This window comes from Leptosomus discolor, chromosome 1 (genome assembly GCF_034619465.1).
Source record: "Leptosomus discolor isolate bLepDis1 chromosome 1, bLepDis1.hap2, whole genome shotgun sequence".
NCBI classification, from domain to species: domain Eukaryota; kingdom Metazoa; phylum Chordata; class Aves; order Leptosomiformes; family Leptosomidae; genus Leptosomus; species Leptosomus discolor.
The window spans coordinates 114817429-114889517 of NC_141391.1; positions in this window are offsets into that span (position 1 = coordinate 114817429).

Sequence of the window (72089 nt, forward strand, 5' to 3'; positions counted from 1 at the left end):
CAAAAGCATGAAATCTAGATAAAATCTTTGCAATTCTAAAAGAAGGGGAAATGGTACGGAAAGCTATTTATAACGAGGTAAAAATGGTCAGAGTCTCTGATCAACCTGCTATCAGTTTAAGAAAGTAAGTGTGGGGGATGGAAATCTATACTGGTGTGCAACAGTGAAAAATGGAGTAAATGTCAGCAGCACTTAACAAAAGAGAAGAGATTAAAATTAGGTTAAATATTAGTTAAGAATGGATCTCATGTGGTGTCTCAGAACTGTTACTATTTTGAGGGGCAAGAAGAAAAGATTTTAATTATGGGATGTCCTGGATGGGTGCTCCAAGTCTCTGAAGTACCAAGAGGTGGCTCCAGTTTTAAAGTCCCTTAGACATGCAGAAAGTCAGCTCACCACTCACCTCATTCAACACGAATATGCCTTTTCCATCTTTCTTTCACCAAGTGCTCTTACCGTTTTCCCATGCACATTATTGTAAACAGATTTACCCACTGCAGGAGCTATCACCCCATGCAAAGCTTACACCCCCTCTGCATTTGTGCAAAGAATAGCTGCCAAATTCATTTAACTACGCATTTGCCTATGTCCAGTTGAGATGAGGACTGCCAATGCCATTTTTGACCCAAAAGCGTGGCAGAGAAAGTTGTCAGTGGCAGGGGTGGCAGCTGCTTGAACCTCTCTGTTTGCCACTCCTTTCCTTGTTCCTGAAACAAACAGAATAACTGTTTGAGATAACATATTAACAGAACTGAGAAGAGAAGGTAGTTTTCTAAGTAACTTTATATCTGTGAAGGGATAGACAGTATATGGACAGTTACCAAAGGACAAAATTCATGGAGTTTGAAGCTAAGGACATGAAAGAAGAAAAAGATTAATCTCATTCCATACAATGTTTGTAAAAAACATCACTGTAAAGAGGTTTATGTTGAATCAAGTGGATGTGTATTGGATGTTCGTGCCAAGATTTTGTCATCAGTAGGGCTGCAGGTGTGGCCTCTGTGAGAAGAGGCCAGTGGCTGCCCCGTGCTGAACACAGCCAGTTCCACAACAGACTCACTGCAGGACACAGCTGAGCCCATCAGCCTAACTGGTGACACCACTGAGAAAACATATGTAAGAAAGTGCAAAATGCTGCCGTGTGTATGAGGGGTGAGGGGAAAAAAAGTATGAGAAACAACTCTCAAGCACCAAAATGAAAGAAGGAGGGGAAGGTGGTTCTCCAGATGCTGGAGCAGATAGACATACTGTAGCTTGCAAAGGACACCACACCAGACCAGGTGGATGTTCCATGAAGGAACTGTAGCCCATGGAGAGCTCTTGTTGGAGCAGGTTTGTCCTGAAGGACTGCAGCCCATAGGAAGGACCCACATTGGAGCAGAGAAAAAGTGTGAAGAGGAAGGAGCCACAGAGGAGCTGTTATGGGTTGACCGCAGCCCCTATTCCTCATTCATCCTGCTGCTGGGGAGGAAATAGGGGAATTGGGAAGGCAGGAGTGAAGTTGAACCTGGGAAAAAGGTTTGGGTGAAAGTGTTTTATGGTTTTTTTTGTCTTTGTTTCTCACCATCCATTAATTGAAAATAAATTGCGTTTATTTTCCCCAAGTAGTCGGTTTTACCCATGATGCTAAGTGATAAATGATCTCCCTGTCTTTAACTCAAGCCACAATCTTTTCCACCCCATTTTCTCCCCCTGTCCTGTTGAGTGAGAGAGTGGTAGGCTTTCACAGGAGTTTAAGCATGAAAGTGAAAGTCAGCTAAAGTATGTTCTTTTAATGAAGCTTCAGTTCTTACACTAAAATGTTTGGACAGCTAGAGCGCACTATTTTAAAAAGCACTGTAAAAATGAATCGCAAAGAACTGCTGGGGTTTTCTTTTTTGTTGTGTTTTTTTTTTTATTTTTAATTAACCATTTATAGAGGAACTGTTGCTTAAAACATCTTTTGGACAGTTTTTGGAATAGCATAACTAACGAGATAAAAGTGAAGGCGCTATCTTTAACACATTAACAGTTCTGTCTCCTATGACTAACCAGTATTTCCTTAGGTTTACAGTATTTCAAAAATACTATGCTGCTACCTAAAGCTTTGGATAGTTGCCCCATGTTATTGTTGTAACAATCTGGATAAATGAATAATGAACCTGCCCATAATGATTAAATACAATGTGTTTAGGAATGAAAACGAAGTACTAAGGTAGTTTCCAAAAACCACATCCGTTTGCAACAGATTTCAGTAGTACCAAGTTTTTAGCTGTGAAATATCCAACAGGCTGTAACTCAGGTAAGAAAGCTGCAGTCCATTCTCTTCTCTGATTCTTCCCACTGTTTGAATTGCCTTTGGAAAATTCTTATGGGTAGCACATAAAGCACAAAAGGCGTAATGCGTTATTTGTGCTGACAGGATATAGAAAATAGGTTTGCAACTTACTTTCTAATGAAGTAACTCAGTTTGTCCTCAGGAGAAACCCACCTTTAAACAAAGTAGGGCCACTGTTTCTGGTTGTGGTGAAATAGTAAGTAGAACTTTACTAGAGAGACATTTGTTATTGTGGGCTGTGGTCTGGGGTAATGGGATATTGTTTTTCTTTGGGATTGGTGGGATTTGTCATATGTTTAGCTGGGAATGTCATATGTTTAGTGTAGATTACACATTATGCAAAGAACTGGGGTACTGCAAAGAAAGGTAAACTCAGTAGTATACTTTACGAATATATGTTTGCTTACTCCATGTATCATAGTTATGTATCATGGTTATAAGGACTCATTATTACAAATTATATGGCATCCAGAACCTGAATTATAAAGGAAAGTATAAATTTGAACAAATTAGTTTTACTCCCAGATAAAATTAATCTGTAAATCTGTATTCAAATTATGCACTTATACAGGTATACATCATCTCCAAGGACTCAGAAACTGATGTAGGTACTTGTTAAACAATGAGCATAATTGGTAACTTTCACTGTTTCTCTTAGCCTTTTGAAATAAACCACTTGACCAAAAAAAAAAAAAACAAAAACGGGAGGCTGTTAACACCTTGATCTGCTCAGGAATTGTTCGTCCTTCTTAAAGTCAGGATGCAGTATGAGCTATCAGATGATCACACCATTCTCCTATTATCCTTTTACTGATGCAAGAAATGTGCTAAACATTGCATTCCAGAGTTGTCATCCAAAGTGAGACAAGGTCTTTAATACATGACATCTGGCTTCCTGCCTCTTTTCCTATGCTCTCTGAATAGCAGATGGACCTCAATGCCAGAAGTATTTCCAAGACACTAGATCAAGCAACACCCCCCTAGAAATTATGCATTGGTTAGCACATGCCCTCCAAAACTGAAGCTGAAGAAGCCTCCTGTGGAGCAGAGGGGAATATTATTTGTAGTTCTAGACCTGAGCATTAATCACAACAAGGTCAGACACACAAGCAAACCCTATACATTTAAATGATTCAAAGCTATCAAACTGAGCTTGTAACACTGTGTTTTTACTATGGCTATCCATGCTTTCCCTCATATAGTTTGACACCCTTGCAGGCTTGTTTTGTTTTGAATACAAGTCCTTGCTAGCAGTAATGGGTTTTCCCCATGTGACTGTAGAGAATCTCCCACTAGGAATTTCTAATGCTGTTTGGGCAGGTGGGTCACCACCTGTAAATTTGGTTTGTATAGCACAACAGGATGTAGGAAATGACAATAAAAACAGCGATCATCCTCAGTAAAGGTCATTTTGAAAGGAATTCCAAGTAAAATTTTTGGTTTAAAAACACAGGTTTTGATAGAACATTTTTTTTCTCACTAAATATTCCCTCAATTCAGGTGAAAACAGAAGAATTTTTACCCAAATGTCCATTAAAGTAGCAATCACTGACTGAAAACAAGCACAGGTGTAATCGTTTGAGTAACTGCAGCCAACCCTCCTTTCATTGTAACATACACAAAGTATGTACCTCATGCACTTGAGAATGATACAGAAAGGAAGCATCAAACAATTAATGTGGTTTCGAAATACAGCACCTCATGAATATGACTGTCTATCAATACTGTACATTTTGCTTGGATATTGTGAATAATAAATGTGTCACCAGAGTTAGTTCTCAGTCCATAGGAAAAACGTCATTTCGGATGCTGAAGGTCTGAGTGACTGAGGGGATTAGTAAGCCAAAAAAGCAACCAAAACTAGTCCATTTGACTATTCTGAACATCAGATAAGGTGAATAAGTGGTCTCAGAATAGTTCTCAAGGTGCCAGAGCCCACACCATAAAACAGTTAGCAGTCGCTGATATTTTTACTGGTAGTCTCAGAATGAAGGGTATGCAAAGGGAATACTACCAGATCTGAAGCGCATCAGAAAGACCTGAAACTTATACCTTTCTGTCTATACCTCTACCTGCCTTTACTGTGCCCTGACTGAGGTACAGATTTTAATCTCAAAGGTTGTTAATTTGAAACTTTCTGTGAGCAGTAAAACTCAAAAATATTTGCTGGTGTCTTCTACCTGTAAATCTAAAAGTAGAATTTGGAAGGAGAAAAAACATCATTAAAATATACTGTTGGCTTCTACTGTTAAAGGAAAATATAACCAACAGAAAGTGGAAGCAGGATGAGTAATCCTGGCACCTCTTCCATATTTCAACTCCATACATCCTTTCTTGTTTGCTTTTCTGTCACATAAATTTAGGAATTTACTGTTTTCAAAGGTATATAACAATGGTATATAAACAGCACAGTATATACCAAGTACTGAATAGTGCGAGCAACATAAACAAAAGGCCATGTTCTTCTCTGGTGCCCATGAATACAACCTGACATGCTCTCAGAAATCTAAATCCCATGCAACATTAGATTTCAAGTCACAGAAACATCTGTCATTTATGACAAGATTATTTTGTTGTTCTAAGTATTTCCCAAAAAAAAGGGTGGCTTGGGAGTGGTGCCTGCAGGAACTGGGTATAGATTTCAGAACCCCCACTCCTGTCCCTGTGGGAGGCTGCAGCCTGTGCACACAGGCAGCAGCTCCCACTCATGGAGTAAATTCCCTTCATATAACCATCCAGAATTCCTCTTCATCTTCCACCCCCAGCATTGCCATCCTCTTGAAGGAGAGCCCACTGGACTCAGGGGAGAGGACAGGCACAGTTTGCTCTGGCTGCTGCGCTGGGCACAATATAAAGGATGCTATTCTCTTTGGGATGGAAGATGAGACTGCTAGAAAGTAGGAAAGGCTGGAGACAAAGCCCACCAATGAGCTGGGCACATACAACACAGCCCAGCCTGGGCTTCCTGTTGGCAGTGGCAGCAGCAGCAGAAAGAAGCCCGACCTGTGTCTGGGCAGCCAGTCACTTTTTATATAAATATCTCATAGCTCTATTAAGCCTTTTGTTTGATATGTTGTAGGTTTTCCCTCTGGGCCTACTGCTCAGTCTATGCATTCACAGAAAGTCCTCTAGAAGGAGGATGCTATTGCATTTGGCCTTTCCTACCACTGAAAAAAGACACGTGGCCTGCTGAAAAGGCTGCTCCGCCCTCCTCCCTAGGCAAGGACAGTAGCTGAAGCTGGTACATCCAGAAACATTTAAAAGAGAGAAAGATTAGACATGAGGAGCATTCAAGAAAAAGCTTCTGAGAGCAGAACACAGACTAGGTAGTAATTCTCACACCCCATTATTTAGGCTCTCCTAAAGTAGATACCAATCTCAAATGTGATAAACAGAATTGTAACATGGATATTGGAAGATACTTTCTTGCTTTCTTGAAAAAAGCGAGCAGGTGGTAATCCATACCACATGAGGTTCTTTATCAGCTTTCAATGGTCACATGAATTGTTCATAAACAAATTTCAGATGCTGTTAAAAAATTCAGAGGACAATTCTTGAAAAAGTGAATAGTCTTAAAAAGATAATCAATGTGTTCTATACGTTAACTACTGGTTATTATTTTCCAAATTTCAGAGGCATTAAAATATTAATTAATCTTAGAATGGTTTTATATGTAAATGAGCATTTATTCAGACAATTTCTTCTGATCTCTTAAAAAAACCCACACCAGAAGTTGATGAATTGAAATGAGCACTTCCACCAAACAAGCAGTTCCTTCTCCCTCTGTCCATCACCAATTTGACAGCTTTAATTTTACTTTTTCTATTTTATTTTATGCGAGATTAGTTCCAGTGCATGATGTGTTTCTACTACTGCACAGAGATGAAGGGACATGTACTGCTGTTTAAATGGCAGTGACACGTTGACAGCACATGGCCCTCCACCCTTACAGTTCAATACTAGCTTGATTAAAGAGACCAATATCCAGGTACTGTATCTCCAGTAAGTGTAATTGACATCATCTTCCCACACCTCCTCTCAAAAAAAAACCACTTTAAGAAACAGTGAGGTAGGATGGAGCCAGAATAAAAAGCTCTTCAGTCCTGGAAGAAGCAGTAAGCAACAGCATGACAAAAGCATTGCTTTATCTGAAATATCCCCATCTCCTTAATCCATATCATGAAGATTTCTTCCTGTAGCCCTCAACAGCCAGAATCATGGAGTAACGTATCCAGTTTTTGTAGTCAGTCCTAAGCCTGTGCTGTCAAACTTTATCCACTGAAAAATAACTTTTCGACTTAGAGATTTTTTGTTGTGTTTTTGTTTGTTTGTGGTTTTTTTTTTTAAATTGGGAAGCACATATAATAGTATCATAATAAAAAGCGTCCAGTTTAATACACACCAGCATCAGTTTTCACAAGGGATATGCATATGTCTGCATGTGAAACTGTGTCCTGTAGATCAATTACAGCTTCAGACTGCTTTGTTTTAGGATAATAATCATAACTGCTATAACTACAAGGACAAGAATTGTACTATTAAAATAAATGCACTCCACTATAAATGCCAGTGTCACACCAGCAAGGTCTGCATAAAATACAAAACTGCTGACAAGAAGGGCTAAGCAACCAAAATATATCAATGCTAAGTCTCAACATAATTGTTTAAATGTCAGCTGAACCTTCGAGGACTACCTTTCCAAATCTTAAAACTAAATATGATTAATAGAAAAAAGTTAAATATCAATCTCCAGACACAGCATAATGTTTTAAAAGGCCGGTTTTGGAGATAATTAACTGAGGATCCATTTGAGAAAGGTTATAAGGCTCAAGTAACACAGTCAACATTTTGAATGTTATTAATCCTAAGATTTTAAGCTATTTAAACATTTAGATCTCATTTAAATACTCTGTCTTATATGTGATTTGCCATATTAACAAGGTCATTTGACATCAATTTTACACAATTGACGTAAATTACATGTGGATGGAGATGAAACTCTACTTCCAACGAAAAAACGAATAGAAAGAAAGCCTCCCCAAATACATTAAAAGCCAAAGCTTGATATTCTCAAGGTATGCCTGAACTATGTAACAGTGTCTCAGAGTCCTAAACAGATATTTTCTAGTAGCTGAGTACAATTTGTAGCTGAGCCTGTCAACATACGTGCACAGGCATGAATGCATATGTACATATCCGTAAAATAATGTTAAAATGAAAATCATCTTACAATGTTAATTATTTGAAAGTCATATCTGAATTTAATCCTCATGCTTATGATACTCTCTGTAACAGTATGATCACAAGCATTAAAAGCTAACAAATCCCCTACTTCCTCATTCAATGCACAGACTGGACGGAAATCTTTTATGAAAATCTTTTCAATATTTTATTTCTCCTTATTTTCTATGCGTAGTTCCAGGTATTAATAGTAGCGCACTCTTCAAACACTGTTTTAAAAACAGAAGCGTAATTCACATGTTTCTACTATGTGATGGCTTCCCAAATACTGATTTATTTTCTCAACTTTTCACCCCTCTAAGAAGATGGGGATGTATTTGGTATTATGTATCTTTTAAAGAGGGGTTACTGGATCACAGGGAGTTTAAGGTTAAAAAATGAATTCATTTTGCATGTCAAGTTTGAGAGGTAGAAACTGATTTTTTCAGCATTCCTCACATTACATAGCACTTTGTGTGTTCAAAATACGGCTTTATTGACCATGAATTTAGTTCTTATTCATAAACACTTCTCCATGTAAGACAACAAAGAAATGAGAAATCTTGTAAGCAAGTGAGAAAAGTTGGGTTGAAGTGATTTGATAGCATAAAATAACTTCCCATGTCATAGGTAGGAGTAAACTCCAGTTTCCCAAGGCAAGATCCAGCTGCATTCACAGTGAGATTTTTCCTTTACTTTCCTGCAATTTCTTGCCTCTTTCAAAATTCCCTAACAACAATGCATAATAGCTCCCGGTATAAGTAATGGCCTTAACCTGACGAACCCACAGAAAAGTTTCACCCTGAGCACCGGCTGGCATGGGATCCTGAGGAAAAAGCTGGATGTGACCATTGGCTTTTGTCTGGATCATCATTCCTAGGCACAAGAAGTAAGTCAAGAATCAGGCCCTCTAAAACAACTCAGCTGGCTTGCAGCCTTGCCCTTGCCACCTCAGACATACACAGATTTCTTACTCTTCTCACAAACCCTGCAGTCCCTCCCCTTCTCCAATGTTACAGCAGAAGATGCAACCTAGACCTGAATAGACTAGCAAGTATTAGGCAATTCAGATCACCAGACAAGTTGTGTAAAACAAAATGGTTTTAAAGAGATTACACACTGTAAATTTTATGGCTGGCACTAAGAAACACCATTCAGAGAAAAAAAAAAAGTGTGTGGAAGAAAAACAAATGTAGGGAAGCTTTACCAGTACTTTGGAGAATATCAAGAGAAATGGTTCAAGTTATCACATAGTTGTATTAACAGGACTTAAGAAAGCAAATAGCTGCCCCTCTAAATGGCCAGAATCATCAAAAACCTGAGGGTAAAGAGAATAAAATAAGGGCAGATACAGACTAGCAGTCTATCACAGATTTCACTCTGAAAACTATAATATCCCTAAAACCTTACAACAAAATCGAAATGCTAAAAAATTACATAGAAAAGATACTGTACTGTTGCACTTCTCAAAAAGTCAGTAAGCCAGACCTTATCAATATGTCATAGTAAATACATGGGAAACATGGGGACTGAATTAAAACTCTTGACATGGTGCTTGCTGCAGAGTAAGTGGTGATGAATAGTAAATTGCAAATGTAATAAAATAAAATTGCAAATGTAAGCTACTAGGCATGTTCTTTATAGGAAAAAAAATCACAGGAAAACAAGTGCATGATTGAACCATGAAACTTTCCCTTGATTAATCAACAAGACAAACAGCTTGCTTTCTTAAATACACCCTGTATTCCTACAATTACTTAGTCAGAGTTTCTAACTGGACAATGAGTTTAATTCAAACAAACTGTAGAGTCCTCAATTTATTATTTTTTTTAATTGGGTTGCAGGGAGTTAGGTGAAGAAGTGCTCTAAGCCAGAATCAGAAGGTTCTTGTTTTTAGGTTCAGCTAGTTTTCAGAGATATAGGTCAAATCTCCCCAGTTCTTTTTGTTCCTTTGGTTGCCTGCCATGAAAGTGTAAAGAAGTATCAAGGTAAGACAGAAAGGTTGACATTCACCCAAATACAAAGCCCAGCTGCTTTTCAAGTAAATCATCAAAACAGGATATCTAATCTCCATTCTGGTCACCTGCAAAAAAGGTGAACCCAAGCATTTCCTAACACTGAATGCACTAAAATGCACCAATGCATCTGATATAATACCATAGACAAAAATTCAGGCGTCTGTCTTAATTCTCTTTGTATATACTGAAGGAGGCAAGAAAACTGAGATTTGAAAATGGGAAAAGTATCTAAGAGGAAAGTGGACAGGGAATAAAGAAGGATGATGTATTCATATACCAGTGTAATGTTTTTTAATCATCTTAGAAGCTAGATCTAAGCAAAGCATGAGCCTTTGTTGAATATGATCCAGTATTGCACTCACTGTTGCTTTCACCTGACTCTACGAAGTTAAAACTATTGGTTTATTTGTTATCAGCGGTGGATCTTTTACTGCAGAGTGTATTCTTAGAACAAGAGGTGGAAAAAAAAAATCACTTTAGGTGTCTTCACTGCTTATCACTACAGCTGAGCATCTAATTCATTTAGGTGATACTAGAAATGACATTCTGGTTTTGGCCTACAAAATCATGCAAATTTTATGGATTTTGACCAAGCAGCCTTGAATGCACAGTGTGATACATCATCAAGGAGGAATCATGCTGAACCAAAGTATTTGAACTTTCAAGCAACTGGATTCTCTTGTTTTTTCTGTGTAGTAAGATGTTTCCAAAAGTCACATCGTGCTGATTTATGCCTAAATGCAAAAACTCCCAAGTAGTTGGTACCTGTCCAAGAGAATATGCAGACTAGAAAACTCCACTCAGTATCACTGAACCAGAGATTTTCAAGATACTCAGTTAATCTTCATTCCTTGACTGAGCAAGCAACTACAAAGGAAAAATGGCCCCTACCTGTAGCCACTTCGGGATCTCCATATATCTTCCAAATTTTACCTTCTTCTCTCTGCCGGAAGGCAAACTAGTGCCTGAAATGCTAGAGGACTAGTTGGTATCTATGATCTTTATCCTTCTTCCCCAAATCTGAGTGACTCTTTTCTTTTACGGATACAGCCTTAGCTTTGTTCAACATGTAGGAGAACAAATTAAGAGGGAGGGAAATATCTGTGACTACTATCTAAAGCTAGAAAAGAGAGTGAGGAATTTTCATTCTCATCATTCTACCACAGGTTCGCTGTCTCTGGGCACTTTGCCAGTGTGCAGGACTACACTTAGATGTGACATAGCCTTGTGTTTCAAACAGATTAGTAGCCAGAATCAAAGCATCTGGCATTGGCTGTGCAGAACCACTCTTCATAATTAGTTTAATATTTTATACCAGCACATATTTCATGTGTCTTAGCCTACTAATCCACCATTATACCCCATGGTGTTACTGATCTGTGTTCCTCATTCATCCAGTCACTGTGACTGAAGGACATCAGTTTTATCAGTCAGTGTCCACAGCCTTTGCCTGATGGAGATAGAGCAATGTAGACTGACCAAGTACCATTATAAATCCATAGGGATTAGTGATCATGTATATCATTTTCATGCTTGTAAGAGCACTGACACTGCGGTATTACTCATTGATAATGATCTATCTTTCTAGCATCTGCACCTCATTTCTGTGGAATATTTCTCCACATCAGCTTTTCCCACTAACTAGAAAAACTGATATTCTTTTTTCCAGTTTTCTCCTTCTATTTTCAAATATGCAAACATTTTGGAGACTGCAGAACAGATCTGTCTTCGACAAGCAGCTTCAGCATATTGACCAATATTCCTTTGGTTTTATGTCTGCCTGTATCACAGCTTTCATTTTACACTTGATGTGCTATGAGTCTCCCTCTGCATATGTGACCATGTGGAGTTTGATGATAGCACTTTACCAATTACTGCTCGCAGCTGCAAATCTTTCCCAATGGCATTTTCTTGATGCATAGCATTTTATGCTCTTTTTCAGGGCATGCCTCACACTGGTTGTGTTGCAACCATGGTATTGGAAGAGCTAACTGGCATGGCATCCCAATTTTGGCTAATGTTTCTGCAGATCTTTGCCAGTTGCAAATTTTTGTTATTAATAGCAATAGGGATATGTGTCCCAAAGGTCAAGAGGAGGTATAGAAAGACAGGAATGATCTGTGAGCAATACTTCTCTGGTGAACTTGAACTGCTAGTACTGCCTTTACAATGAAGCATCTTTGAAAGGGGCAGAACCACCTCATCTTTTCAGAGTTTATCAGCCTGCTATTTTATAGTCGTCTGCAAGGATTCTCCAAAGCCACTAGATGAAATGTACAGAGGAATGTCAGGAGCTGGTCTTGACTGATTTCTGCCAAAGAATACAAAGTATTTAAGGACCTTGAGGGCAGATCTTCAGAGCTCGTGAAGAGGTAGCACTCCTCAGCCTGTTCTCAGCTTGACTCCTCTCAGTCCTTCTTTGCTCGTCTTTGCTGCAGAGACAGTTCTTTGCCTCACATCTGGATTGAACAGGGATCCTGGCTCCCTGCTTCTGAGCAGATTTATGTTAGCTCTTTCCAGCCATTGCATTAGAGTATAGATGGAGGTTTAACACAAGGGACATAACACACGTTGTCTGTCTTTCCAGACTACTTGTGAACAGGGAAGGCAAAGTTATAACCTAGTATCTGTTTTTTCTCCTTCCAATAGTCATATATCCTTATGTATTTACATCTGCAAAGCCCGTGTTTTCTCCCATCAGAGGAACACTAAGTCTGTTTATGTCTCAAAGCAGGTTATAGAGGCACATATAGAAGAGCTCTCTGAACATGCATGGTGAAAAAGTACAAATGAAACACATGTGAATGGTCTGAATATTTATAATGAAGCAGTAAGAGTACAGGTTATGATGTAGTGCATAAATTCACAAAGAACAAAAGCCATTGTTAGAGAAAATATGGATGTGCACAAATAAAATTGACAAGTAGTTTTATTCTATCAGTTACAGAAGACCCTTGACAGATTATGTTAGGGGAGAAAATTCTTCACTAATGTAGTTAATGTGGCATTATCCCAGATGTATCTAAATCATTTTCATTATTCTACACTGCACAGCCTGAATGCTCCTATTTTGCTGTGTTGTTCTTGTCCATTTGGGTTGTTTTTAACTGGCACTCTGAGAGACGAAGAAATACAAATGAAATTCCCAAACACATGTAGATGTTGTATAAGCAGGTATCTCAGTCTTCTGTTGCTTACAAATGAAAATATTTTTATATCAGCTGGATTTGAAGAATCACTTAGTTATTTGCAGTCCATTCAAGGTAGCTGGTGGTTCTCATTGTTCTATTTCTAAGTCTAAGACGTGACTTTTATAGCATCAAGGGAAGTAATGAGCTTCTATGAATTCCTCTTTAAGTACCTTACATAAGTTCAAATACATACAACCTATAGTGGAATAAAAATTTTCTGTTCCATTTTCAACTCTGGTGCTTCCTTTTCCATTTTCATAGTAATTTTGTTTCAGCTGAAGCTATTGTGTTCAAATCTACTGCAGGAGGTGGTACAAAAGCTCTAAGAGACGTAGGGTAGAAAGAATAAGATAGGTCAGAAAACAAGCATCAGCGCTTCAGCCTCTCAATACTGAATGGCTGAGGAGTCTGTTCAAATGGCATATTGCAAATCCTATCTGCTTGCAAACTCTTTTAACCTGTAACAATAAATCTGGTCCAGGTCTGAAGCAATGGAACGACACACCAAAAATCCAATAATTTCAGACAGAACATAAAATTGTGTCTTTAGGAATGTTCATAGCTGGTATTTTTCAAAAGTGTGTGACTTCAGATCGCTCTTACCTTTTCATAGTCCAGCTCCACAGATGTACAAAATACTTCTGTAAGGGAGCCACCAGCTGTGAGGGGACTTACTGGTGGTGGAAATGGTTCTCCTTTCCCCTGTCTGCCCAACTGCTTTGCATGCAGCTCTGGGAGCTGGAAAGCAAGACTGAAAACATCTCAATGTCTATGTTCATGAATCAAAGACACTCTGCTAGTACCTCTTCATAGAGACAAACTGGAAAAGAGGCAACAAGAGACACAGAATCACAGAATGGTTTGGGTTGGAAAGGACCTTAAAGCTCACCTAATTCCAACCCCCTGACATGGGCAGGGAGACTTCCACCAGACCAGGTTGCTCAAAGCCCCATCCAGCCTGGCCTTGAACACTGCCAGGGAGGGGGCAGCCACAGCTTCTCTGGGCAACCTGTGCCAGTGTCTCAGCACCCTCACAGTAAAGAACTGCTTCTTATTATCTAATCTAAAACTCCCCTCTTTCAATTTGAAACTGTTAGCCCTCATCCTGTCACCACACTCCCTGATCAAGAGTCCCTCTCCACCTTTCCTGTAGGCCCCCTTTAAGCACTGGAAGGCTGCTGTAAGGTCTCCCCAGAGCCTTCTCCAGGCTGAGCAACCCCATCTCTCACAATCTCCCTCTTCATAGGAGAGGTGCTCCAGCCCCATGATCATCTTTGTGGCTTTCCTCTGGTGTACACAGTAGTAGACTATGTAGTCTATTACACAGTAGTAGACTGCTGCTAAGCTGCTTTTTCCTATTAGTTTTTAAAGTCTTCTTAGCATATAAAGCCAACAAAACAGTCCTCTGACACGTTGCTTTTGATGTTGTCTTTTGCTACAGCATGCCTGAGATTATATAGCACTGGCTCAGCCATTTACTTATCAGTGTCAAAACTGGGCTGGTTTCCCACCTGTTAAGTAAAATTTCTTCACCTGTTTTACAGTGGAAATCTTGATTGAGTTGAAAAATGAAAAAACAGAATCACTACTATATATTTATTTAGAGATAGAAAGAAATATTGACCAATTCCAGTACAGTAGCATATTCTAAATGCTTATGGTCTTGTTGAGAATATAAAATTTCGAGTGAACTCTAAATAAACAATAAAGAATTTTAAGAAAAGAGTAGAATGCTGTGACAGAGAAGTAAGAAATGGATCCAGTAGTACTGCAGATATGGCAAAGACAAAAGAGTGAGAGATGCAAGGATGGGAAAAATGCAGTTAATGAAGTACCATTATAATAATCCTACTAACCAGGTCAGACAAGTGTATTGGTTGTAGCACTTTGACACCCATGGTTAGCAGATGAGATCTGATCCACCACAAATAAGAACATAAATCCTTTCTTTAGGTATTTTGAATGAAAAGTTTCAAGTGTCTTGTTCCTTACCTGCAAGACTGTAGCCTCAGTTCAGTTAGTCATCTTACTCTTTGTGCACTCATTAAAGTGAAACACAGTTAAATTGATGTAATGGCAGCCCATAATGACAGCTGAAGAGTGAAAAAAGGTAATACGCCCTTCTACTCTTTGTGTCTCAAACCTTCATATATGCATTTATGGATGATATAGTGGTTAGTTGTCACCCTACATAATAAATAATCCATCATATAGTTCCTTATCATCACACCCAGAGGATTTTGCTCATTTTGAAGTCATCTTTACCGGCAGAATCTTTTGGTCTCCCTTTCTTCTTCAGATAATATTTACCAATAAAACCTCGTGGTTTCCTTTATCTCTTTGGTCTTTTATCTCCCAGTGCATCAGCTATAATTTGTGACAAAGCAATATTTCTCCAAGGTTTCCTCCGTTGCCTACCCTTTAAAAAAACTCCAGTTCTCTAGTGCTGCCAAAAGGTCTTGTCCCAGTTTGGAAAAAATAAAATTCCTCCTGATGCCAGAGAATGAGAGTCATAACATCAGCAGAAAAGAATAATAAAGAGCCCATAACAAACACAAAACAGACCTGCAGGAAAAGAATCGCTAAAGAAAAAAGCCAGTAAGCACTATTTAAATTAGACGAAGGGCAACAACAGGTCTCCTGTTCTAACTCTTTATCCCCATATCTCAATGCCTTATGTCATATTTCTGACATGATCATGGTACCTGCCCAATAAAAAAGGGAGAAGATGAAAGTGAGTTCGACATCATTAGTGGTGGGTGTCTTCTCATTCTAATTCAAGAAATTGAACTGGAACAATTTAAAATGTTCTTAAGTTAAAATTTGAAGTACCTGTGAGGTATTTTACAAGTGGCAGTGGCAGTGCTGGATGGAGAGGTCTTTTAAGGCATCTGCCAGAAATGGAAGAAATAAAATTGTAGCACTTAAACTCTCCTTGAATCTCGATTGCCCTATCTTTAGTGTTTTGAGGCCCCAAAGCCATTTTGCCCTTTGTGATTATTTTAATTTTTTTTTTTAACTCAGTTATTTAGGAATGACTATTTGCCCATAAATTACCAGAATCTTAAACTAAATGGAAGGATTCTGAAGGTACCATTAAAATAATGTATTTAGCATTTAAGACTTGTAAAGAAAGATTTCTTTTTTCCTTTCTTTTTTAGAAAATATTCTGATCTGTGCAATTAATTTCTATTGTATACCTATGTGCAATCAACACATCCCTGTAGTAACAGGGATTTGTACAATGAAGCACAACTCTGACAGGTTTTATTTTTCCCAAGCTATGAGCAGGTCACAGTAAAGCTCTGATTTTTATGTCATTTGTAAATAGTGTCACTTTCACTGTGGCACTCATAAGAAGAATCCAGAAAACAAATCCTTTTTACTTCTGGATGCTTGTGCCCATTTAACTACAAAATCCCCAAACCCTTATTACTGCAGAAAATAAATACTTTTGAAAATCATTCATAGACTTGGAGGACAAAAAGCTTGTAACTGAAAAATGTTATTCATACATACCTACCTACCAAAAAAAAAAAAAAATTATTACAATATTCCAATCCTGAAAGCTGGTAGGCATATGCTTAATGAGAGATTTTCATTAGTTTGCTGGTCTGAATTTGACCCGCAGACTAATTTGATTATCCTCCACTTTTTGTTACAGGAAATTTATTAGTGTAGGATGAAGGAGTATTAAATATTGACATTTATTCCTCTGGAGGTTTGGGATCCATTTTAAGAGACCCTGACTATTGACATTATCAGTGGATTAATTACTTCTACTGAGTCTGTTCTTGGACTATTTTATAGGAATGCCTCTCTGAAGTCTGTAATGAAAGTAGTGCTGAAACCTCACCACTGCAAAAAATATATCACCAGTTTTGCCCCAAATGATAATAGAGCATTTTTAACTGAAGGAGGAGGCTTTTAAGGCTAACTTTAAAATTTAGAAATTTTTATATTACATCTGTAAAGAAATCTGTTGAAAAGAAACAACCAAGAAATCCAAACCTTATTTATTTCAGGTGTTGCATACATATGCATGCCAGTATATATATTATGGATTATATGAGATACTATGTATATTTATGAATAATCTGTATATTTATCGGAAGTAATATAGTATTTTTGCTACAGTTACAAAAAAATTTCAACACTTATAAAGTGAACCATCTTATAATTACCTATCAAAACTCACAGAGATTATTCTACTAGCAGAATACCAACACTGAACATAACCCAACAATTCATTATCTTTTTAATGTGTTGGTTCGGTCCATTAACGTGCCAGAACTAAATGAATCATAGGCCTATAACTATGCTGTTGAAGAAAACCAGAAATGTGTAGATCAGATATGCCTCAAAGCCTCCGTGTTTTAAAACAGAAAAAAAGAAAATTCTGGATATAGTAAGATCAGAGCATGTTAGATATAGAATAATCTTCTTCCGCAAATATTCACAACTGAAAGCAATTGAACAAAGACAAGTATTCACCATTGTTTCATCTTGCACTCCAGAATCACCATAATGCTAGGCACTGTGCTAATAAAATAAAATAAAAATATTTTAAAAATGCATCCCAGCAAATTCTTCAGAAATGCCTTTAACTTAAGAAAGGGAGTATAAAGAAGCACTGAGGAAAGTAAAGGCAACAAAATTTAGTATCCATAGCCACAGCTGGATAAAAGATTGTAAAAAATGGAATGACCAAACATGGCTTCTAAACTAGAAATTATAAAACTGCAGCTTTGATTCATAAATATCTACTTTGTGCAATCTTACAGTTTAGCAGTTTACATTAGTTTATGTTTGATACTAATTTATGAAAACTCCTGAATCAGGGTCTCTCAAAGGGTAATATATATGAATAGAAATAAGCTGTGATTAACCAAATAGGTATTCCTGAAAGGAAGAAAAACAAGTGCTGAAATAAGACAGTAAGAAGATTGTAGAAGAAATCATGGAGAATTTAAAAAATATGCTAAGGACAAGTTCAGTAAAAAAAAACCTTGTGCTGTTTGGAATTATCCACCAACAAGATGTTTGGCAGAATTGCTCCCCTAAAGCTGAAATACGACTTTCCATTTAGGAAAAAATAAAAAAGTTTAAAATAAGAGAAAAATCAATAGTAGATAGTACAAGAACAATAATGCATTCAAAATAGGACTGTCTCTTATGTTAAGAAACCTTTACAGAGCTGTAGAGGAACAAAGAAGCTTTAGTTCTAATAAGGATAAAGCTTTTTAAGAAAAACTGATGGCTGAGAAAATACAGGAAAGATGTTTCACTCTCCCACTCCCCCTAAAACCCAAGCAAACAAAATAAATCCTGATAAAGTGTAATATTTAATGAGGAATGTTTACACAGCAGAAAAGAGAACATAGCTCATATCTCACATATGACAGATTCTCCAGCACACATTTGTACATTTTCTGTTCATCCTCTAAATGCGGCAGCTTGGTTGGAAACAATAGCACCTGGAAACTTTGCTGGCTCTAGCAAAACTTGGCAAAAATATAAGTGGCTTCAAAGATGGCAGAGGACAAACAGATTCCTCAAGCAAGCGAAAAATTTTCCAGTTAAAGTTTTGGGATGCCTTTATGGTGATCATGGTTTAACCCCAGCCAGGTTCTCAGCCCACCTGGCTGCTCACTCACCCCCGCCCCACCATCCCGTGGGATGGAGGAGAGAATTGGAAGAGTAAAAGACTCGTGGGTTGAGTTTAATAGGTAAAGCAAAAGCTACACATACATGCAAAGCAAAACGAAGAATTCATTCACTGCTTGCCATCAGCAGGCAGGAGTTCTGCCACCTCCAGGGAAGCAGGGCTCCACCATGCCTAACAGTGACTTGGGAAGACAAACACCATCACACCAAATGCCCCTCTTCCTCCTTCTTCCCCCAGTTTTAATTGCTGAGCATGAGGCCACAGTGTGGGACACCCTTTTGGTCAGTTGGGGTCAGCTGTCCCAGCTGTGTCCCCTCCCAACCTCTTGTGCACTCCCAGCCCACTCACTGGTGTGAAAAGCAGAAAAGGCCTTGGCGCTGTGCAAACACTGCTCAGCGATAACAAAAACATCCATCTTATCAACACTGCTTTCAGCACAAATCCAAAACATTGCCCCATACCGGCTGCTATGAAGAAACGTAACTATCCAGCCAAAACCAGTACAATGACACATTGCAAATTGAAGTGCCACTTCAAATTCCACTTCTTCAGATTCTCTGTTGTGTCATAAGACATCTTGACCAAAAAAATCTGAAATATTTTCTAAATGGCAGGTTATAAATGACAAATCACTGGTCAGTGAGAAGGATCTAAATGTTATATCCAGAATTGTAGAAATATGTTGTTTAAAATAATTTATTTAGGCATTCCTGTTAAAAACTCTCTGTCCTGACTAAGAATTGAACCAATGATGTGCAAACTTGCACATTTAAGTTGGTGGGTGTGTGCTGAATATTTGACTAGAAGTGACCATCTGAAAGTGGTCTAATAGGAGCAACAAATACATGAAGACTACGCAGACAGCCACATATATGGATGATGATTAATAACCATATAGCATAGAACATAGAAATATATAACAGAACAAGGTGACTAAGTATATTTTCACCATATCGATAAAACAAATTCATATTTCCCAGGCTATTCTCAGCTGCATTTTATGCACATGGTTAAAGAAACCAACAAACATGAGATAATACAAAAGTTACAGCAGAATAAATTAATAATATATCTTTGTCAAATAGCTCTCCCCAGAAGACTAGTCTTCTCTCATTCCCCTCCTCAGAAAGACCTTCTACTAAGAGTCTACAGATTTTAACAAGGAGCAAAATAGAAAATCTGAAAACCAGTAACATTTCAAAGTGAAAGAGAGCTTTTCTGAAGTTTTCCTTTTTAATCACCCTATATGTTACAGAGGACACATTTTTCCTCTGTTAAATTTTGTGGGACGCTGATTAAAAAGTTGCAGCAGAGAGCTTTGTGTGAAGAGCATTGCATTTACTTCCCTACATTTAGTCTTTAAGGTTGCCCTTTTGCTTGGCTGAAGAACCACTCCTGAAAATTGATCATATCAACACCAGCACCAGTTTTCAGCATAAGCCATGTGGGCAGCTGCTGAAACGCCCCTCCCGCCAGACTAGGAATTGTGGCAAAAATCGCGATTTTAAGACCCTTTGGGTCTGATGCTGGCTAATGCCAAGTGCCAGTCTCAACAGTGGCCACAGGATAGATCCCCAGCACCCTCCTTTCCAGCAGGAAACGTCAGTGACCACAGAAGGAATAAAACCTTGGGGTCAGTATCACCTGGCTCTAGTTTAGCCCAGCAAAAAAGCAGGGGTAGGGACAATGGGACCAGGTGCATAGCAGTATTTTTGGACACTACCTTGAAAAATCATTTGTGGGGAAGCTATCTTGTCTATATAGCAAAATGATTTCTCCAGCCTTCTCCAAGTAGTTCATCTGGGTCACTGGGGCAACAAAGCCAGTTTAGCCTAAGCTCCTGAGAAGTCTAAAGACAGCCTTCACAAAGAGACAACACCTGCATGGAGCCCTTTGAAATCCATACACACATGGCATCCACTTTTTGCAGATTAAAAAAAATCCAGTGTAACTGCCTAACTCTTCAAATCATGATGGTTTATGTATCCAGGTAGGAGCTGTATATCTACATTTGAGAATTTGAACCTAAGCTATTTCATATCACCAAAAAAATCTGTTATAAACTAGGGCAAGTAAGAGTTGTGCAATACATGAACAAATATTATTTTCCGAATAAGTATAATATTATTAATTAAAAATATATCCTGACCATATGTTTGTTCTAAGAAATAAATATACAGCCAGTACCAAACAATTGGATGATTATGTATAATTCTGTGGCATTTTAAAAGGAAATTTTTTTAAAAGGGTAATGGGAAACGTAAGTAGTGAGCAGGTTATGCTGCCAGCAGTCTCATGTTTGTGAGATTAGAAGGTCGATATGGCTGTAGCAGCATAAAAGTATATATTGTGAGAAATTATAGAAGGTATGTTGTCACATCAGCCCCCTTCATGCAGTGAAAGGTCACTGATCTCACTGTGGAAGAAAGATGACAATTTCTATATAAGACTGACTGACAGCACATATGCTGTTGGACATCATGTTTGGTGTCAAAAGACCAGTGGAAAACCAAACCTCTCTAGCACTATGATTTTAGAGCCAAGAGCAAAATAAAGTCATGTCCAGCTTTCATGAGAAATAGCATCTGAAACATTTCATTACCTATTAATAACCCTTAATAACCCTTGTTATTTACTGTGTTAATAACCTTTTCTGAAGTAATGGGCATGACTGGTTTCTGCTACAGTTTAATCCTCCATCTTTACACAAGAATAAAAATAATTAAGAATAAGTTGTTCTTAAACAATATTTCTTTGTTCCTTTCTCTTCTAGAAAATATTCTGATCTGTGCAATTCATTTCTATTGTAAACCTGTTATTATTGTGTGACTATTCAGAGACAAGAAGAAAATCTGGGGCTGTTAGAGTAGTTTCATAGGACAATTGGAAGAGAAAACTGTAAATGTGAGCAAGTGTCATTCCGTGTTCTTCCTTACCTCATCTTTCTATGGGGTTTGGGTGGAGGGATTTGATTTCACCTGTAAATCTCAGTAGAGTTTGCTCTTGCAAGCACAAAGGTCCTGATTCTGGTTTGGTGTAAAATAAGCTACATGACAAGCAACTCTGCCAGTGTAAAATAGGTGTAAGGAGAATCAGATCCTTACCCTCCAGCTGTCCATGGCACTTGCATAAAATATGGTTCATAATTCCCTTCGTACCTGTGGAGCAGTCTCACAAGCACGGTAGCTTGTTACTGTCCAGAAATGTTGCAGAGCTCCACCAGGCTTACTCAAACAATGCATAAGAGTCCTTAAGCAGAACTCAATTACTATTCAAGTGGAAGAATAGGTAATTGGACAACACTCATCAATTTTGGAATAAATGCTATTAGGCGCCAGATCTGAAAAGCAAACCTTTGGGTTATAAAACAGAAGGGAGATTGATTTAATGCAAGACACTCACAAAATTTCCAGTACTCCTTGGTATTCCCTAGGTTAGAAAAAACAAAAAGTAAAACTTCTCACTGTATTTCAGATAGGAGCAAAAGAGGACATGCATGTACATTTTGCACTTTGAGTAATCTAGACTGCTTTTGAACTAGAAAAGGAATCACGGTTAGAGGTTTCTCAAATTACTATTATATCCAAAATGTTTTGTCCCTATGTAACTTTTAGCCAGCTGTGACTCAGAAGCAGCATTAATATGAAGTTTTGTGAGTGCAGATGGGAAATTGAAAACACTATTCACTAATTTTATTCCACTTTAAATTAATCTCTAAATACAGTCATTGATACAAACATACATGAATTGAGTCATGCGTGTATATTTTCATAAATATATTTTCAGTGGTAACTTTTTAATAAGTGTCATCAAAATGTTTCAAAGCTATTCGGACATTTGATTGTCAGAAGAAGCAATAACAGAGGATTCCTAAACTGCTTGTAAAAGGAAGAGACAAAGTTATAAGAGAAAACTAGCCTATATTTCCATAATTTAATCTGTAGTCACTAAAATAAAAGGAATATATTGCATGATTATTGTTTCTTGTAAATATACTAAAACAGAAATACTCATCAAATCACCCAAACTCTGGAATATAGTACATGAAGTAACCTGAAGTTCACATCTCGAAATATAGAAATAAAATATTTCAGAGGAATAACTCAGCCAAAGTTAATGCGAAATAGTGGTGATCTGCAGAAAGTCACAGCTAATTTTTGTGAATACGAGATTCTGAATAAAGGCAAGAAGAATGTTGATTCAATCAATGCACAGTTACGCTGGCCCCATAATCAGGTGTATTTGTACCTGCACTGTTTGTTCAGAAAGAATGCAGCCACTTAGTGAACTAATTTATTTTTTAATGATTTCATAGTTATAATGTAGCCATGTTGCCAAGACTATATACTGTACATATCTATATAATATAGTCAAACTTTATATATATATAAATGTTTGATATATATTGCTGGTATATTTTTATATTTAAATAACAGTGACATAGCTAAACAAAATACAAAAGCTACATGTAATTTAAACACACACATTTTGCAATAATCAAATTATGAGCATAAACATATAAGGCTAAATATTTTGAGAAAAACAACTGGAAAAAAACAATAAATGTGTGAGTTCAGAGGATTTTAGTTTCAAAGTAGTGCAGACCCCTTCTTCCCTGTTGCTGAAGCTGTTACACTTTGTGTGCTAGAGTGAAATGTTCATTGCCTGTACTGAGGATTAGGTATGACCTTGGAGTCTAGTGATTTGAACACTCACTTAGGATGAGGGAAAGTGGGGTTCCCTTTTCTGCCTAATATATGTTCATGTTCTATGTTCAACAATATTTGTTCAAAGCACGTAAATATTTGTTGGCATTGACACTCTCTCCCATGGCAGATGAGCGCATTCTCATCCTCAGTTGAAAGGCGCGCTTGATTTTCTTGTCAGCATATTATTTGACCTCATAGTTCCTCTAGTGACTAAGTTTAAGACATGGCTGCTTTGGCCACTCCTAAGTTTACTACTCATTTAAAGTGGGCTGTGTCAAAAGAGAAAATGCACACAGATTTACATGTACACTTTTCCTTAGTATGTGTTCAGCTATTCCATCCTAGAAAGATATTGTACTTCCAACATCCTGCTGATCCTACAGTACTTTGGGCATTTAAAGGTATGGATCAAATTATAAGAGAGATGCAAATAAAGAAAAGGCAGGCACACCAAAGAAGATTTGTTGCTGTGAGTGAGATGAAGACCAAATCAGCGTGTTTACAGTTGCTAAGTACATCTTGTATTTAATTTATTTTCCATAGGAGGCCATTCATTATGTGAATTGAAAGAAAATTAATCTCCTGGATTAACAACTGGAGATAAAACTGAAGTTAAAATTCTTAAATTTTTGTTATGTTTACAAACTAATTTTCCCTAAGCATGCACAGTGAAAGCAATTTTCAACTTTGCTTTTACCCTCTTCCAAATAGAGGTTTCTGAATAGCATGTTAACTTTAGCAGTAGGGTCAGTAACATTGCCGTAACAATCAATAATGATGTCTCACTTCTTTTTATTCTTTTTTTTTTTTCATTCAGCTGCGTCACTCCCCATCTGTTACATTTTTCACAAAATTGGTTTGCTGACTCTAGCAAGACATACAAAGAATCTTTGTGCACAGTTAATCAGTACAGTTCCTAAGTGATGCTGAAAAGCCTGTGGAAAACAGGATATCTCCCCTTCATTTTCAGTTCATTTTAGCCCATTTTCTAATCTACCTTCCTGAGGATTTGCTGTTAGAGTTGCTCTGTTAACTGATATCAGCTATCTCTTCTTTTATTTTGTTTAATCTGTCCCTAATCTCTGCTACCAGCTGTAAAGTATTCCACAGTTATTTGAGAGGAGCAAGTTTGAAAGAGGGATGGAGAAGGTTAATTACAACAGCATACTTAATATTGTTCCCATTGAAGTAAATGGCATTTTTGTCATTTTATGTAATAGAGGCAGGATTACACTAATTATAATTTTATAATCTCCCCATTAGAGAAGCACAACAGTAACTCCATTAAAACATATTGCTTAACATTAGGTTCCCTGCTGATAGAGTCCATAAAATGGGACATTAAACGTTCAAAACATGAGATACGTAACATGATGCTATATCATGCAGTATCTGTGCTTTTTGGAGCTATTATAATCGTTCTCGTTAGGTAAAATTCACTCTTTTTCATATTTTAATCTCATCAAATCACACCATATCTCAAACCTTCTCTAAAACATGCTGAGTGGAATGCCTAGATTGATTTTTCCCTTCCTAATGCAGAAATTTCAGCTTAATAAGGGAAGACACATCTCAGCATTAACGTAGCACATGAAATTTGCAACTGTGGGGATAAACAGACCACTGGAAAGCATAGTCTTCCAACCCATTACTGCTTATTCTAAATTTTGTTTTAAAAATTCCCTGCTATTTTACCTCAGGATTACACAGAAATAAAGAAGTGCATGTATGATCACGGCATTTGAAAAACAATCATCCTTCCAGGTCTAGTCTTTGTACTACTCATCCACATGGAAGCCCTTCGTGCCCTTCCATTGTACTGCAGATATGTGCTTTCTGGATTGTATATTTTAGGGGCTACATTTTCACAGAATTTCACTGAAGTTCTCAAAGCTAACTCAGTAGAAAATTTTATGACAGATTCTAAACACCTGTGGGAAGTAGGTCAGTATTAACGAAACCCACACTCTTCAAACCTAATTATTTCAGCTATCAAATTGATGCCAGCCCTTTTAGTACTACAGAAATACACTGTACAGAGATTATTAATAGAGGGACCAGTCTATCCACAGTAACTTCACTTCTATGTCTATCTTACAAGATCTGTAGCTTTGGAAGGAATTACCTCTATTGTGATGTCCAACCATATCAAGATTTCTTCTGTTCAGTCCTTCATATTAAAATGGATTTTTAAATTTTTTTTTTAGTTTTTTACACACATTTTTCCTTACCTCTTAGGAAATGGTAACAATAACAACTTTTACATTTTCCCTGCTAACTTGGACTTATCACTTTTATTCTTTCTTTCCAGAATCACAAGTTTTTAGAAATGAGCAGGTAATTTAAGAGCACAAGTTGTCAGTTTTGTAGATAGCTAGTGTTTAACTATTTCTTCTTGATTCCTTTCAAACTGCTAAACTTCTATGCCTGATTTTTATCTTCACTTTTGCTGTGAAGTTGATGGAGATGTGTATATACACAAGCTAGAACAGCCATATAAAATGAGTCTACATGCACTGCATGTTCATAATTACATTTTGACTCATAAATCCAAAAATTTCTATGACCTACTCAAATGTACATACAGCCTATGCATATCTTCGAGTAGACAGTAACGCACCGATGTTGAGACGACTTTTTGGGTACCTTATTTCAATAATGTCTTATAAAGACAAAAGCTAAGCAGAACTGAGTATACTAAATAATTAAATGAAAATGTTAATATCCTATCATATCAATAGTCACATTAATTTATCACCTTGAAGAATCTTTAAAGCTGTAAAAAGTATCAGTTTTAAATATTCTTCATTTCTACACCACAGTTTTCTTCAGTATTGTCACAACCTGGTGAATGGATACTTTCTTGGGTTACAGGGGTAGTTCAACTTTGGTAATTGAAGACAAAATCATAACTAGTGAAGTGATTCTTCTGCGCTTGCTCATACACGTGCATATTACATACATAAAATCATATAGTAGGGCCCAGTGGAGCGATATATTTTGAGGATATAGTAGTCTGAACTAACCATTAGCACATATTTTTAAGAATATCTGTAGGTACTCAGATTGAAAATATTTGAACCAAATCTTCAGAGAAATCAGCTTCTTTCAGTCCTTCTGTCCAAACATGATGACTAATGTCCAGCTGTGTAGCTTCCTGGTTACACTGGACATAAAGCAGGTTTCGGTAGAGCTCCTCTTCAGCTGGAGACCTACCTCACAGCCACGGGAGAAAACAGGAAACTACTTGAGAAGCTTTAAAATCTCACTAGTGTGAAATACGTTTTTTCATTTCTCAAGAAGCAATTTCAACTCTAAGTTTGCAATTCCTAATATTTTAGTTTATTTTTAATTTTGTGAAAAAACTGAAAGCTAACAGTGGTTGTAATGGAACCATATGCTAAGTTAGAAAAGAAATAAAACGCATAATTCTATGACTACGCCTGAGATTCACCAAATGTTTCAAATTCACTTTTTTAATATGCAAGATGTTAAACTCATACCCGGCAGGTCAGTACTGCAATGTTTAAAGACCATATTTTCATATTTATACCTTCACACAAAGCAATGGGATAAATTTTGCAATGAATTGCCCACATAAGCAAGCAAACCATGGTGTTGAATCAGAGGCAGGGTTTTTTTATGTGTGTTTACTTTACAAAATGATTTCAGTTGAAGAACGCTGGGTTATGATGAAACTTTAATGATGAAAGGGGCTCATGGAAATTGAACAGACATAATTTCTCCCTGTAAAAGTATGAATTCTACAATAAGTACTCCTGGAAAGCTGCAGCTCTTTAGGAACAGTCCAGGAACATAAAACCAAGAGACATCTTCCTCTGCATTGCCAAAACGTGCAGTTCTCTGTGCTTAAAAACTAATAGATCTGTTTATTGTTAATGGCACAAAAGGAACAAAAGTGCTTGCAAGAACATGGACAGGAAGAAAGTCCTCAGCACTGCTTTTGGGTCACTGCCTGGAAGAAGCAGATTTCTGTGTGATAGAGGTTACATTTCTTTCAGAATTAAAAGGTGAGTTTAGTTTTAGTGAAAGATGAGCATTTGGATAATGGGGAAAGATGGCAAGGCAGCCCTATAGGATTGCTGTTACTGGACCCCATCCATCCAGCCTTTAAATCCCCTCCCTGAAGAAGTTTCTTGGCAATAATCTCAAATTCTGCCATACTACAACAAAAGTAAGTTGTTGTCTTACTACAGCTTCCCAACAACCAAAGTAAATACCTCTCTGAGACCAAATCTTACAAAAATATTCCATGCTCAGTCAGGCATGTGCAGTTTTCTTTAATTAAGACTTCTTTAATGAAATGTTCTCAAAGTACCAGGTAGGAGTAAGAGAAAGACTTTGCAAAGCAAATATCATAGCTTGGTCACATATTTGAGACCAGAAGACAAAGTTTCTGTTCTTGTGCTGAGTCATGGAAGAGAGGTCTTGGACTTATGTCCTTGATATATCTGGTAATATTTATGTCATGGCAACCTTAGCTGTTCCAGAACAAGTCCCTCTCTTTTGCTTGCTTATCAGAATTTTCACCCAAACGTATCAGATAGTTTAATGGAATTTCGGAGGGGGGGGCTAAGCTTAAACAGACAAACAGAGCTGTGAACAACATACAACCCTAATAATCTGTCCTGAAAATGGTATCCATGGCAGCTATCAACATGTCACTCCTGTGAGTATTGCTTTCAGGAAGTTTTCTGCCTGTCCAATTATAATTTACTTATGTATTGTTGTTTAAGATGCATTTTGAACATCTGATGGTATGTATGTTTAATTCTTTAACATATTAGTTGCATAAAAAAAAAAGACTACTGTTAATAGAAAAGTTCCTTTAAAATACTTCCTGTTATCCATCATCTTTCCCTGTGACTGTCAGTGTGTTTTTGTAGTGGGCTTTAAATCCAAAATGCAGAAGTCTTGAAAGGCAAATTTATGTGCATTCAAAATACTAAGCAGTGTATAATTACATTAAAAAATGCAACCAGTAAAAGGTCTACATTCTGTGTCATTACTGATATTTATAACTGGCAAATGGAATTTAATATGGATCATTACTTCTCAGGATTTTACACATTAGCTACAGTTATGGCCTTACCCCAGTACTTCCCGATTGCTCAGATGTAAAATAGTTTTGAGTTGTATATTAGAAAAGTTCTGTTCATCACATTTGTTTTACCTCAACAGAAGACAAAGTCTTACATTACCATAGTGGTGTGTTAATATCTGTGTTGTATTTATCTGTCTCTAAGTATGATTCTAATACTAGCCACGACACATCAATTTTATTGAGCCAAACATCCTTAGTCTGAAAAGACTTGCAAATTATTACTCGATTTTAAAAAAGCAGGCCATTTGTGTATATTGCTTTATAACATTTCATGCCACCATTTATTTAAAAGCAAGCCCTCAATGTGAATAAAACCAATTATTGGTCCTCACAAAATCAGAACTCTTTAAAATATTTACAAAATAAACTGTATTTCAATATCGGAAAAGTTCATTTACTTTCAGAAAAAAAAAAAAAAAACCAAAAAAACCATCAAACTCCAATAAACCGAACTGAAAAGGGCACATTATTTGTAAGCGCTTCATTTTAAAATAATCATCAATTTGGTTAAGCTGAAACAACATGCTATATTCTTCAATCTCATTTTTGATAAATAGTATCATTTTCACTGTAATCCTTCAGAAACTTGTACCCATTTCTTAATTTTGTAAATATGAAATATGTTACCAAAATAATTGGGAACAGTTACACTGATTACTAGATCTACATGTATCTTCTTAAGACAAACATATTCACAGGCGTGTAACAGAATTGCTACACACACACACACACAAAAAAAAACCCTCCAAAAAATATGAATACCCTAGCATCTTAAAATTTAAATATGTCATTCAATGCATTTCTTTGGTACAAGGCCGTATTTTCTAATCCATTGTCGGAGATGGAAATAAATGCCTTATACAACTTCTCTGAGTAACCAAGGATTTTTTTTCTCTAAGACTCACTCACAGGGAACACTCCATCTTTGCCAGAAGCCCACAGAATTTTATATGAATTATGTAATGCGGTGACAAGTTTTGTTGTTTCTTAGTTATAATTGGATATTATTTTACAAAATCAAAATTCACGGGAGAACACAGCGCAGAAATTTTTCTGTCCTCAAAATAGCAAATATAAGAAAAAAAAAAAAGGAGGATAAAAGCCCTAAACTCCTTCAGGCTTAATGATATATATTCTACAATTTGGGGTTTTCTTTAGTAAGTTTTCTTTTCAGTATATGGCACTGAATAATACTTACTACTATTTAAAAGTCTAGGCAGTGTGAAACCTGTTGAAAGAAGCTAATACACAAAGCTAAGTAAACTAGTAAGGCCGTGATGATTTAAACTGTTGTCTTAGAAGCACGCTTTATAAATACCATACGTTTTTTCCAGACAGCTTTGTTCATTTTAAGTAAGAAATGTTACAAAAATTGTACAAAAAAAGTGGGACCTGCCCATAATAAAAATGTTTGACTTACAGTACATACACCACTCCTATTATTGATCTAGGTCCTAGATGTTGATGTTGATACTGTAACTAGGATTTGATATAGACAGTACTTGCTCAGAGATCAGTCCATCCTCCTGAGCCAGCAGGGTCCCAAACCAGCTAGAGCTTCTCCAGCATTCCCTGCTCTCACTGCTCTTGTGGGCCATGGTCTGCAGGTGATACTGTGAGAAACCTCCAGAATAGTAACCCAGGCTAACACAGGATGTATCTTGCTCTTCCTCAGAACCACCACTCTTACCCATGCTACAGACTGGAAACCAAAATGTTCTCGCCTTGCTCTCTTGAACTTCAGGTGAAGGCTTGAACTACTCTGAGGAATTAAAGATCACATATCACTTTTTTCTTACTCAGGATAAGATTGCATGTGTCTTTACTGAAATACTATTAATACTTATATCATGCCTCCCTAAAAGCCTATATGTATACCCTCATCTTCGTCTGTCTTTTTAAATTCTATTTTATTTCATTGGCATGAATGATCTTATGTAGGAAAGGTTAAATTGATTTGAAATCTCCTATAAAATGCTATATAAACATCAGTGATGACTCAATTATATTGTCATGAATAGTGTTCCTTAAAACAAAACAAAAAAGTGTGAGGGCTGCTGATATTGGATGTTAAGAACTCCACCAAACTGTGCATGTATAATAATGACAGAAATTAAAAAGCAGATACCCTCCCACAACGAAATTCCCCACAACTTACTTCAAGATTACGTGGTTGATGAAAGTACAGCAAGTTCTAATTTCTAGAAGTAATAATGACTTGTAGTTTCAATAATTTAAGGAATAATGTACCCCAACTGTACTTAATAAGGCTATAATTCCAACAAGGCTTCCAGGGACATCATAAAACATGAGGGTGAAACTCAGGTGGTTTCCTCATGTCACCAGAAGGCTGAGATGGAATTACAGTCTTAATTCATATTCATTTTGAAGGAGCCTTATTTAATATTGCACATTGATCGTGATTAATAGCTTTGGAACTGCCAAAAACTATTAGATGTGTTCATGACCAAAAGTCAGCTATGCCACTGACTAGTGATTCTCAGAATTAATTTTTTTTTTTTTTGAGAGCTATGGCTCAGCCTGCACAAACTTGTATAACTATGCTAAAATTAACATCAATATTAACATAAATTTGTTCATATATTTTTGTCACTTTCCTCCTTTGTATTGAGTGAAAATGGGAAATCTTTCTTCTGTCTAAGTGCATAGCTCTTTATTTATAGAAGTTCATTGCAAATTAAGGGGAAAATTAATTGGAAGCATTTGGTTGACTTAATCACTGAACATCACTGAATGAACATGGTTTTATTAAAGGAATTTTTCAGTTAAATGCCAATAATTTGTCCACATGATATGCAAGTTGACTGTACAGGCAGAAGCTTTATTAATAAAAGGGAATTCTTTTTAGTGAAAGACTGCAGGTAGTCTGTTTTACAAAGGAGGATTATATGGAATAGCCCATAGCACCCACAGGCAAAAGAGTTTTGGCATAGAAAAAAAAAAAAAGGAAAATCTAGTTCTTAAACAAGTTATGGATCAGAGTTACTAAAGGTAAAATAACATTCTTGTTACTCAAAGAGTTCTCTTCCTCCCCTGTGCTACAGAGTGGGATTCAGTTATGGATATAAGAACATAAGAAATTATGTACTTTGTCAGACCAATGGCCTACCTAACTCATTGCTCACTCCTTAACAGAGGCAGAAGCAAACGAGTGTTAGGGAGCCTGATCAATTTCTGTGGAACATAGAGGGTGCATTCCTCCATATTTCCATTTATGGGCACATTTCCCTTTAATTTTCTAATCACTTTTTGGACTTGATGATCCTGCCTGCCTCCACAGTCTCCTAGGACCAAAAGTCCCAGTGTCATTGCTTAAAAGACAGCTATTGAAAAATGTGTTTAAGTGTGGTCTCCTAGTGGTTTCTGAATATCCCTAGTTGCCTAAACATAGGGATATAGCACCACTGGGATGATTTATACCACCGCCTCAGGCTTCCTCTCCTCAAGGGTCCCCCCAGGTCCAGTGTGGATATTTGCCAGCATCTTGAAGATTTCATTGATATCATAGGGGATCAAACACAGTAGGAGATGCCTGTATGTAGATAATGGCATTGAGCCAAAGTATTTACATGGGTCAGAGACCCTGCCATAAAATGTATTTCCCTGGAGATGACATTGTGTCAATTTCTGAAAATCCTAGTGCTGAATAGCTGATTTGATTTATACTTTTGAACAGAAAATGTATTGTCAGTGTAATCTCAGCTCCTCTTTATGACAATATATTCCAAGTAGAGGATTTATATTTGTAATTTGTTAAAATCAGATACAGATAGAAATAAAATCACATACAACTCCTTTTGAAAGCCTTTGGCCAATTTCTAAGATGATGGTACTGCAAATTGGTCTTTAAAGCAAAAAAGATGACAAAATAGTACTGTTATATGGCACTCAAGCAAGATAAATATATATGGAGGAGGAGATATTCCCAACCCCAGAACTCAATTCAAAAGGCCACCTTTGAAGAACCACTGTACAACCACCAAAACATCCTTGCACGGACCAGAAAAGGTCAAATTAGGTGGCAGGTTTTCACATGATGGGTGAAGATAATATCCCTTGGCATGTGATGTTTTGCATGCTGAGGGCTTGCAAGCCCTCAAAGAAACAAATGACAGAAAGAAAAATCCAATCAAGGCACTTAAAACAACTTTGGCTGAGAAGGTCCCAGAGTCAAAAATTTTTGGACATGGAGAACAAATTCTTAGGTTTAATCCTATAGGGTTGTTTTATTCTCAGAGTCTTTCCTCAGCATTTGGTCTTGGACAAAGTGATATGCACTGTTCGTCAGAAAACCCGGCAGACCTGCTGTTACCCTCCCCTCCCTGCAACAAACACTAAATCCTGGCTTTGTTTCTTGAGACTGATCACAAGTTTCTCAGTTTCCACATGTAACATTTGCAATTAATGCCAAATTGCTCATATGTTTCATCCTTCTGTGGAGTCTACTACAACTCTTAACATTCCCAGTATTCCTTTAGTACTATTTCATAAGTAATCACCTCTGCCTAGCTTCTCTGAAAATTCCTCGAATTCATGAAAAATTCAAATTAATCAAAAACAGCCCATGTCAAAAATAAGGCTGACCTCAGAATGTTTTTCTTATTAACAGCCAATGCTTCAAGAGAAATAATGTTTGAACTTGCCCAGGTTGCCTTCCTTGTTTAGGATTTTCAACACTAGAAGAGCTTTTAATTACTCCAATTTACTATTTAGAATAATTAAAAAAAATAATTGTCTCTTTATACTCTTCATACTATGTGGTCTTAAGCTGTATTCCAAGAAAAGTTTTCCACAGAAGTTCCTATTGCTATTGAATAACAAAAATGGATTTTTATAGACATTTCTAGATATTCTTTCTCCAAAATGAAGGCATGAAGCATAGAATTCTGCATACACAGGTACAATTACAAACAATCAATAAAAACATATCTAAGCAAAATAAGTGTTCTGGTATATATATAGTTTGCATGTGCAATGCTTTTATGATCAATGGGTGAAAAATAACAATGAGTTCTGGAACTCAGAACAGTATATAAGTTTTTGAAAGATATATATCTAACTGGATATAGAGAAACTATATTTTTCCTCTATGAGGACAATAAAGCATCAGAGCACGTTGTCCTGAGACATCGTGCAGGCATCTTCTCTGGAAGTTTTCAACATCTGACTGGAGCAAGCCCTGAGCAACCTAGACTGACCTTGAAGCTAATCTGGCATAAGCACAACGTTGAATGAGGGACTTCCTGAGGTCCCTTTGTCCTCCAATAACATGTTTGTACATCTCAGGTTGCTGTAAATAAAGAAAAGAAAAACTGCAACAAGCAATTTCAAGTCTATTACCCAATTGCCATCAAATGCAATTTTTTTATTTATTGAGAATAAAACAGGGAGTGGGTTTGGCAAATTATTGCCGCATTGAACTCCATTTACCTAGACATTATCTTTGCCAACAATTGGTTTCTATTAGCTTCTATGCTGCACATAAAAATTGGAAATAAAGAAGCTTGCTAAGAAGATTTTTTTTTCCTGGAATGATTTGTAAGGTGTTTTCCATCTCTGAAAATTTATCCCTAATAAAAATATGCAATAGAAGAGAAAGAAAGGGAACAATTCATAAACTGGAATAATACATATGTTAATATTATCTTAATGAGCTGTTAACAATGAATATTTATTCCATTGGACTAAAAGGTCCCAGCTTAAAAGAAACAGTGTCTAGATTTAGCCTCTACCTGGGGCTAAACAGTAACAGTTGCTCTATCACCCAACAACCACTCACCAGCCAGGGAGGTGAATTGGGAAAAAGGAGAGCAGACCCACGGGTAGAAGTGAGAACAGATTTAATGAAAACACCACCACAGATATACAGAGTTATACTCAGCCAAGTGACTACCCAGTCATCACAACTGATCGGAGAGCAGTCCTCAGGAAAAGCCAGAAAAGGAACAGGAGGAATCTCAACAGGAACTCCACAGGAGCTTCCCCCTTTATAGTGACCATGACACTACAGTACGGGCCACACCCGTAGCTAACTCAGGTCAGCTGCCCTGGCTGGCTTGAGTGTGCTGAGGGCCTGCCTGGCATGGCTGGGCTGTGGTTCTGTCCCAGCCAAACCAGGACACACAGAAAAATAATAGGATGTTGATGTACATGTTCATTGATGTATCTCCTAACTTATTTTCTAATTTTAGGTGATGCAATTTCTTGATATATTTTGAATGATTCTCCTTAAAATGAAAGCAACCCAAATAAGTAAATAGTTTTGGAAATTTTTAGCTATAATAACTTTCAAATACTTGCATGCATTCTATGGGAATGTTGACAAGGTTAAATATGTGCGTCTGGTTCACCTATGATATTTTTATATTTTTAGGTATCATTTATTGTGGATTAACAGGCCTTATCTTCAAGACAGTATGTTTCCCCCCCCCCATACTTTACTGTGAATCATGAATGTTTTGCTATTGCCCTCCAGGCCTGAGAATCAATAAGAATAAATCAATATTTTCAAGTGGGAGCACTTTGGATAATCTTTTTCTGTAGGATGGATGCTTTCCCCCCTTTTTTTAACCTTAAAAACCCAAGAATGAATGCATTGAAAGAGGTCTGCTTTATTTTTAAAGAAAGAGTTTTTGACTACCAACATGGAAAATGTTGGAAAAAGTATAAAATTGGCTCACAAGTTCATTTCATACAGAAGGACTCTCCTTATAGTAAGAGTATTTCCAGGTAAATAGGAGTCTTTTCTCCATATATAACTAGCTGAGATTTATAGGTCAAAACAAAAGTATTTTAAATCAATGGTGATTCTTATTCCCTCCACAGAAATCCATCTATGAAATGCATGCCATGGGAGGTATGCATGAGCTGGGGAAGGAGGTAATTTGTGTGTGTGTGTGTGCACTTATATACACAAATATATAAATATGAATACACATAAATATATATGTATATCTACATAAGTATAGCTACATGTGGTAAGGGGCACGGAGCATGTGTCAGTCTTCTCTAAGTTCTTCTCTGAAGCCTTGCCAATAACGTTAGTTGCAACAAAGTAGGATGCAGTGGCATTCTGTGTGATGAGAAAGATCATTAAGTTCATACCAGTGTTGTGGAGATACACATTAAATCTTTGGTGCAGAGGATTCACAAAACAAGCAAACAGTGGTGTGGCAGGACGTCTTTGTTATAACCTTTTTAAATAAAAGTTTTTAAGACTTCTAATTAATTGATCTCTGGAGAATACACAGTGAATTATTTCATACTTCCCATATATTTCAACTTAATCTAATTGAGCATAAATTGAGAGAAAATATTTTTCCTCTCTCAGTCTGTTATTTACCTCAAAGCATCTTTAAACCTCTCCAACAGTTCACTATTCTCAGGGCATCATCAGAACCTGTTTGTACAAACATAGATTTGTCTCAATTAATTAATGAATTCAATCTGCAACAGATACTGCTGGCATCTCCTGTAATTTGTGTAGTTCACTAACTCAACAGAACACTGTATATTTCCTACTAAAGGATATGCATCTCATACAGGTATTAAATCCATCTTTAAAAATATTAGTAGGACTGCTATAAGCCAAACTGAGTGAACAAAACTGTCAGTAGCATTTACAAAGATTGAATTGCCTGAAAGGCTTGAGGAAATGTACTGTTTCATTTAGAAATATATGAAACTACAGTTCAGTAAAACCTGCAGCATATTAGTAGATACGATTTTTTTTATCAGGATTAGGGATTTGAGATGACAATTATTTGGAAGGAGTCTGAAAGCCTCGGGTATATATTGCCCAGCAAAATCTACAAATTATTGAGTAACAGATCTCTCTTAATTTTTTTAAAACCCCAGCCTTTACACTTGGAATAGCTCTGTATTTTTCCTCAAGTGCTTTCTAGAATACCCAGGAACTTCTTTTCCCTGGAGTCTGAGTGTAATGAAGCCTGAGGTGTCCACGGAGGTGTCGGTACAGAATATATACAAAGTTCAATTAGCGTTTTGGATGTAGCTTTCTCTGCTATCAAGTTCCGTTTTCTTTATTTGTGGTCCTACACAAGCAGTTCTTTTTTTTTTTTTTTTGTAATTGTAAGGTAAGGAGTCATGCAAGCTTTGTTTTTCTCATATGCAGGGGCACTCTTATTCTGAATAATTGAATAATTTTTACACCTGAGTGTCTGCTTGTGATAAATTTTTGACTTTTATAATGTAACTTGTGTAAGATTTAAAGATTTATTTTATGGCTGCAAATTTCTAGATATTATTAATTTCATTTCTTTAGATTGCTGCCCTTTTTAAATCTACAGACTTAAGAAATGTTTAAAAAGGTGGGACTGGATGTTTAGGAATTACAGTTTATTTTAGTTTCTTTTTTATGAAACAGTTTTCTAAAATTTTAAAAAATATATTTTTATCTTTCCAGGAATTAATTTTCCAGTAATGTTTTTAGTGTTTGAAAGAATGAATGTATTATAAATTCAGAAATAAAACAGTTCCACCCTCTAAAAACTGTTTAGAATAAGCTAGTGCCTTATGTCATAATAGGTGTATGTTTGAACTCTTTCCATTGCCTCTTTTTTCCTTTGCCTTACCTTTTCCCTTGTAATCCCCTAGTACTTTCAACTCAGAATACAACCCTGATATAATTTCACTCTAGATTTGAATAATATGTCTGGACATATCTATTTGAAAAGAAAGCAAATTTGCACACCTTTCATATTAAGCTTTATAAAGGCTTCTTATTGACAGTGTCATTAGGTGTTAGGAAATGAACTTTATATAATATTTTCCTCAGTGACACTCCCTGAACAAAATCTTACCAAAAGTTTATTTCTTTGCTTGCTCTGTAGAATCAATATTTCTGATAACTGGAGTCTGATTCAGGACATGCATTAAGCCCATTTCTTTGTGGTATTATACTGCCTCAGCTTTTAAGATACCAGAAGAGCTGATACATATGAGACACATGGAAGAAAGGGAAACAACAGAATATGTCTTTTCCTCCACTCCATCCAGTCCCCCATTCATTATATAACACTCCAGTTTTTTTTGTTGATTTCTAGTTTATAGTGTTCACCTGCTGTGAGAGAAACACAGTAGCTACAAATATGGACATACACTAGCCAGGAAAGAAAGTAGAAGTGGCAGGCAGGTGAGACATAATCCCTCTGCCAATGTCCAGACTTAGATGAAATGCAGCATTTCCTATTCACAGGAAAATAAATGAAAAAATTTAAAAGTTGTTGTTGATTTTTTACAAGCCTCCCCAACCCCTACATTTTTCAGTAAAATGAATGTCCTGTCAGATTCATTGTTAAGAGCACTGAATATTTGCTCAGCTGTAGAAACCTGGAATAAAAGATTGTAGGTTCAATGAAATGGCATTTTCCAATTAAACTGTGTTTTGCTGGAAGTTCCCCAAGCTCTACCAAACACTATGGTTATACATCCTATGCAAATTAGAGATTTGCATCATTTTTGCATGACAGATTTTTGAATACATCAGACTTGGGGGAACAAAGCTTTGCAAGGTGAACTTTACAAAATGCCCAGTGCTTTTTCTTTCTCCCACAGGCTTTCCTGCAGGCACAGATAATGGGGACATTAGTTATTAATTTGGCACTGGGTCTTTCTCTATTTCTCTATCATTTTCAAACAGGTTGATTAAAGCCCATTTATATGCCAGCTAAATTGAAGTTAACTTGAGTCAGAAGAAACTTCAGCACCCATTTTTTAATAGAACCTACTGAACTTATAAATGTCCTTCAGTCATTTCAATAACTGTCTCTTGGAAGGTGCAAATATCTGCATCTTCTTTTTTTTTTTTTTTTTTTTTCCAAAACCAAAGCAAATAAATAATAAAAATTATTTACTTTTTTTTTTTTTTGGTAGGTGGGACTTCATTTTCCAAAATTCTGTGTTATGATTGTAAATAAGCTCAACAGAAAAAGTTATTTTAGACAGTTACCATTCGTAAAGAATGAAAAGATAAAATAAAATACCCTCCTGAGATTAAGAACAGAAAAACTGCTTATCATGTGGTTCATGTGTTAGCACATACAAAGGCACCAGTCTTGGGCACCTCAATCTAATTTTAGCCTAAGTGAGATACAGGTGAACAAAGAAAGCATTTCACCCTCAACCTCTCACTTTCCTTTGGGATGGAAGTTCACACAATTGCAAGTGAACCTTCTACATACAATTCTGTCAATGACAGAATACCCAGGTACTGCTGATATGCAAAAACTTTGTCAGCCACAAGTACAGAAAACATCATCATATCTGTTTGTGCTGCTCAAGACTCAAAACCAAAATGTTAGGGCTCACCTATATGGTCAAGTTACATTGCTGTCTCCTTTGTGTATGCTCTCAATCAACAGCAAAATAAGACAATGTAGCATAGCTCAGTCTTCTTTCACAGTTTCATGCTTGTAGATAATGTTTTAAAGTGAAGATGCACATAATTATCTTGAAGCTCAGGAACAAGAGGTACACTCTTACATCCAAGGAGTACACTCTTACATTTAGAATAATAGCCAGTTCTACAGATCTGGTTTTATATCTTTTCTTACACTTTTCTCTTCCCTTTAATCTGGTAAGGTCCATGAAACTCTGTCACAGATAAATCACAAATATGTTGTTTCTGAGAGGCTAATAACCAGAACTGGTTTGTTCTATTGTATCTCAAAAGACTGTCATAGAATATTCTAGCATAAAATATCTTGGATCATATGTTACCATTGATTTTTAGTCATAGCTCTTCATTGATTTCAGTGGGGAGTTCTCATTAAGCATCCCTGGCATGAAATGGCCACTTGTATTAGATTTTTAGGAAAAAAACCACAGTCAGTAAAAATGGTCAAAATAAGCATCAAGAACTTTGCTCTCCATTGTGAGCGATCGCAATAACAAAGTTGTCTATTCTGCATCACTTAACAATTGCAACATGGAAAAAACACTCTTTTTTTCTTTAATGAGCATCACTCCTCAGGAGCTAAAAGTAGATAGATTAAACCATATGAATTGGGAATACTTTCTGCAGAACCAAAAAATAACATGTTCAAAGCCTGGTGTTTCTCACTGTAGGAGCCATCTTGTGTAGGGAAATTATTTTCCCTATGGTAGCTTAAAAAACAGATTTGCTCTCCTTGAATTGGAAAAATTTTCACAGGATGTAAAAAGCACACAGCCCTAAATGTATCTCCCTTTCACAGCTTTAAGAGGAAAAAAAAATATAGACAGATGAGTCAGGGTAAAGTTTTGGGCTTTTTTATACCCATTATTGGATGCTCATTCCCTAAAGATTTCTGTGCATAATCCTAGATCTACTGGAAGGAAAATTTAAAATTCCAGGGTCAAGAAACACACTCCTCTTTTAGGAAAAAATCTGATGTGCACTCTTTAGAATTTGGATAGGAATGTCCCTTATGTCATAGTATTAAAAACTAATTCGATATATTTTATCACTTTTATCACTATCCTATTTTCTGAGTGAAATAATTTTCTTTGTAATACTTGAAGGGTGCATTTACTCACACTCAGCAAGTTATCTGTCCCCGTTTCCTATATAACAAGGAATAAAGTAAGATATACAAGAAATTTGTGAAAGTGGATGGAGTCAAACTTCCCACTTCTCATAATATGAGTTGTACTTTTTCCCATTAGCAATTACAATGTTTATATAGTTCCACATTCTGTTATGACCTCCTCTAACTCAACAATTTAGTTAGTAATACACCTGATCCAGCTGGCAGTTCTGGTTGCGGGACTTTACGAGCTCTTTTTCTCTCTCAGCAGGGCTTGGAGATGCTTCTTTTCTTAGTGAAGCATCATTGATAGGGAAATCATGCCAGTTCTGGCTGCCTTTCCTCCAGCGTACATTTGATCTGAACATCTTTTCTCTTGATCCTTCACTTTTGCTACTAAGTGCTTTGCTTTTGCAGCGAGCTTGTTCTAACCCCAGTTTCCATTAGTCATGTTGAGATCTGAGGTTGTTATTCAGTCTTCATACGCTGGAATCCACTCCCGCAAAAGAGCTGGCCTCATTGTCTCACTTCTGTGCTGCAGAGTTCATTTCTTTAATGATCCAACCATTGTTCACTTTCGTTTCTGCCTTTGCAAACTGAACTGGAGCCTCACTGCTGGCTGTCTGAGGAGGGAAAGATGGGCCTGCTACTTCTCAGTGTAATTGGATGAGGATGGCTACTCTGTCAGGAAAACAGGTTTCTCTTCCTGAAAGATTATTTTTTACTCCTCGCTTTTATCATCCTCGCTTTTATCCTGAGCACATTCATCTCAGCTTTCCTGCCTTGCAGAGACATGCTTTTCATGGGAATTGTTGCAAAAGAATGATGAGGCATTGCTCTTTTAGCTAATCAGCTTTGACACCATCTTCCTAGAACACTCAAAAACTTGTTTTTAAAGTCCCTTTATCCACCAATTTTCTACAATATTGTTTATAGACTTAAAAATTTAAACTGTAAGAAAGAACATCAACAGTCTTAAAATCCACCTGACTGCCTATGGGACAATGGTATGCAGCACAAAGGAATATGCCAGAATACCTCATTCTTAGCAGCAAAGCTAAAATCACTGGAAAGTTTTGGAAAGCTATAAAGAAATATGAAAGATGACTTAAGTAATGTTCCAAGGAACCAAGTTTTTGATTTTTCAAAGATTTTTGGCAAGTATTTTGTTCTTGGTTCAGCTTCTATTTTCTTTTTTATATTATACCGTCAAACCAAGTCAGTTCCACAATATCTTCTTTACTCTTTTGTTCTGTCTCTGACTTTGATATTCTCATTGTAGGGTCAGCTCTAAGAACTCGGCAATTTCCCCAAAGACTAAGTTTTATCATTTCTTCTAGGTTTGCTGACCCAGAAAAATTCTAGAAGAAGATGTAATATGAACAAAGCAGGCATTTAGATCACAGAAAAAAGTACAAATCCCAAGACAGAAATGCAATCAAGGACAGAGGCATTACTAAGGAACAAAGAGAGAGGAATTGTTGGAAAAAAGGATGTCCAAAACAGTCAAGGCCTGCAAATAAATTAGGGTGTGGAGTTAGAGAAGGAGTGTCTTTGGCAAGATTTCGTTCCTGCACCCCCCACCCCACGCTGTTCTCCGATGCAGCAAAATGGAACGTATTAATAAAATGCATGTGAATCTTTCATTAAAAATATCTGTGACCAAGGAGAAAAGTCTTTCAATAAGGTTTATTTTCTTGAGGTGTAGATACAGTATTAAAAATCTCTTCCTAAAACCCATAATTTCTGCTTCAGTGATAAAAGTGACACGAATGTCTTCAGTTTTGCTGTTAACATATTCGGGTAGTTTCAGACAGCTTTCTGCCCATTTGACTTCTTTCAAGTTACCTTTGATTTTATTTGAACAGGCAACAAAACCCAGGCATTTCTTACAGCTTTAGTTACAGAATATATAATACTTCATCATCTTAAGCGGGCTACTCAGTCTAGTTAAATGTTGTTGATTTTTCAGTGTTTGTGCAGCTACAGTAGATCTGACCTAAAACTCGTTTAAATGAAAGACATCTATTGAATCCATGGGCTTTGGGGCATAAACCAGTCAGCCTTTCACTGACTCACTGAAATGCTGTAGTCAGATATACGATTTCAATGCCTTGGACTTGAATGCGGTTATTCAAGGAGTTAGTAATCACAGGGTCAGTATTTTATAAGCTATGAATGTTAGAAGAATGCAGATATATCAACTCAGTACTGTTCTTTCTGAACAGGATGATTTTTTAACAGTGCAATTCAGCTTCAAAGCAGAAATGAAAGGAAAAAAAAATCAGAAGGACAAAGTAAGAGATGTGTTAACATTGCAGTTCAAAACTGGAACCTGCAAGTATAATCATTCACAATCATTGATAATAGGAAAAGAAGACAAGTAGACAAGGTGTTAGTCTGCAACCACAGATAACAAAAAAAGTTAAAGTATTTCAAATAGAGAAGAATCTATGGATCATGTGTTTTATTACACTGATGTCATTGCCATTGCCATTAGGCTTAACTAGAATCACTAGCTAGGTCTGTATAAAGTGCCAGCAGATTTGGTAAATGTGGGTGTAGACTATTTTGAATAAGGTATAAAAATAAGAATATGTAGGGAAAAAAAAACACAAAACATTAAGATGAAAAGGTCTCATTAATTTCAAGAAAGAACAACTGGATAACTTACCTAGTTATCACTGTATGAGGACAAGTATCAGTGAAGAAACACAGACGTCTACTTGCTGATTACTGGTTTGTCGCTTTCCAGTTTACCAGAAAATGGAAGAGAAAAAAGATATTAATAATTTTTCTAGTTATTTTTCATTAATATTCTTTTATGTATTCAGTAACTAGAATTAGTAAATAAAGCAAACTCTAAAATAAAAAGATATATTTCCTGCATTAATTAAGGGCAATATATTTTAGAATATAGACCCATTTTTGCATCCTGAATCAGCGCTTATCAGGCACCATCAATGACTACCATCATCACAAAGTAGTTACTTAAACAGCAACTACAGTAAATTCAAGAATTTTCTGTTGTTATACTAAATCCTAATGCTGAAACATTAGTGGAGTCACATAATGTATGTGATAACAATTGCCCTGAAAATTATTACAGGACCCATGAAGGTCCTTCTGCTTCTGCCTGGCTTTGTAGAATTTCAGTGGAGTCCCCTTAACTTCATAGCAAGAAAAGAAAGTTGAGTTACTGCAGTAGATAAGGAGGCCTTCAACTTTCTAGACCAGATTTCATTCACTAGGCAGCTAATGTGGAGAATGATTGCCATCTATAAAGCCTCTAATCTGCCCCACCAAGATAAATAAAATGGGGAGCAATCAAAATTTTCAGGATACCCTTCACACTGTATCACCCTTGGTCAAATTACCGGTTTTCAGCAGATTAAACTACACTTCAGTATATTTCTGAAAGGATGTGATAGAAACACACTGTATAGCCAGGATTCTAGGGACTGGTATTTTAGGCTTATATAAAGTAAATCTTTAACCTGACATTTTTTCTCAATCAGAGGAAAGAAATGATGAACCAAGAAATCTGGATCTGCAATATGTCAGAAGATGATCCCAAGGGAGAGAAGTATTAGTAGAAAAAAAAAAAATCTATTTGCCTTAGTTTCTTAGATATGTACTAGTAACACTGCTAGAGGACAATTTCATACTCGTGTGAAGAAACCTGAGCGGAAAATTCATGTCACAATTAGGAGCAGAGATTCTGTGAGTTGCTTTGTAACCGTTGATAAAGGGCAAATTCTTGAGTTGCAGCAAATGAAACTACACTTGGTTGCACCATACTTCCATTGGGAAAAAAAGTGGGGTTTTAAATTTTACTTACTTTGGAAATTTTGCAAACAATTTTTCAACCCCACCCTGACTTTTCTGGGTGTGTGACGGGATCATTTCCAGACATCCCTTGTTTCAAGGCTGCTAAGGGATGACTTGGCCTCTTGTGTCACTGACATGCCATTGACAATGATTATTTCTTGGTTTTAAGCAAATAACGTCACTGAAGACCAAATCTATCCTTAGTGATAGGTGTGTGTGTCACCTCATGTCCCTCATTCTTAGTCGCTCAGATTGGTACTGTTGAAATTATACCCTCAAGTCCTGTATGGACTTCGCATCCAGACATACTTCTAAGGAAGGAACTGGAAGCAGGAGAGGAAAGGGCTGGCACATTCCTAGTTCTCACTTCAAAAAGGAGTCAGGGGGTAGTTAGAATATGGAGCTGGACCTGAAGGCTCAGAAACATAGAGGTGGTCAGTTTAGATATCCTCAGTCTGGAGGGTAGTCACTCGAGCATTGTAAATTACTTGATTCTTAAAACTAGGATAAAAACGTGACATTTCCATTTTCTACTACATTAATTGACTTTATGACTACTATATTAATGCCCTTTCTGTCAATTCTGTATGCTCAGGAAAACTAGGAATTACAAAATATTTCCCAAGTTTTTAATGTAATGGAGAATTTGCAAAATCTATTATCACTACTAATATAGTGGAATCTAGAATTCCAATTGCCTTATTTTGCTGTACATTTTCCTGCAAAAATCTGTAGTTTGAATAAAATAAGCTGAAAATTATACACGTGTATATAACTATACATTATATGTACCAAAGGTAGTTATTTTTTTTTTGTTATTGATGAGGAGTTGAAGAGCAGAGAGGCAATAACTAGCCAAAGTGTACATATAAAAATCAAAATATTAGCCTTCCCAGTTCTAAGTGTCAAATACTACCCTGTTGATTCTCATTAAAATATGCAAGACCATTGCACTGTCCCAGATGAATTATGGCTTGGTGTTCACCACAGGAGCTCACTGCTGGATGCTGTGTCCCTCCACCACCAGTCAGTGTGCAGGAATCATAGAGAATTGAGTTTTGGTACTTCTCTGATGAGGTCTGTATTGTTTATCTGAAACTCAAGTCAACATGGAGCCTTTTCACTGACATATCCTAGCTGCATATGCAGGAAAAATCCAAAGGGATGACTTTGTCAGTGGTAACTCCCAGTCCTTGAACTTGCTCCACTGATGACCTGCCATAGCTCTAAATGCCATCTGACTGTGTCTCTGCCATGATCAGATGGCAAGAGTCTGGTCACCAATCACCACAGGGTGATTGCACTGAAGGCAAGGGATCCAAGGAGCTTTGTTTCAAGTAGAGAAAGCGAGGATATTTTAACAGAAAGACAGCTTTCTCACATCATTCAGTGTTGTTTTGTTACTTTAAAGTAAGAAACAGAGTTTCTATGCAGTAAAAGTAACCTTAGACTAAAATGGCTGAAGTGGTTTTATATTAGTAGTTATCTGGCACCTTTGCTTTGTAATAGGCTATACAAAAAGTACAAAGGTTAGAGAAGAGGACAGAAAGAATATTAACAGGGAAATTAATAATTTTATGAGTTTTACAGAAGGGCTTGGGCTGTAATAATAGTATGCACTGCGATATGCAGTACCTACTGAAAGTCATAGTTAATGGTTAAGAGTAGATAATATTTAGCATTTATATAGTGCTCCACAGCTTCAAAGAGCTATGTACACATAAATTAATTAATCCTTGGGATTTTAAGATCTCCTTTTAGATAGGTAGATTCCTCTTAGAAAGTTCTGTGTAACATAGATGATTACATCTACTTACAAAATAGGACAAACAACAGCAATAATGTCACAGGCTTTGTCAATTAGTTAAGCACCATTCTCTCTCTTCTGCTGGTGGAAAAGCTGAGGTTTAACTATCAGAAAATTTCTGTGGGGCATGTCAATGACGTAGCTGAAATTAAATTTTAGGAATGGCTTATCTTTTGACTCTTATTTTCTGTCTGTTAAGTAAATCCAAGGAACAATATGGTTTAGTAATGTGAGACAGATGAGTACATTTAAATTAAAAAGTTCAGAGTCATGATATTTCTGTTCTTATAACATTTCTGCTACAATAGTGTAGTTTGGTGATATTGGTTTGAAGCCTAAGTCATAAGTAATTTTGGCATATGGGAAAAGATATAAGAAAAGCATTCATCATTGTATGCTCAGATTCTGACTGCTGTCAAAGAACAGACCAATTTCACAGCACCTATTAATTTGTCTGTTTGGTGCTTTTTAAAATCTATTTTCTTATTACCCATCTTCTCATCTTTTCAAATACAGCTAACGCATATGGCTGCAATAAAGTCTGATGTGATGCAGAGATGTCCACCAGACTCTGCAGAGATCCTGTCATAACATTGATCCCACTTAGGAGTTAACTCAGAGGCCTGATGATAATTAAAAATGTCAACATCATTAAATATTTCATTTCTCAAATACAAAAGAAGAGGTTGAGTCACCTATTTGCATAATTTACATAACAGCCATCTAATTTTGGTGATTGAATTGATGACACCTGGGATGTGTATGCTTTTGGGTTTTTTTCTCTCTAGTCCAGAAAGAGTCAGACCCAGAGAACTTTTCAGATCCTATCAGTGTAGTGAAGCTCCATTATGGGTATTCAAATCCAAAAATCTGAAAGAACACAAACAATCTTATTGTGGTTGTTCTCATAATTTGTTTTAAGTATGATGGCAGCTGATATGGATGGAGCACAGAGAGTTTTTCTCACTTTATTATTCTCATCTGACTCCTGCTAGGAAGATAAATGACAATGTTGTCAATCAAATATATTTTAATATTAAGTTTTGTCTCTCAAATGGGACTAAATGGTATTACAGCATTGCATCAATTATCTTATTACAACCTAGCCTTTTAAGAACAGTAAATTGAGTTTTCAAAAATGAACTCAGTTCAATAGAAACAAACTATCACCAACAGTGCAGCCTGGTAACTTCCTGTTTTATTCATTGCATCACTAATTTGCAGAAAGGTGTCCCATTTGTAAACCAGAAATAGCCACGGAGACTCCACGGTGTAGGTAACTTAGTTAACTCTGTTTTGAGATTTTTTGCCGCATAATTCAAAATGCTAAATCTTACAAGGTTTGCATTATAAGCATGTTTCTGGTGTTGGCAGTGGTGGTTTTGGGGGGTGGGGTTGCAGCTCATTTTTACATGAATATTATAATGTATAGATCTCAAATTTTGTTATTAGGTAGTTAATTGCTGTGCTACAGTAGTTGTAAAAACCTAAAAACCAAAATTGCCTAGGATAAAATCTTGACTCATGGGAGTCAAGTCTCTAGTCAGCTGTCATGGGACAAGAGGGGAGGTCTTCTCATGAATAAATAAATAGCTTAAATAGAAGGATTAAGTGATCAGCTTCAACAAAAGTAAAGGTTTAACACTGGAGTCCCTCAGGGAACTCTGCTGGGATATCTACTGCTCAACATAAATGATCTAGAAAAGGAAGTGAATAATGAGGTGACTAAGTGTTCTGATGATATAAAATTCTTCAAAATAATAATGATGAAAACTGACTGCTAAGAATTTCGGCAGATTTCAGGGTGCCGATTAACTATGGGACAAGGAGCAAATGAACATTACAGTTGATAAATGTAAGGTAATGTACACGGGGGAAAAAGCTCATCGTTAGGAATACACAGTGATGGCCACTAGAAAAGTTGTTATCATTCCAAAGAGGTATTTAATTGTCATTGTCTGTGATCCTAGGAAAGCATTACTGTCCCAATACTCAGTGACAGTCAAAGGCTGAGTAGAATAATAAGAAAAATACAACTAAGAAAAAGAACAGAGAGTAAAAGAGATCATGATCATGGCATCATGTACAGATATGGCATAGCCACATCCTGAATCACCAATTCGTTCCAGTCTCCTCAACTGAAAAAAAAGACTGCCAAAAAGATGGGGTAAAGAACAACAGAAGTATTTCTTCTTCTTCAAGTCTTCAACTTCAATACTAAACAGTCGCTGACACATTGGCTTGGCAAAGTGAACTCTTAGGTATTTAAAATCATGAACAGACGACAAAGAATTATTATTTACATTTTTTCGTGACAGAATTTAGGAACATGAAGTTAGTAGACAGAAGCATCAAACCAAAAGTACATACTTATATACTTTTTCAGCACAACGAATATCTCGTGGAGTTCATGTTGTAGAGTTCATTGCCATACAATGCTTTGGATCTGAAACGGGTTTGAAACCAGACTAGCTTGCGTCATGGAAAAGAGGCCCTGACAGACTACTCTTAAAATGCTAAATTACAGCCTCTAGCTCAGATGCAGGGTGAGGAAAGGGAGAAGAAAAACCCAGAAAGGTGCCACTCTGTCCTTTCTCACATGTCAGAAGCAGAAAGACTGGCTAGATGAAAGTTTCTCTCAAAGTGTTTTTATGATCTTGGGCAGAGTTTTTCTCGTTATTGCACTTCTGCTTCTCATCTGTGAAATGGGACTAAAAATATATACCACCTTTACTTTGGAAGCATGTTATGATTTGAGATTTTCTGTAATGTTCTTAAAGATGCTTAAGGTACACAGGTTACAACTCTGGTTTTGATTGCAAAAATACTCTGACATTTGCTTATGATTAAATTATTTAAAATGTCTTCTAAATAATGTGGAGGCAGTTTCATCTAGTTATCTATCTAGTTATAGTGACTTTTAAGGAGGAATGACATTGGAAATTGTATTGGCATGTTCATTCTACACTTCACCATTTGTATTTATTGAGGGGAGGGCTGTTAATATTCTATTCGGGCCGGCTTCTGTCTACATATGCAGAAATGTATAAAATCACAATTCGACTGCATTTTAATATAAATAAATGGCTAGCATTCTGCTATTCCCAGGATAATTTAACTCAAGTGTTTTTCAGACTCCTGGTTCCCTGTTCTTTGCAGAGATGTAATGGATCCTGATCAGACAGTCTCAAAACCACTTTTTGCTGCTGGAGCAACTGAGCATTTTCCACTACCTCTTTTTGCAGAAATTGCTCAAATGCTAAGTCTGTCCTGACTGCTTTTTTCTGACTTGCTTACTAATGAAGGAGATGGAGAAAGATGCCATATTGTCTATTACTTTGCATGCAAGAACCACTTTCAAGTGAGTGGTGTCTTGACCTGTGGAAGTAAGATGTCCATACTCCATGTGAAAAGTGATTTCTGCAGTCTTGCTCACATGTATTCATCTCTGTTAAACATTCTGCTTGTTCTGGAATTTACTCTCTAGGCAGCTTGAAGGCCATTGAACAAAGAGTTTTCCTAATATATCTTAATTACACAAACACCTGTGCCAAGCAACCTTGTACCAAGCTACTCAAAAATTTTTCAGGGTTTCAACAACGCTCAACACTCCTCAGCTGTGATTTCACGGTCTAATGGCTGAACGTAGGGTGCAATGAAGTACATATGGGAATTCTAGATCAGACTTTTAAAGTGCTTAGATATACTTGTAGCACATTATTGACTTTGATAGAGTTGTACAACATCCTTTGCAACATAAAACTGCTTGTCTTCACTGTAAGGGTAAAACAAGAACTACAGAGAGGGCCATTTGCAAGTGTTCAGAACAGATCATGTACAAAAATTTGCTGGATTTGTTTGACTCGTTATATAAGTGCCACCTTGCACAGTACTGTGTACAAAGTGTCTTTTTAGAGATTTTTATTTCCTTTACCAGATTGCTCAACCGGCTTTTGGAACCCATAAAACCTTGGTTGGAGTCATACAAACATTAGAGTCTCCAAAGCGCAAAGCTATTCTTTACTAAACATGTTCCTAGTAGCATACTTTTGTGAAGTCATCTTTGAAAATATAAATATCCAGCAGTGGATTTCAAAGTCCATCATAGTGATTTTTCAGACTGCCTTGAATGATTCACTCATTCAGCCACCAAATAGAGTTTATTTTTAGATGGGCAATAACTCTTCCCCTAACTCTGAAATTCTTTCCTTTCCTTCTTTCTAGTATTTTCAGCAGCTTAACAAATTAGTATATTTTCAATTTTTCTCACATCAGTATGATCTGCTATCATCAGCACAGACAACTCAAACCCTTTAAAAGGTATTAATATGGAAGATCTCTTCACTCCAATTTACAGCATCTTTTTTTTTCAGTGTGGTTCAAACTGCCTGAAAATCTGTCTACTAATGAGTTTATACATTGGAATTACTTAAAGAACTAGAACTTTCAATTTAGCATCAATGTCATTTTTTTCAGAACAGTGTTAGTACTGGAAGTCAGAACCTTCAAAATTCTTACAATATTAAAGCAACTAAAATCTAATGTATTGAAACATATTTACTGACCAGAACTTGGGGTGGAGTTGGAGAGATTCCCCTTTCTTACAAATGTTATAAAACACAACCAAAATTATATTTCTATATCCAACCATGTTAAAATTTTTATGAGAATTCTTATAATTATGAGAAAATGTCATAGGAATGGTCAAAGCAGTCAGACCATCCTGTCCTAAATTCTCTCTCCAGCAGTGGCCACAAGTGGATTCCTCCAGAATAAAAGGTCAAAAACTGAGTGATACTTTCCAGGGTACTCTTATACCCTCCACCACCACAAAGGATTCCTAATGCTAAGGTGGTCCCTTTGTACTTAGCAACTTTTGTTTTATTTTTCTCCGCCAGATTTGTCCAGTTTCTTTTTGAAACCATGTAAGCATTTAGCATTCATATTTAGAAAAGTATGTGTAATTACAAAGACTAAAGGTTTGGCTTAATTTTCTCTGTCTTGGATTTTAATCTGTTTAGTAAACAATCTGCCTACTACAAAGCGTGGGGATAGAGAACGTTGTTACAAAAACCCAAGCTGTTAAACCGTAAGCCTGACAAGGGATTACTTCCTTTAAAAATTGCCTAAGGGTTGCAGAGGACTTTAGCAGTTGGGAATTAAAGAATGATGGAGTGGTTGCAGCTCAGCCATGATCTGCTTCGCCCCAGGATGTGACTTGCGCTGAAGAAACAGCAGTCAGGGAAGCATGATACTTAGCTAAAGCAAAAGAGGTTTCCTTCTTTAAAAGGTTTCATAACATTTTATTTGAGCCTCAGATCTCACAGAAGGCCAGCCTTTCAATTGCAATCAATAAAATGTAAGCAAAATATTTCCTTCACATACTCAAGGTACAGGTTTGTTCATACATGTGGAGGAAATGGAGAAGGCTCTTTTGTCCTCTTTGTCCTACGTGTTTCCACAATTCCTTTTGGTTTCAATATCCTCTCATACATTCAGTTTTACTTTCTCTGTGTACTTTACTTTTCATTGAAGTATTCATGTTTTAGATGACTATATAGACACAAACCCCACTTTCTTTCATAATTCTATCGTATCTTTCATAATTCTCAAAAACTTGTTCTGCAAACTTAAAATATTATCAGTAGAGCTGCTTATATTTGATATTTTTTGAGTAAAAATATTGATAAAAGGCTACTAAGCTACAGCATTTATCCTCAGTCACCACATATTTCCCAATTTTTTAACTTTTAATTTATTTGCACACATAGTGCATTTCCCATTTCTTCCTCTGTGTGTGTATACACACACCTATTCTAGACATAAAGTCTGAGATAAATAACATCAATCACAGTGGGATCCAACAAGAAGACTAAGCAATACTCAATATTGGAATCTGGTTTACATTTTTTGACTATGCAAGTGTGCAGCCAAAGAGAATCATGTTTTCAAATGTAGATTTGCAAAGCACAAAATTACTATGCACTAGAAATTTTATGGTATTTACCTACAAATTATATTCTTTAAAAATTAATATAGCAGTTGCCAAATTTATCCAACATTTCATTTTTTTGAACTGTTTTGTTTACCTGCTTTACTCTCATATTAAGCTACTTAGAAGCTTGTTTACTTGTTATTTCCTAGGCAAAATGATATTTTCTAGATGATCATTGTGGTATTTCCTCTTCATTGTGCATTCTCAGAGCACTCTGTGAGTATAATTTTTAAAATACTCTTAGAAAATGCTCTTTACATTCATAAATGTGCACATACATGTTCACAGGTGTATTTGGAACTGTTGATTCATTTGAGATATAAATAGGTTTTGCACCTATTCCTTTATTAACATTTTACTAATCATTCTAGTAAGAAGTTCTCTTTTATTTCTTAATAATCTGTGTTCTTTCTTCCTCAAAAGCAACTTTAAAAACTAATTCATTTACTTAGACACATTAGAATCCTCATTTATTTCATTTTTTAAAAATGCTTTTACAGATGTATCTACAATGCTTTTATAAGGGTTGGGGTTATATACAACTCCATGGTCAGCTTTCCATACATACCTCTCTCTCTCTAGTCAGTCATTCTCTTCCTGAAAGACTTAATTTGCTCTTGAAATACCTGTAAATTTTACTTCCCAACATGCCTGTTTCCAGTACCTTCAAATCCCCGAGAAGTCCATCAGAAAGCCAAACTGGCCATCTCTCCCAGTCATAGTATGTAGGCTGCCTCGGCTATCTTATACCAGCATGCATTAAAAAATGTTCGAATAAAATCACAAGGTGAGTAAGAATTTTAGACTGTCATATCTCTATTATGTATATAACACTTTTATTCTTCTTGGACACTAATATCCTAATGAAAGTTTCCAAGAATCGTTTTAATGAATGGACATAATTTGATTCCTCATTTCATTTTCGTTCAATTTATAAGTTTCCATCACATGGAAAATACATTTTACTCCTGGTAGAATTCTAATTCAGATACTCCCTTTCCAGTTTCACATTACTCTGTAGTAAGATATCTCCACCTGGGAACTGCCACTTGCATTAGTATATCTTTTTTCATGTAAATTCCAAACCTCTCTGAACATATTTCTCCTTGCAGATTTGTTCTTCCTCTCAGGTTGCTACTATATGACTCTCAAACCAGGTAAGTGATAAAGTTTGAAGAACTTGCACATGGTGTAAAAGACTTAATAAAAAGTAATTAATCCAGAATAATCTGTAACATTCAGGAACGGAAATATACTTCAATTGTATAACTCTTAAAGTGAGATATTTTTAGCACCATTAAGTAATTTTCTTTGTTTATTTCACCTACACTGTGAATTGATCTTACAACAGTACCAGCAGTGTGTGCTCACATAGTACACTAAAGAGGTGATATTTCCTTACGATAGTAAAATTGTTTTGGTTTTTTGGTGTTGGGAGGGTATTGTTTGTTTTTAAGCAATGACATAAGTAATAAGCTGAAATTAAAAAGATCTATTAAATTTTGAAACTTCAGTTCATCAGTTTGGGTTTGACTGGAAGGCAATTATTGAGACAGACTTCTCCTGTTATTCAGAAATTGCCCACAAACTGATTCACATGTAATCCGTAATTAGACTATAAAAGATGCAAGTTCTTGTGCTCACATCAGGATTTTCTGAGTAAGAATCCTTCATTTTGTCCCTGAGAGCTGTCTAGGTTTCTAGGGACAGTCATTTTGTGTTGCTTATCAGTGGGAAAAGAAGTATAATGACTTTTTAAGGATATTGCCAGACTTAACTCTTTGTGACACACTGAAATTTTCAGATGGAAGGAGCTATAAAAAATAAGGAATATTAAAGATATAAAAGTGCTGATGGACATTGTTTCTTTTTTTTTATTTTAAATAGTAGGCCTTTCTAACCTGACTGAAGGAAGGTGACAAAGTTATTGGCAGTAGACGGGAAGCGACAGACGATAGTACGTAATGGTAGTACAGCTTGTGCTGCATGCTTGCAGCACAGCTTGCTTCACAGCACTGAGGGCAAATAGGTCTCCTCTACATCTGAAAGTTCTTCATCCCTTTTGTTGCAATGTTCCAGATCTCTAAGAAAAAGAGATTGCCTAGAAATATGCTGGGGTGTGGGGGAAGCAGACACAGGTCAAATAGACAAAGATGAGGAGGACATCTGGATGACTTCACTCTTCTGTAGCAAGAATATCCCAAAGACACCAGCTAATTACTCTCTGGTAATTTGTATTCATAAATTTTGTGAAAACAAAACTTTTCTGGCCTCCTTGAAAACAGCACAAAGGTAAAAATTAATAAAAATTCAAGTACAGGGATAGGAAACTGGAGAAGTTGGTGGAAAAAAAAGTGTTTCACAAGTTTTGTGGGCATAAAAATAGCCTTTGATCATCATTATCTTCTGACTCCCAAACACGGGCTTGTATTTAGTATCAATTTTTGCAAACTTTAATCACGGTTTAACATCTCAAATTTCATACCAACAGAGCTTGAGTAACAAAAATTGAAGTACTATAGGAAACAAAGAGTATGTACCTAACTATAGAGTCTTGCATAACTTGGCAGACGTTTGTGTAAATTGGATATACTCAACACCAACTTAGATTCATTTCTCATGAGGACATATACACAAAATTAAATAATTTGATCTCATTAAAAGAATTATACTGAAATAAAAATATATAGCCACTTCATATTTCAAAAGGTAATAAAATCCTCATTACACAGCCTGCTCTGAAACTGGTTTAGCAACTTGACTTTGAAATAAATATCCTTGCCGAATCATCGTTAAAACATTACTAACTCTCATCCAAGGATTCAAATAGATTCTGACTTTAACACGTGTTCTCCACAGCACCATTTCAGGTCACAATACTCTGATTTACACCATTTCTGTAAGCAATGTTTAAGGAAGTAGAATGAAAACTTGCAGAGAAGTCATCCTCTCATAAGATGCATTTGAGGAGGTTGAAGAACTGGAATATATTACATGCATGACCAACTAGGAAAAACAGGAAAATTTTTCTTCTACACAAAATTTTAGCCAATGAACTACATTTACCCTGTTGGTATGTCAGACTCTCTGCAGAGAGTCTTTTTATTTGAAACCAGTAGAATTAAACAGTGCAATTAACAATCTGATAAATAAAGGCTGCCTTTTCAACTTAAAAGCTCCTGTATTTCTAAACTATAGATTATAATTATTACTTTATTAATTAATTGTGGTTAAATTATCAACCAGTTAATAAATAAGGTTTTTTACTAATTATAATTAGTAATTAATGTATTAAATATTATATACAAATGTGTTTTGTTTCTTTTCCACACCTTTGCTAGACTGTGTCACAGTGGAATAAGTCCTTGCAGAGAAGCAGAGGAGCAAATTACAAGTTCTAAATCAGATGAGATGATTTTGCATTTCTTAACTTCAGATTTAAAAAAAAAAAAAGCTTTTGGATTTTTAAAAATTATTCTGAAACACCTAATTGATCTGGATAATTTTTCACTTATTGATTTCAAAACACCAAGGAAAATAATTCCCTTTCTAGACATGAGGAAAATGTGGGATGCTGGATGAGGGATTTGCTGAACATCATTCATAGTTTGGAAGGAGAAACAACCAAATATCACCATGAGTACTAGTCCAAATTTTGTACTTTAGAGTATATTGCCTCTTCCAGTAAAGTACTATTTTCTTCTCCATGAAAGATTTGTTATTTGGGAACTGCATTGCATCTTACTGAACTGTGACCATCGTTCAAATTAAACATTGTTTGAAAGAGATTATGATGTACTGAAAAGAGCTTAAAATGCAAGTTTCAGCTTGGCTTTTTTGTGTTGTTGTTTGGGTTTTGTGTGTGTTTGTTTACAGGTCTATGAGTGAATGGTAGCTTCAGCAGTTATTAAGGGGTGGATCTTGGAGACAGACTCCTAGTAATAAGTAAAACGTAATGGGAAAAGTTAATTCATGTGGCTCATATCCCTGTATGTAGGCATCATAGTTAAAATAAATTTGTGTTTACTAAATGACCTATACACAGCAAAGTTCAGTGTACTTTGCTTCTATGATCAAGGTGGTGAAAAATGGTTAAACTGGATTATATAAAGCAACTAGACTTACCTTTCCTTCTAGCTGTAAGCACAATAAACAGGCATTATCTTCCTTCATTAACGCATTAATATTATTTACTATTTCTAGGTATCACTACACAAAAATATTGGCGGTTTTATATTGTTTTGTTAGTGCAATGTTTCTTCCCTATATCTTGAGTTACAATATCCAAATGTATTTCGACGGCATATTGTATTTCATCTATGCAGTAAAGGAACTTTATTGAAAGTATATATAAACTTTATTTCTTATGTTGGTTATGGCTTTAGAAACAGTTGAAATAAAACCTAGAACCTGAATTTTAGCTATGTATGCATAGTCCTTCCATTACTTTCCTTTCTATTTCAACACTTTCACTTGTTCAATTTACTACAGGAGACAGACGGGATGAGACAATGCTAAGGTAAAAAGAAAGGAAGAAAACTGAAATTAATTAAACAACAGTTAATTGTCTATTAAGAAACCACAGATGGGCATGTTTTATTTCAAAGCAAATTTTAAGTTTATTTGCAAAAGGTTACAAACATCCCATAGTAGGAAGATAACACAGAAGGAATTTAAATGCGATTTAACCTATGAAGCTTAAACTACACATATTGTTAAAAAAATCTGTGTTTATAGTCAACACTTCTAAAATTCTCTTGCTGAAGTTCATAAGTAATCACTGGATGAAACTGTAAACCCTTAGATGTGTCAAAGATCCTCTAAGCAATGCTATAATGTCAGGTTGTATTTTCAAACTAAGTCTTTTTTTAGCCCTTACAATTTAAACCTGTTAGGGATATGTAATTCCACAGAAGTAAAATACGCACGAATTTTTAAGTTAGGTGATTTGATTCATACAGCAGTAGTATTTACCTCCACCAAAATATATTGACTCTCTGTATTTTAGCTTCTTTAATTTTGCTGCTGTTACAGGAATCAGCTGTTACACGATTTATCAGTCATGATTAATTTTTTCAAAGCTGCTGAGGAAATTTAGTCGCATTTCGTTAACTTTCATCGAGAAGGTGAATGTCTGAAATCCCTTAAGTATCATAAAAAAAAAAAAGTCTATGAATGATTCATTTCTATAGGCAATAGTCCAAACAAAAACTGCAACTAGAGGCAGACTATCACATACTTATATGCACTGTGTATATATATTTTTACACACTTTTCTATACAATTGTATTTATTTTATGATATAAAGGATTGCTTTCTATCTACTATAATACAGTTGTACATTCCTCAATAATTGGATTATTTTTCAATAAAACCTTTCAATAGCATGCGTAGAGAGCAAGCATAAATGGTTATTATGTTATTGAAGTTAGGTTCAGCTTCTGAGTGTTGAAGTGAAAAAAAGTCAGACTTCTCTTAATAAAGACGTGAACTGGAGTCTGCAAAATCAGCAGCAAATTTACTGCTAGGTGTGTAGCTGTGAGGCCTCATGTACCCCTGTATTACAATTACACTCTTAAAGTACTGATGTGTGAATTACTTTGAACAGATCATTACCATAACAAAGTGGAGTTTGACTATCATGTGGATAAGTGGTGTCTGTAACAAATAAGAACACACTGAGTTTTGTTGCATTTTACATGACTTATTTTTGCAGTACTATCAGCAGTTGTTCAAACACTGTAGTTTCCAGAAGGGCCACTTACAGTAAGGACAGCTAGCTATGCTGCCATCAACAAATAGTGAGTGTATTTGACTCTTCAACTCAAAAAGCAATTAATCTAATGAATTATTCTAAATGGGGAACAATGAAATTAGACTAAACAGAAAATTAACATGATTTGCAATCTGCTATGGCAAAATCAAAAATTACTTATAAAATATATATAAATTTTACATATAAATGATATATACTCCTAATATGTACACATGATATGCACACAAAATATTTGTGTAGAGTTACAATGTCAAAATTTAACATAATTGGGTTAAAAATATTTAACTTATTCTTCAAATATTTTCACAGTTTAAAAAACCTTATTCCTCACTAGGATAAAAGCAAAACATTTTCATAAGGAAAATTTTCAGAGAATCCCATCCTAGATTACCTTCAAATTTATGATATGCACAAAAATTATAGGAAATAAACAATGACATTCATCTCCCCCAACTTTAACCATCAGAAACAAGATGTGAAATCTAAGCTACTTGGCCAGATTTCTGTTTTTCAGCAGAAAGACAGTGCGTTTGCATGATCCTGTCAACCGTTCAGATTTGGAGAACTACCTTTCTACCCTGATTAATAAAGGAAGTCAAATTTAGACATTTTAATTCTTACATAAGCTTTACTTCTTCAAGTTTCTTATTTACATTTTTCCTCGTCATGAATTTCAGGGACATTGCTCAGATTTTAATTATTGTATACTTGATTTTATAGACCATTAAAAATACTGTCTCTGCAAAAATTGCTTCTGAATCTTTCAGCTAAGCCAGAGACATAAATGGTTCTTACTGTAAGTATGGACTCTGCCACTGGATCTTCAGTTTTATACATACCTTCAATTCTTATTTTCCATGTTTTCATTAATGAGCCAAGAGTTGGCATGTTAGCCAGAATATTAAGGGTTTTTGCATGCACTGTTTTGAAATATCTGGAAGTACAATCATAGACTACTGTTATATAGAAATTTGGTGAATTATATCTGTCCATTTCTTGAGACCACCCTTGCACCCCCGTTTAATTTTAGCTTCTGGGTATTACTGCTTATATAGTATTTATAACATTTTCTGGATACCAGAACCAGTATAGAAATAAAACAAATTCAATTTTTTCTTTAACAGTGTTTCAAACATTTTTTTCTTTTTCCTAAAGTACTTGAAGGGAGAGCTATGGGATTAAATGAACATAGGTGCACCAAACTGTGTTTCAAGAAAGCAATAAACGTGAACCTACAATAATAATCCTACAACAAATTTCCAATCAATAAACCACTTTTCTTCGCAGTAAGCCTTAGCATTAAATTGGCAGAGATTCCATAGTGGGGTTTTTTTAATATTATAACTATAACCCTTTTAACTAAGGCTTGTTATGTGTTCTCAGTTGACCGTTTCTTCATCCATGTCAGTGGAGACAACATTTCAGAAAATATCTCATATACAACAAATACTGAATAAGAGAAGTTTTAGGTGCAGTTTTGTTTCGTTTCAAAATACTCAGCTTTCCGGTGGAACAGATTCACTGGTATAACTGTCACATCAGAAAAAAAACTCCAACATATATATATATATACACATATAATCTGGTGAAGTTATTTGATTATAGGTCAAAGTCGTAGATGCAAGTTTTTAATTTCTTGGCAACTCATTTTAACAGGTTAAAGGAATCACACATAGCAGTACTTTTGGGAAACCTATTTGCTTCAGTCTTTATTTGTTGCAGGCGTTATGAAGTTTTCCCACACAGAATGTAAGGAGAACTTTTACCCTGAAAATTTATGGAAGACAACTTGTACAGGTAGTAACTGGTGTGAAAAAAATTGTTTAACCACCTGTTCATGGTCAGCATATACAAACACGGTTTAAGGAACTCCTCTTGTAGATTAAAACATACTTCAACTATACCATAAAGTGGGGAGGAGAAGATGTAAGTGCAAACAAAATGTGGTTTGAGTGAATTTAACAACATGCAGAATTAAAGCATGTGAATGCAAAATAATCAGATAGGGGAAAATACTGATGGCACAGAGTAGTCTAGAACAGAACAGACTATGACAGTTGGAAAGGACCTACAGCGATCATCTAGTCAACTGCCTGAACACTTCAAGGCTTAAAACATGTTATTAAGGGCATTGTCCAAATGCCTTTCAAACACTGACAGGCCTGGGGCATCGACCACCTCTCCAGGAAGCCTCTTCCAGGGTTTGACCACCCTTTCAGTAAAGAAATGCTTCCTAATGTCCAGTTTGAACCTTGCCCTGGCAAGCTTTGAACCATTCCCACACATCTTACCCCTGCATCCCAGAGAGAAGAGATCACCACTTCCCCTCTTCAAGAAGCTGCAGAGAGAAATGAGGTCACCCTTCAGCCTCCTTTTCTCCAAACTAGACAAGCCCAGCATGAGACAAACTCAGTATCTCTAGCTAATAAATTTCTTCTAATCCTACCTAAGGCTTCCAATACAGGATATACTATATATCATGTGACACCAAAACTGGGATTTTCTGTATGTGGTTGATTGAATACCAACAGGGTTTTGGGGGCATGTGGGTTTTTTATGGGGGATTTTGTTTCATTTTCTGTTTATTTTTAAAGCTAGCCATTAATAAAACTATAGGGCAAATTTACTTGACCTGGAATAAATGTGAAGAGATAGTACATGAGTGAACAAATCTTTTAGCTAACTCAAGATCTTATTTGCCTTTGAACATGTGTTCAGTTAAATAGAAAGTAGAAGGTGGATAATAACGTGTCCTTGGTATCCTTCAATAACATTATTACTGGAGTGTAGCACATTAAGATAAAGAGGCAAACAAAACCAAGAAACATGTTAAACTTTTTTGTAATAGTGATCTTTTTTCTTCTATGAGCCAATTGCCCTTTCTCCCCCTCTCTGTCCTTCCCCAAAAGGCATGCTATGAAAAAGATCATGATAGTATAATTTTATTCCAAGTATACTTTTTTTTAGCACTCCTATGTCATTAGCCTAAGGGGTGTTTTCACACATGCCATGAAAGGCAAATCCTACAAGGACAATAACAAAAATACTGTTAATTTTGAGGATTCCATTTCCTTCATCTTGAAAGACCAAACTCTTACCCAAATACCAGTCACATACCCAGGACTTCAATTCATGTGGATCCTTACACCATTCTGCAAAGCCCCACAAAATTAATCTGAAAAAAAACCCAGTAATGCTATTATACTAAGCAATAACAATGCAGTTCTTTGTCATACATTTGCATCACCCAATCACTTATAAGTAGTAGAAAGAAAACAAAAGGGCATCAGAAGTCTTAGGCTGTCTATATGCTAAACCTGCATAGTTTTCATATAAAATATAAATGGATGCATATTTTATTACCCCATGCTACAGCAAATGTGATTGCATATATGTAACACTGCTTCTCAGTTTTTCTTACTTAAAAATGAAAAAAGGAATATATTTATAACCTCTACTGAGTTTAAAAAAAAAACACCAAAAAAAAAAAAACAAAACACAACTATTTCTGTTAATCTAGTTATTTATTTATGAAAGAATTCATAGTTATTTCATTGCTTCCTTCTCTAGCTGGATTTATAATTTGTTTACAAATTTGTATTTTGTGGTAGAAGCAAGGAAACACTTAGAAGAAAACTAAATAGCAATATACATGTCTTCCACAACAATCAAGCTGCCAAAATTTGTAAAACAATGTAAATCTCAAAAAAGTCCACATTTACCATCAAAATTATCAGAATACATTCTGGTTTCAAGCAGAACTTGGTTTGTTGGGGTGTTTTGTTTTTAATTTTAAGTATTACTTTTCTCATTTTTTTGAAAACTTCATTTTCAAAAGACATGGCTGGTGTAGAAAACACATTCTAATTCTCTGAATTCAGGATCACTTGAAATGGAGGAATAGGTACTAGGTATAGAAATACCCTTGTTTTTCCTGTGCTTCAGCCCAAAAATTCTATAGTAGCATGACCACGTTTTTCATGACTGAATCTGTTTTCAATGAGGTGCACGCTGGAATACTCTCACACTATTCCAGCAAAAGGAGAATTGGCAGTTCAAGGTGTGCCTGGAATTACAAATGCTTACCTTCTTGGAAATAAGGAAATCAATCCATTAAATAAACAGAAGAAAGCCTGATATTATGAGTAATCATATATTATGCAACTTCGATAAATTTTATATATAGATTTTTTTTTCCTTCACCAGCAAGTGCTCCAGCCACACTGCCCAAGTTGAAGAGGGCAAAGGCAGGGGCTGGAAGAATGAAGAACCACCCACTATAGGAGGTGATCATGTTCGAGACCAACTAAGGAACCTGAAGGTGCACAAGTCCATGGGACCTGATGTGATGCATCCATGGATCCTGAGGGAAATTGCTAAGCCACTATCCATCATATTTGAGAAGATATGACAGTCTGGCAAAGTTCCCGCTGACTACAAAAGAGGAAACACAGCCCTCATTGTGTTTAAAAAGGGTAAAAAGAAAGACCCAGGGAATTACAGGCCAGTCAGTCTCACCTCTGCGCCCAGCAAACTACACTGGGGCACGTGGAAAATAAGGAGGTGACTGGTGACAGCCAACAAGGCTTCACCAAGGGCAAATCATGCCTGACAAATTTGATGGCCTTCTATGATGGGGTTACAGCGATGGTGAATAAGGGAAAAGCAACCAATGTCATCTACTTGGACTTCTGCAAAACTTTTGACACTGTCCTGCGCAACATCCTTGTCTCTAAACTGGAGGGACATGGATTTTACGGATGGACCACTCGTGGATCAGGAATTGGCTGAATGGTTGCACTCAAAGAGTAACAGTCAACAGCTCAATGTCTGAGTGGAGAACAGTGACGACTGACATTCATCAAGGATCAGTATTGGGCTGGGTGCTATTTAATGTCTTCGTTGGCAACATGCACAGTGGGATTGAGTGGACCCTCAGCAAGCTTGTGGTCAACATGCTGGAGAGAAGGGAGGCCATCCAGAGGGACCTTGACAGACTGGAAAGGTGGGCCCGTGCAAACCTCATGAAGTTCAACAAGGCCAAGTGCAAGGTCCTGCACCTTGGTCGGGGCAATCCCAAGCACAAACTGGGCAATGAGTGGATTGAGAGCAGCCCTGAGGAGAAGGACTTGGGGGTGTTGGTGGATGAAAAACTGAGTATGAGCCAGCAATGTGTGTTTGCAGCCCAGAAAGCCAATCACATCCTGGGCTGCATCAAAAGAAGCGTGGCCAGCAGGTTGAGGGAGGTGATTATCCCCTTCTACTCTGCTCCAGGTTAATTGCTAGTAAACTGGCTTACTTTTATGTTTCCTTTCATGCAACAGCTTAATTCCCTGCCTGAAACAGATGTTGAAGCCTTCAGAGAGAATCATGTGAATGAGTGGCTAAAGCAGGAATGTCCAAGATAGGTAAAGTTTATAAAGCAATGAAAACTTTGCAAGAGTAAATCATGTGGTTCAAATGATCTAAGACTCATTTTGGCATTTATATTAAGGTTGGAGGAGTCTTGTTCAATTCCTAGGAACAGAAAGGTGGAGTACATCAGTCAACTAGTAAAAAAAAATATGGGTGAAAGTCCTTGTAACCACTTGATATATTCAGAACTCCTCATAGCTGAAAATATAATTTTCAGTACAGAATTCAAAAAATTGTAAAACAATGAGGGTCAAAAGAAATTACCTTTCTTCCCAAAACTATCAGACAAATTTCACCAAAATAAAACAACCTTCGTGGTACTTAAAGATTATTAAAAGACTGGTTTCCTATCAGTATTAAACTTCAGAAAACTTTGGAATATTTCTTTTTTGAATACTTGCCACAGAGAAGAAAGCAATGCCAATACTCTAGAAGTACAAGGCTATATAGATTGACACAAGATCCTGGATTGTATAATTATATATATAAATTTGTGCTGGGTTGACCTTGGCTATATGCCAAGTGCCAAACAAAGCTGCTCTATCACTCCCCTCCTCAGGTGGGTAGGGGAGAGAAAATCTAACAAAAAGCTCATGGGTCGAGATAAGGACAGGGAGATCACTCAGCAATTATTGTCACAGGCAAACCAGACTCAACTCAGGGAAATTATTTTAATTTATCACCAATCAGATCAGAGAAGGGTAATGAGAAATCTTAAAATCTTAAAAACACCTTCCTCCCACCCCTCCCTTCTTCCCAGGCTTAACTTTACTCCTGAATTCTCTACCTCCTCCCCACCCAGTGGCACAAGGGGGCAGGGAATGGGGGTTGGGGTCCGTTCATCACACATTGTCTCTGCTGCTCCTTCCTCCTCAGTGGGTGGACCCCTCACATGCTTCCCCTGCTCCAGTGTGGGGTCCCTCCCACGGGAGACAGTCCTCCACAAACTTCTCCAATGTGAGTCCTTCCCGTGGGCTACAGTTCTTCATGAACTGCTCCAGGGTGCGTTCCTTGCACAGAGTGCAGTCCTTCAGGAACAGACTGCTCCAGCATGAGCCCCTCTCCGTGAGGTCACAAATCCTGCCAACAAACCTGCTCCAGCTTGGGCTCCTCTCTCTCCCTGAGTCCATAGGTCCTGCCAGGAGCCTGCTCCGGCGTGGGCTTCCCACAGGATCACAGACCTCTTTGGGCATCCATCTGCTCCAGTGTGGGGTCCTCCACAAGGTATAGGCAGACATCTACTCCACCAGGGACTTCCTCGGGCTGCAGGGGGACAGCCTGCCTCACCATGGTCTTCACCACAGGTTGCAGGGGAATCTCTGCTCCAGCACCTGGAGCACCTCTGCCCCCTCCTTCACTGTCCTTCGTGTCTGCAGAGTTGTTTCTCACATATTCTCACTCCTCTCTCTGGCTGCAATTGCTCCTGCACAGTAACTCTTACCCTTTCTTAAATACGTTATCACAGAGGCACTACCACCGTCGCTGATGGGCTCAGCCTTGGCCAGTGGTGGATCCACCTTGGAGCTGGCTGGCATTGGCTCTGTCAGACAGAAGAGAAGCTTCTAGCAGCTTCTCATAGAAGCCACCCCTGTAGTTCCCCCACTACCAAGCCTTGCTACAGAAACCCAATACAAAATTATAACAAGTTCTGACAAAGTGAAACCTGAGGGAATCTCTGTAGAGGAAAAAAACAGAGATAGACAGTGAAAAAGCACTTTATATACATAAGAAAATTTATTTTTTGAGTTAATACAAATGTAGAAGTCTTGGCCTTAGATGCACTACTCTTAAAACATGCTTGTAAGAACTTTCAGGCTCAACAAGGATCACGATCCATTTACAGCAGCTGCTAGCCTGTTCTTATGTACTCATTTTAGTTGCTGTAAAGAATTGACAACATAGGAACAGAGTGCATATAAACTGTCTATTAATTCCATACCTCAAAGCTGGAAGCAAGTTTCATGCTACTATTCTCCCCTTTCTTTCCCATGAGTGGAAAGGCAAATTACAGTAGCCACACTATTCAATTATTTTTTTGTTGGGTTGTCTGCACGAAATCTCTTAAAATACTAGAGTGCTGAAGTCCTTTGCTATCTCCTACCACGCACACCAAACGAGCAAAGTTCCCCTCTTAAAAGCTGCTATCACAGTCATACTCTGACCTTCAAAATTATATGAATAAAACACTCATTAAAAAATGAGTTTCCTATATCTAGCATTCACTTTTATGTAATCTTGCTATATTACTGGAGCCGACAAAGTTGCCTGACTTTAGATTCCCTGTTTTGTAATGCTCCACCTCTTGTAAACCATTATAAAGCTTAATATTATAAATGAAAAAGTATTTGTAATGTAGACTTAATGTAGGCATTGTATTTCCATTAGGAACAGTCTTCAAAAGATATCCCTTTTTAGAAAAACTAGCATACAAAAAGAACAAAGCATGAAAGCATGAAGACCTTTTCTTAAGTCAAACTGCTGAAAGATAGCTCCCATAATGAATTCCCACCTAAATCCATGCTGACATTTTCTGAATCAAATGCCACAATTTCACCTCAAAAAAAAAAAAAAAAAAAAAAGTATTATTCATAGTATTATTCATTAACCTAGGTATCAGCAAGCAGTAACTTTAGAAAAAAATTAGCAGCTTCAGTAGAACTTCCATCAGTATTTGAGCTATCAGTAATCGTTGTGATTGATGGAGAAAAAAAAAAAAAAGACAGGCTCTCTGGCTAACCATGAAGCAATTTGATCTAATATAAAAGTGCTTGGCTACAACTAAAGAACAATTCCATTCATCCTGTTAATAGAAACAGACTAGATTTTCATCCATATCTGTGGTAAGGGCATGAAATAGATGAAAAAGTCTTAGAGAAGGTCATAGTCATGAACAGAGAATGAAGCAAAACCACTCTTTCAGAGGGCTGAGGATTTCTGTAATAATGAAAAACTGGCAGCTGGACTTGTGCTGTAAGAGACAAAAGGTTTTGTGTGGATAGGAAATAAAAGTGGAGAATAAAGGCCTGAAGACATAAGTTTGATAAATACTGATTTAACAGAAATCAATCACTTCCATTGTTACCCCAAGGCTGTCATCTACCTGTAAAACATATAGTATTTACCTGAGTGAGAATGTTTACCACAGAAACTATTAATTCAGAAACTCTCTCAGAAAAACAGGGATCCAATGTTCACCTGTGTCTGGAAAGTATTTATACTTTTCTCATATGAAATAAGAGGAGTTTCTACTGCTGTTTAGATAATTTCTTTAAATGTTTCCAGAAAACTCCAACTGTAATTTTGTAGTGGCTAAGTCCTCTTGAAAAAATGTGGGGTATCCCTCTGGTCAGTAAGAAAAAATGGTAACAGAACAGAATCTAAACTAACACAGGAAAAATCCAGAGTGAGCTTTGGATTATAGGGGTCGATGTATGTAATAATGAGAGGAGAAAAGGAAAATGAGGCAGGTAAGAGCAAAGTAGAATAATACAGAACTGGGCTATAGAAAAGACAGAAGTGAAAAGAACACAATTATTTTATCAAAAGGAGGCTAAATAGATTTTATCCACTATGAATAAACAAGATGCGGGAAGATGGAATAAGGAGAATATGGATGTCCTGGCTGAAGAAGAAAAACAAAAGTTGTAAAAAGAAAGAAATATTGTGGTCTTCTCTCCTAATTTCTTGAGGACATTTTTATACTATCAGTTCACGTCTTCTGTTGCATATTTTTTCCCTCAAATACAAAGCCTTAAAGAAGAATAATATTTCAACACTACAATTATTCATAATTGAGGTGAAGAGAGGGTAAGTACAATAGGCTTGGGCTATATTTTCGTTGAGAGAAAATAAAAAGGACCAGAAACAAACAGCCCTGATACAGCAAAGCTGGTAGGCAGATATTTTTTGAATTGATTTTGAATAAGAGAAAACTCTTCCCTATTTATTTGTACTTGCTACATAATTCATGTGTGCTAACACATGCTCCAGGAAGTTCAGAATTGACTTTGAGTTCTTATATCATGTAGAGACTTAAAAAAACCTCTGATGTGTTTGATATTTCTAGTTATAATGATGTCTATAGAAATTAGAGAAATGAGAGGAAACTGAAAAGCACAGCTATGAGGAAATGAAGGAAGTTTCATTTGGCTTGTACAACATGAACAGAAGTGCCAACTTTGCCTCTGCTTGTAATGTTTAACTAACCAACATTTAAATAATGTTGTTAACAATATCATGTTTCCAATCCATGACTGCACTTGAGCCTTGGGAACCTTGAACATCTGCTGGAGCAGTGTTACACAATTCGACCTTTATCCGAGATCTGAAAAAAATGTTCGTGCAGGATAACAGAATAAAAGAAGGAAAAAAAAAGGTACAGTAAGCATACTGCAAGCTCAGTCATTTCACAAAAATGACCATATTAAATACTTGGAATAAATCACTTTAGAAGAAAGTGCACACCTACACACTGGATTCCAAAAGTTTGAATTTGCAACCAGGTCTAGAGTATTATATAGCAAGAGCTCTTAAAAACTACAACAGTATCCCACAAATGGCACAGAAGACTGATGGCAGTTCTAAATTGCCAATAGTATTCTCTATTCTAAATCATGCGTAGAATATACTGTCTTGCACAAGCTGTCTGATAACTTTTAGGAAATAATAACTCAATTACTTTTTAATAGTGCCACCATTGATTCTTACCATTTTCTTTTATTTTGAATGAATCTTATCTGCAATAATAAAATATATTTCTCATAAAGGTTGAGATGATAACAATGTTCTTTTAAATAGCCAGGTAGAACAGGGACAGGCTATAAACTGATATAGCCCATATACCCCAGGGGCTGGCTACTCAAATGCATGTCAAAAGTAGTAATCAGGAAAACAAGTATCATCTACCACCAGGAAACTACCAGTCCTCAACCAGACTCTATTACACATGCCAGGTCAAAGTTTAGACCTGGTAAAAAAGAATTAATCAGAAAAAAAGGGCATTCACTATTGATTTACTTTTCCATAAGTAATGGACTTACAGAGCTCAGTAACATGAAGTTTTATGAAAATTAGGATTGGGACATGGCAGACAGATTGAATTTCATTTACAGAACATATGTCATATTCTTACCAATGTATATCATCTCCAAATCTGGAAACTGGGGGCATGAATATCATGCATAAATAGTGGTGATTTTTTTTTTCCCCCCACCCTCTAACTTATAAATATGTAAATACTTCTGCCTCAAAAGAAACTGATTAGAAAGGATTGGGTAGACTAACAGAATAGAAAAAAAAATAAAATTAAGGGGACATCTATGGTATATATCAAATATAAAACATGCAGCTAAATCATGAACTCAGAAACAAACCCAAGCTCAATATTATTTGACAAGTTATCTATTCAAGAAAACCCTGAATAAGTTTGACACAAACTTGGGAATAACCTCCACAGCTGTTTTAGGACCATATCTACATCTGGCAACCCAGAACCTTGTCCAGAATTGGTTCAAATGAACCTGTATAACATTTTAATTAATATTAATTTGCTATACTGGGACATCTGTAATCAGGGACTTCCTCTGTATTCACAAAAGTTGGAATAAATCCATTAAATACACCAAGCTAAAATGTGTAACTTCAGTGTGTTAAATCCCTGGGTGAAAATTTTAACCAGAAAATAATTTAGTTTATGATGTGAACATTTATTCATCTTAACCTTTCCACATGTTTCAGATTCCTTATTAAAAAGGGAAAAAAAAAAAAAAGTAATCTCTATCATAAACAGATATTTAAGGCAGAGTAGTCTAAATCCTTCCCTTAACGAAGAAAAAAATTACAAAGATTAATATTTGTAACTTGATTTCGAGACATACATATAATGATTTATGTTATATACCTGATGTTTTCATTACCAATTATAACCGTTCTTCATGTTTAATATCAGGTACTAGCAAGTATTCTAGCTCTAAACCAGAGATTTCCTTATCCAAAGTTCATATTTAATTTCCTAGTTAAATTCCAATGATTAGGGCCAAAAGGATAAATGAACCAGAAACATTTTAGCCAAGATCTCCCATAAGTTTAACAATTCAACATGTAATCTGCTAATAGGCAACAAAACCAAAAAAAACGTAGTTTCTTAACTGTTAAATACCAATGGGAAAAACTTCTTGTCCGAGAGAATTATTTCCCAGCTTGGTAGTGCATTAAGCATGAAGCCATATTCAAGTATGTTTGCCTTGATTCACAAGTACTTGAACAAAGCAACCAAAGCAAACATAGTAACCACTAGGCTGTAAGTTGTTCCTATAACTAACTTTATTTCACCTTCTTTATTATTGTATTGCCTATCAGCCATGTCTAGAGCCTTGCAATTTTAAGCAGAGAAAACGTTGTTCTCTCTCCCAGTCCATTACTCCTCTCCCATTCCATGCAAACTTTGTTACGTTTATGACTAGTACCCTCTCAAACAAGCTCAATATAATACAGAAAATAAAAGGGTTAATGAAATTATGATGCTAGATTATTAAGCCTCTCTAGAGTATATAACATTTCAAAAGCCACTTTTAACATTTAATCTGTGATATGTATTCCAGGTTTCAAATAAATACAGGAACTTTGAAAGTAAAATCACATTTATAAATTTATTTGATATTACTACCAGAATAACAGTCTTGAAAATGTTATCTTAAACAGATTTTTTTAAAAATCTGATATCTGAACATTTTGTCACTGTACATCAACAAAACATGGTTTGGGGAGATAAAATAAACAAAATATCCCCTCTGCCCCATTTTGTTTTAGGGAAAATTAACGGACACTTAAGGCTTTACAGTGTTTCACTCTTTGGAAACATCATTTCATACTGAATCTGCAGATGTCTTTAAAAATAAAATATCACAGATAAGGATAAAGGGCATTAGGCAGTTTTTAGCAATATAACCTATGGTGGGTTGACCCTGGCTGGATGCCAGGTGCCCACCAAAGCCACTCTATCACTCCCCCCTCCTCAACTGGACAGGGGAGAGAAAAATATAACAACAGGCTTGTGGGGTCGAGATAAGGACACGTAGATTAATCAACATTTACCATCACAGGCAAAACAGACTCAACTTGGGAAAAATGGAATTACTAATAAACTCAGGAAAAATGAAAAATAAAACGAAATCTTAAAACACCTTTCCTCCACCCGTCGCTTCTTTCCCAGGATTAACTTTATTCCCAGTTTCTCTCACTCCTCCCCTCAAGTGGCACAGGGGGACAGGGAATGGGAGTTGGAGTCCGTTCATCACACATTGTCTCTGCTGCTTCTTCCTCCTCAGGGGGAGGACTCCTCACACACTTCCCCTGCTCCAATGTGGGGTCCCTCTCACAGGAGGCAGTCCTCTGTGACTTCTCCGACATGAGTCCTTCCCAGGGGCTACAGTTCTCCATGAACTGCTCCAGCGTGGGTCTCCTTCACAGGGTGCAGTCCTTCAGGAGCTGACTGCCCCGGTGTGGCCCCCCCATGGGGTCACTAGCTACAAACCTGCTCCAGTGTGGGCTCCTTTTTCTCCACAGGTCCTGCCAGAAGCCTGTGCCAGTGCAAGCTTCCCACAGGGTCACAGCCTCCTTGAGGTATCCACCTACTCCGACGTGGGGTCCTCCATGGGGTGTAGGCAGATACCTGCTCCACCGCCCATGGGCTGCAGGGGGACAGCCTGCCTCATCATGGTCTTCACCACAGGTTGCAAGAGAATAGCTGCTCCAGCACCTGGAGCACCTCCTCCCCCTCCTTCTTCACTGACCTTGGTGTCTGCAGAATGTTTCTTTCACATATTCTCACTCCTCTCACTCGCTGCAATTACTGCTGCGCAGTAACTTTTTTTCCTTTCTTGAATACGTTATCACAGAGGCGCAACCACCGTTGCCAATTGGCTCAGCCTTGGCCAGCAGTGGGTCCATATTAAAGCCAGCTGTCATTGCCTGTATCAGACATAGGGGAAACTTCTAGCAGCTTTTCACAGAAGCCACCCCTGTAACCCCCCTGCTACTAAAACCTTGCTACGCAAACCCGTTACATAGCCTCTTCTATATCAAATGTATTTTATTCTCTAAAGTGAAATTCTTTCATACTTTTACAGAAGTTCACTCATTTTTCAACACCTTGGTAGATAAACTCAGAAGGAAAAAAAAAAAAAGAAAATCAAAAGCCTAACTTTCACATGAAAAATATTCGGGGGGGGGGTGGGGTGGGCAGGGAATCCTCCTTCATTCTTCATACTGTATTTGTAAATGATGCTGATACTTTAAACACTTGACAAAAGGAAGGGAGAAGAAGAGAGAGGAAAAGAAAGAAGAAAAATCAAATTCAATGAAGCCCTAATGCTTAAAGGTCATAAATCAGTTCCAGAAATCCATTGATTCTATATAGAACCCATCACATGCCTCTCCACATCCACTGGACTGATTTAAGAGTTCGCTAACAGCTCAATATTTCCTTCTACCAGTGCAGATTCTTAGGTTGTTAAAATTGTTAGCTTCCTTTAAGTCATTACTTTTGTCATGTTTAAAACCCACTGTAAACCCATCTATTAGTCTTCCATATAACAGTCGCAACAGGTGACAGAGAAGTCACATCACTCCAATTGTAAGGGAAAATAGGCCATAGGTCACTAATTCTTTTGAGTTTGTCCAGAGCATTAATACGTTGAACAAACTTGCACTAACTAATCAAACAAAACTATTTTAAATTATATGAGCATAGGCTACATCGTCTATTTCAAGCACTAGTCTTTCCTCAGTTTGAGTCTTAAGCCAATGAAGTTAAAAACAAAGCAGCAAAGTCTGCCAAGGAAGTTAAAAACAAAGCAGCAAAGTCTGCTAAGTTGCAAGTCTTGCAATAAGCGTTTCTTATTTTTAAACCATCTTTTAAAGATCTAATTACTTCCAGAATTCACTCTTTACTGAAAATGTCTCACCTCTTCCATCGCACTAGCTCGCTGTTGGCTCTAGGTACATGTGAGTGATTAAGAGACCGGCACTACTGGACCTCAGGGAAGACATTCACCCTCTCAGTTGCAGTCTCATTAAAAGAAAAACAAAAAATTATGAGGATTCTGTGCCAATCCCTAGCTTTTCAAAACTGACATTACTGAAGTTCTTTACAGAGTCACAACTGTAAAATATAGACTAACAATTACAAGTTAAAGTTTCGTGACAGTACATTAAGCAGGACAGTCAGGCTGCCAAGGAAGGCCTACAGCTACTAAGGTATGAGTGTCACGCTATTAAGTCTCTGATTACATTAAAGGAATCAAATATTTTACATGACTAACATATAAAAGTGTTTGCTATTGGAAAATGTGTAGATGTAGCAAATTGTCCACTTTGTTCTATAATGTGGACATATCCAGGATGTGCAGTAACATTAAAACAGATTTATGCTTTTCTTCTTGCAAAAGGGAGCAATGACAAGAACTTCTA